Below are 70,523 nucleotides of genomic sequence, written 5' to 3'. Positions count from 1 at the left end.
ACACAACTGCCCCACGCACGTGCAAACACTTCCGGTGTCATCACAAGCCTACGTTGTCCCCTCGGCTCTGACCAAGCTACCAACTGTAGATTGGAGGTTCCTATGACTCTCACCTTGGGTTCACTTCGTTTGCTAGAACAGCTCACGGAACTCAGGGAAACGTTTCACTTACTAGATCACCGGTTTATAAAAGCGCAGGGGCTCTGGAAGGTCCAGAGGGAAGATGTGTAGGGCAAGGCATGGGGACGCGGGTGGAGCTCCCAGGCCGAGCGCAGTACTCTCCCCAAATCCCTGCAGGGTCACAGATCTGGAAACTCTAGGAACCTGTCTTTTGGGGTTTTTTAATGGAGGCTTTATTACAGATAATACATGATGGATAAAATCATTGATGACTGATTCAACTGCCAGTCCTCCTCCTCTCCTCAGAAGTCAGGGGGTTGGGATTAGAAACTCTTACCCTCTGGGGGCACCTGGGTGGCTCAGTGGGTTAAGGCTCAGGTTGTGGTCCCGGGGTCCTGGGATCAAGCCCCGTGTCGGGCTCTCTGCTTAGTGGGGAGCCTGCTTCCTCCTCTCTCTATCTCTCTCTCTCTCTCTCTCTCTCTGCCTCTCTGCCTACTTGTGATCTCTGTCTGTCAAATAAATAAATAAAATCTTAAAGAAACTCTTATCCTCTAGTCACATGGCCGGTTCTCCTGGCAACTGCCCCCAGTCTTAGGTGTGATCCAGAAAGTTCCATTAACATAACAAAAGACACCTCTGTCACTCTCAACTCTTGGGAAATTGCAGGAGTCTTAGAAGCTCTGTATTTATTATACAGTGAAGTAGGAGATTGTACTAGTCAAGGTTCCCCAAAGAGAAGCAGAGCATATACAGTTGGACCTTAAACAACAAGGGGTTGAACTGTACAGGCCTATTTATATGTGAATATTTTAATAGCACAATACTATACATGTGTTTTTCTTCCTTATAATTTTCTTTCTCTCTTTAAAGATTTTATTTATTTTTGTGACAGAGAGAGAGACAGGGAATACACACGAGTCAGGGGGAGGGCAGAGGGAGAGGGAGAAGCAGACTCCCCGCTGAGCAGGGAGCCCAGTGGTGGACTCGATTCCAGAATCCCCAGGATCATGACCTAAGCTGAAGGCAGACACTTACCCAACTGCGCCACCCAGGCGCCCTCTTCCTCCTCTTCCTTGTGATTTTCTTAATAACATTATGTTTTCTCTAGCTTACTTTACATTTTCAGAATGCAGTATATAATATAGATAACATACAAAATACGTATTAACGATAAATTATGTTTTCGGTAAGGCTTCTTCTGGCCAACAGCAGGTAGGCTGTTAGTAAAGTTTTGGGGAAGTCAGCAGTTACACTTGGATTTTTGACTACACAGAAGTGGGGGACAGCAGTCCTGACCCCCATGTTGTTCAAGAGTCAGCTGTATATTGATATATAGGAAGAGATTTATTATGAGGAATTAGCTCACATGACCGTGGCAGCTAAGAAGTCCCCCGGCTGGTGTCCGCAGGCTGGGGTCCAGGAGAGCCGGTGGTTTCGTTCCTGAACTCCAGAGTCCCAGGGGACCAAGGGTGAAAGTCCTGGTCTCAGGCCAAAGGCCCAAGAACCAGGAGCACCAGTGTCTGCGGGCAGGAGAAGATGGACATGCAAACTCAACCAAGAGTAAATTCGCGCTTCTTCTGCCTGTTTGCTGTGTTCAGACCCTCGGTGGACTGGCTAACACGCTGGTGGGGGCAGTCGTTCCTGAGCCTACCGCCTCAATTGTTCATCTCTTCTAGAACCCCCTTCTCAGACACACCCAGAAGTCATGTTTTACCAGCCATCTGGACATCCCTTGGCCCAGACAGGTTGACGCATAAAATGAACCATCGTGGTGCTATGACTTTCCTGTTTTACACATGAAGAAACCAAGGCACTGAGAAGTTAAGTGACTTTAAAAGGTGGCACGGCCAGAAGGTGCGGGTCCCGAGCTCTCGAGGCCGGCAGTGTGGCTCCAGGCCCTGTGCTGTCACCGCTACACTGACCCCGAGAGAGACGCGCGCCTTCAGCAGCACACTTATTTTTCAACTTCGTAGGCAGCCGGGGCGGGCTCCTGTGACCGGAGAAGTCACCAGAGCAGGGGACACTGCAGCCCAGGGGTGGCAGAGTGAACCTTGTGGACCTCACTCGGCAACCCCGAAGACGCCGCATTCAGAGGTGAGGCTCTCGCCGCATTTTCAAAGCATTTTCTGACGCCTTGGGGACAATTGCCCCGCGTTGTCCTTCTGCAGGATTCGGTCGCGGGAAGGAATGACGTCGGGTTTTGCCCTCTGATGTCAGGACGGGATGACAGACTAACTCGTCCCTCCTCGGCTCTCCCCGCGCCAGGTGCTGGGCTGGGCGCCTTAACACCCTCGTGTCCAGGCTTCACACCGGCTTCTGAGGCGGACGGGAAGCTTCTCTGGGCGGAGCTGCACAACCTCGGGCTCTGAGAGGCCCCGCCACCTGTCGGAGGTCGACCCGCCACGCCGCAGTGACCTGAGCCCCAAACCCCAGAGCCTGAGTCCGTCCCTTCCCCCACCTGCCAGCTGGAGGGGACAGGGACAGGCGAAGTGGGCCTGGCGGCCTCTGGGTGGGACAGGGTCCCCACAGGAAAATTAAACGGTGTGTGGCAGCTTCCGAGCAGGGCCTGGCTCTGCAGTGGGGACCAAGAAAAAGCTACACGTGAATGAACATCTCTTCTTTACAGCGAGAGACGGTGGGTGCTAGAACGTGCTGTCTCCGGCCTTCAGCAAGCAAAGCGCTAGGTCCACGGTAGGAAGTCGGGGGACGAGCTTCTGCGGGGCGCACCACGCTTCTGCCGGGTGCTGGCCAGAATAGCCCCAGGCTCCCCCCAGATCTCTCCAATCAGAATCTGTGGGGGGTTCTTAGATTTATTTATGTAGTTCAGCAAGAGAGGGAGAGTGTGCAGGGGGAGGGACAGAGGACCAGGGACAGAGAAACTCAAGCAGACTCCCCGCTGAGCCCGCAGCCCGACACAGGTTGTCACACACGGCTCGATCCCATGACCCCGAGAGCAGACCCGAACCGAAACCAAGAGTCAGACACTCTACCAACTGTGTCACCCAGGCGCCCCTGGTCCCTCCATTTTTAACAAACTCCCAGGTAATCTGTAGGTACTCTGAAATTTGAGACTTACTGACTTGTTATGGGTAGAATTGCATCTCCCCCAAAATTCCTATGTTGGGGCCCTAACTCCCAGGACCTCAGAATGGGACCTTCTTCGGAGACAGTGTCTTTAAAGAGTCAGTCAAGTTAGAATTAGAGCCCCTGGCAGGGCTCCAATGCACTATTACTTGTGTCCTTCTAAGAAGGGCAGATTTGGGGGTGCCTGGGTGGCTCAGTGTGGGTTAAGCCACTGCCTTCGGCTCAGGTCATGATCTCGGGGTCCTGGGATTGAGCCCCACATCGGGCTCTCTGCTCAGTGGGGAGCCTGCTTCCCTCTCTCTCTCTGCCTGCCTCTCTGCCTACTTGTGATCTCTGTCTGTCAAATAAATAAATAAATAAATAAATCTTTAAAAAAAAAAAAAGAAAGAAAGAAATACTTTCCCTAAGGAAGTTCTTACATAATAAAATCATTTAAAAAAAAAAAAAAGAAGGGGAGATTTGGACACAAAGGTGAGCCCAGAGGGAGGACCCCGTGTAGACCCAGGGAGAAGAGAAGCCATCTACAAGCCAAAGGGCAACGGATCCTGGAGGTTTAGGTTCGGGGGAACCAGCCATGCCCACGCCTTGATCTCGGACTTGCTACTTCCAGAACCGTGAGATGGTAAGTGTCTGCTGTTTAAGGACCAGGTCTGTGGTACTTTGTTAGGAAACTCTAGCAAACGAACACACTGGATCCCTCGAAAAAGGGATCATCACAGCACCCTCATACGGTCCCTGCGGAGTGGGAGTCAGGGCACGTAGAATGTTCTGAGCCCCACCGGGGAGACAGGGAGAGCACTTCCCCCACACAGGGAGGAGCCTTTCACACAAAGTTCTTCAAGGGAAGTCACCCGGGAGCAGTGGAAAAACCAGGGTCTGTCTTCTGCGGCAGGCAGGGAGAGATGGAACCAAAAGATCTGGAGCCCCCCAAAAAATGAACAGGAGAGAGGAAGATTCAGAGCTGAAAAAGTGAGAAATAGGATCCTGAGAAAGAAAGGTTTTCGCTGGTTATTTGCTCTTAGCTTCTGGGCTGAAGCTCTAGGGGAGCGTCTCTCCTGGACCTACAAGGGTTTCAGCAGGGCTCTGCTGGCCTCCTGAGCAAGGCTGCTTCTCTCTGAATTAAATGCTCCCCTGAAAGTCTCCTGGGTCGGAGGGAGGACCACCGGGTTCTCCAGGATCCAGGCGTCCGCTCTGCTCCAGGGTCTCTGTACCGGGGGCAGGTTGGCAGCCCTCTGGTCTCCCCGGTGTCCAACAGAGTTCCTGCTCCCCAACAGAGTGCTGCAAGTCTCATGCCTGTCTAGAAATCCTGCTCTTGAAAGGAGAGAGGAGCGCCTGGGAGCCTCAGTTGGTTAAGCGGCTGACTCCTGATTTTGACTCAGGTCATGATCTCAGGGTCCTGAGATCGAGCCCCACGTTGAGCTCTGAGCTCAGCGGGGAGTCTGCTTGAGGTTCTCTCCCTCTGCCCCTCCTCCCCGCTCTCGCTCTAAAAATAAATAAATAAATAGATCTTTTAAAAAGTATATTTTCTCTGTCTTCCTCTGTCTCCTCCCTCCCTCCAGAAAAAGGAAAGAAAGAAAGAAAGAAAGAAGAGAACACATGGGCATCTTAAGAATCCTGATGTCTGCTTCTAACTTTACTGATACAAAATATGAGACTCAAAGAAGTTAGGGACATTGTCTCTTGGACAATTACAGGCAGTGTGACCTCCGCAGCCGGAGTCTTCTGGATCCTGGCCAGGGCTCTCTGTACACCAGCAAAGCCCAATTCTAGTCCCACAGCCTGCTGGAGGGTGGGAAGGGGTGCAGAGAGAGTTGCCTGATCAGAGCCGTTTTCAAACCCTGCAAAGATGTTCAGCCCTTTCCCACTCAGGGTCTTTCCATAGACTGGCCTCGTGCCTCAAATGGTTGCAGCCACACCCCTTCCACTCAGCCCACTTGCCTCGTCTTCCTCACCCCTACCTTCCCTGCATCTCGCACGATACAAGGCACCCAGTGGACCGTCTACGGAAAGGTGCTGAAATTAGCAGGTTAAGGACTCTGAGAAGTCCTGCAAGAAAGCAGCCTGTATAACCTTATTTTCACTCAGCATTTCCCAGCCCTGTTGGACCATGGCATGCTTCTCTTGAGAAACAGGAATCTGAAGAATTAACTTATCCATATCACGGGCTCACCCCTGGGGAAATACTATGCTGTGCTACACATGGACCCCCACCCCCGCAAATAAAAAGGTTCTGATGCTCCTTGTACCCCCACCCCAGAGAGAACTGTGCATGGCTTCTTTTTTAGAGATAGAAACAAGTTTGAATCACTGTCCCCACCATCAGAGAAAATAAATACCGGCCACCACGCCCAGATTTCGTTCTCAGGTCATACAGATCTTCAGAAGGGCCATCCTTTGGTTCTGACAGGAGCAAAGAAAGAGATCTTAAGGGGCCCTTCAGCTCCAGCTCTTGTAAAGAAGTTGGAATTTTCTTCAGAAGCCAGTGAAATTAGTGTCAACGGTGAGTTCTAGACAGGGCAGGGCCTGACTCCCAACGACCATGGAGGAGAAGGGCAGATATTCCACGTGCGACGGTTAATTTTACATATCAGCTTGATGGGGCCACAGGATGCTCAGTTCTCCCAATTAGGTATGTCTGCAAGGGGGTTTCTGGAAGAGGTCAGCATTCTGCTTGGTAGACCGGGTAAAGAAGAGGTCTCCTCGCCAGTGTGGACGGGCCTCATCCAATGCGTGGGGAGTCAGAATAGACAAAAAGTCAGAAGAAAAGGCAGATTTGCGCTCTGCCTGATTGTTGAGCTGGGGGATGGGTCTTCTTGGGCTTTTGGACTTCAGTGCTCCCAGTTCTCTGAGTCTTCAAACTTGGACAAGAATCACAGCACCGGCTTTCCTGGACCTCCAGCTGCCAGACAGCCGCTCGTGGGACCTTCTCAGTCTCCATAATTGTGTGAGCCAATTCTTCATAAGTCTCTTATGGATAGATGGATGGATGGATAGACAGACAGACAAACAGATCCTATTGGTTCGGTTTTGCAGGAAAACCCTGACTAACACACCAAGTGATACCTGTTGCATGAGGAGTCCAAGTGCCCGTCAAGGAACAATATCAGGGTTACCAGCCCCTCGGGCCCGGGAACTGTATCTGGAACAAAGCAGAGGGAGCAGGCCTCCGCGGCGGGGCCAGCCCGCAGCAGCATGAAACCAGGAGGAACAAGGTCAGAGCCCAGGGGAAGGGAGCGGGGCCGGAACAAGCGACTATCTCCCGGGTGTCTCCTGGAAGGTGGGAGCCAGCTGGAGGACCGTGGGCACGCCGGGCAACCCCAGCTGCTCCCGGCCCGTGGTGGCCTCCATCTGGGTCCAGGAGACAATGACTTCATGTCCAGCAGCTGCAGCAGCGGCTGGGGGAGGGGCAGACAATGAAGGAGAGCAAAGGACCACAGCGGGGAGCGGAATAAGCTGGCAAAGGCGAGCCATCCGAGCAGGAGCGGTGAGTAGGTCAGGGTGACCCAAAGCTCAGAGGCAGGGACATGGAGAGAGACCTCTGGCCCCTTAAAGGTGTTGTCAGTGACCTCTGGAAAGAGAAGCCTTGCTGCCCAGCCGAGATAGGGGGGACATGGAGGCAACAGGAGGGAAGGACAGAGCCGAGACAAACATGGCTGACATCAGCCACTCCATCTGCCGGAGGAAGCTTCCAGGGATGGGAACTATGGAAGCCAGAGAGACAGAAGTTTGGGTTCAGGTTGTTTTAATATGGGGACAAGGTCAATGTTCTCCACCCACACGATCGTGGGCCTATCGGGTTTCTGCAGGTCCTGCTACCCTAACCAAATGGCATACGGAGGGAAGCCTAAAAAGCAACCCTAAGGTTTATTAATCACAATACTTAGAATATTTATTCTTTCACAATACTTATTCTTTCCACAGTATTTGTATCTGAGGATGCCTGACGGTGTTCTCTCCGTAAAGGGGGAAATAAATGCCAGGAGCTGATCACGCAGATGCGCCCACAGCCCCCCTGACCACTGCGTACTCAGTTCATGCAACAAACACTTCCCGTCCAAACATTTGCCAGGAACTACGCTAGGCACCTGGGACACAGCACAAAAACAGATGTCCCCACAAAGCTCACATTCCTGTGGTTTCTGTTACCAGTGGCTCCAAGAAGAAACAGCTCTCCTGTGATCCAGAAGGTGCATTGAGCCGGGTCTGTTCTCTAGAGGACCAGGAGCAAAGGTTCGGGTGAAGTCCTGGGACAAGGGCCATAGCAGTGACCAGACGGGCGAGCAGAGGGGCAGCAGCCCCTGTCCAGGAGGAGACAGAGGGGCAGCGACCTCTGGCTGAGGGGCCAGCCAGGGCAACCACCCGCCTAACCTCCCCCTCCTTGCCCGCCCTCGCCTGGAAGCCAGGGACAGGAGAGCCCAGGGACCGCTCCTACGGGGCAGGGTGCTGTCCGGACAGTGGGGGGAGAAGGCAGAAGAGCGATCTGCCGGGCAGACAGACGGCCAGCCGCGACGGGTCATTTCAGTCCCTCTCCGGGACAGCTAAGTCCTGCGACCTCTGCACGTTTGGGAAGCAGGGGTCGGGGAGGAGCCTCCCGATGTGGGGAAGGGGCATTCTCACCAAGTCGCCCTTTTCTCTCCGCACAAACTCAGTCCCACGGAGAGCCGCCTCCCCTCGCTGCGGCCGTCTCTCCTGACCGTTCTCGTGGGAAGAGCGCGGGGCCAGATGTCCCAGCGCCGGGATCGGGCCCCTTCCAGCTTCCCAGCCGTATTCCGTAGCTAAGGCTGATGCAACAATTCAAAGCAACAGAAATGAATTCCTCCCGGTTCTGGACACCAGAAGGATGAAGTCACCTGGTCCCCCAAAGGCTCTCGGGGAACGGTCTGCCCTGCCTGTTCCGTGTCAGGCGGCTCACGGCGTCTTGTGGCTTCGGCACCTTGCCTCTCTGCTCACACCCCCTCTCCTGTGCTTCTCCTGTCTCAAGGCTCCCTGTCCTTTCTCTTCTGGGGACATCCCCGAAAGACAGAATGATCTCGTCTCGGGACCCACAGCTAGATCACATCTGCAAGGACCCTGTTTCCAAATAAGGTCACCCTTACAGGGACCCGGAGTTAGAACTTGGACATTATCTCTCTGGGGTCACAGTTCAGCTCACGAGCTGTGTGGCCCTGAGCAATTATTTAATCCTTCTGAGCCTCAGTTTCCTCACATGCCAAACACAGAAACCCAACAGGAACGGTTGTTGTAGAGGTTTACAAAGGAGGTGGGTGAAACCGGGGCGCCTGGGTGGCTCAGTAGGTTAAAGCCTCTGCCTTCGGCTCAGGTCATGATCCCAGGGTCCTGGAATTGAGCCCCGCATTGGGCTCTCTGCTCAGAGGAGAGCCTGCTTCTCCCTCTCCCCCTACTTGTGATCTCTGTCTCTCTGTCAAACAAATAAATTAAAAACAAAAATGTGGGTGAAGGGCGCCTGGGTGGCTCAGTGAGTTAAAGCCTCTGCCTTCGGCTCAGGTCATGATCCCGGGGTCCTGGGATCGAGCCCCGCATTGGGTTCTCTGCTCCGCAGGGAGCCTGCTTCCTCCCCTCTCTCACTCTGCCTGCCTCTCTGCCTACTTATGATCTCTCTCTCTTTCTCTGTCAAATAAATAAAATCTTTAAAAAAAAAAAACGTGGGTGAAACCGGAGGACACGATACTAAGTGAAAGAAAAGGCAAGTCATTAAAATGAAAAATACTGCACGATCGCACTTATACCAGGTTCACAGAGACAGAAGGAGAATCGCGGTTGCCAGCGGCTGGGGAGGGAAGAGAGGACTCACTGTTTAATGGGAATGAGTTTCAGTTTTGCAAGATGAAAAAGGTGTGGGAACGTGTCTCACACCCATGTGAGGGTACCAAACACCACTGAACTGTACACTTCAAAACAGCTAAGATGGGCTACCCTGGCGGGGCTCAGTTGCTTAAGCGTCCGACCCTTGGTTTTGACTCAAGTGATGATCTCAGGGTCGTGAGATGTGACCTCGCCTCGGGCTTCACGCTCAGCAGGGAGTCTGCTCAAGAGTCTCTCCCTCTCCCTCTCTCCATCGGCCTCTTTCCCCTTTCATGCTCTCTCTCTCCAATAAATAAATCTGAGGGAAAAAAAGAATAGCTAAGATGGTACATTTTATGCTATGTGTCTTCTAGCGCAATAACAAAAGTGCACAAAGAAAACAGAAAGATCAGGCGATTGAAGCAAAAAGCTCTTCACAAACAGTAAAGTGCTGCCTACGCAGAAGGCTTTACGTCAGGCATATCCGCTGTCACAGAGCACGGCCTAGTGTGTAGTAGGTGCTCAATAAATATTCACTGGGCAAATGATCTTAATCACCGTTCTTATTAGGCACAGTGGGAGAGAAAAGGACATGACGAAGGGGGGAGAAGCGGCAGCCGAGCCTCACTCTGGTGAACACACAGAGGATTTTCAGAAATGGAAGAGATGTTTTCCGTGAAGTCAGTCTCGGGAGCATGGCCTGCTTCCAACGAGCACTTGGGGCTCTGCAGTCGACTGCCCCCACCTTTCCTGCAGGGACAAGGGCTGGTAAGTGGGAGGGATTCTGAAGCCCCAACACAGAAAGTCAGGTGCTGGCTGGGAGGGGCTGCTCCTGTAACCTCACGCCTGCTCCTCATCTCCGGGCTGCCTTTCACCGGCGGCTGGAGAGACCCCAGGGAGCATCTTCGGGAGATCTCTGAATAGGGAGCGGGACTCCAGAATGCACTGTGTTCTCGCAGCCAGCAGCCAGCAGAACCCCGGGCTCCGGCAGGCAGAACTGGCTCAGCGGGCTCTCCTCTGCCCCTCCCCCCAGCAGCCCCCCTTGGCATCCCTCCAGGGCTGTGGGGGCCCCAGCCATGCTGGCCCCCCCATCTTCAGTGTGCAAGCAGGCGTTCTGGCCAGAAGCCACTCTCAGCAGCTGACGTTCTCTCTCCTGGCTACAAGGCCCCGTAAAAGTCACAAAATCCTTGCTCTATTTGTTTACTTCCAGAACTATCTGCTATTTCAGGTGTCCCGAGGCTCCCAGCTGCCCTCGGGGATGCCAACTGCTGTGACAGTGTCAGGACACCAGATCCGGGACAGAGCCGGGGGTTCACACCATGCTTGTGCAGCATCCCAAGGAACAGGCGTGGGATCTGCACCCGCGAGGGAGTTGGTTTGCACTCCTGCCCCTCTGAGTGTGCAAACACTCGTGGAGGAAAGCAGGCTAGGCGGGGCGATCCAGGAGAAAGGCCGCCCGCGCGTCCACACACGCCCTGCGAGGAAGCTGGTGACAGCCAGCCAGGATGATCTTCGGGGCGGGGGGCCGGTCAGCTCGGACTAAGGTTCGGGCACCGCACACCTGCCCCTCACCCTTCCAGACCTTCTGTACCCTCCGCTGGAACTTTCTCTCTGCTCCTGCCCACCAAGCTCTGCACCCAGCATGGGGCTTGAACTCACAACCCCAAGACCAAGAGTTGCGTCATCAACTGAATCAGCCAGGAGCCCCTCCCGCATCTGGAACTTCTGTGAGAGTCACAGAATGCACGGAGACCGACTATGGGAGGTGGTGGGAAACCAGTATGACCATCTCTGAAAGACCAAGATCTTGGAAAACATTCCCGTGGGGGCATAAGGTGGGCAGTTTGGGAGGAGCCGCTTGAGAAGTGAGGAGACTTCAGTGTTGCTCCAGCGGTGGCCTGTGTCCCGGCGTCTGACTGGAATGGACTTCCATTTGCTTCTGACATTGCCTGACAGCCTAGGAAGTCTGCGAAGCCTCCCTGGGGGTCCCGCCCTGGTCAACACGGAGCTCCAGGCCCCTGGGAGGAATGTTAGCCCAAAGGCAGCCCCAAGCAGAGACCCGCGCTCCAACCCCCATCTCCTCCCCTGAAAATATGCCTGAAAATTCATCCCAAACCACAGGGGTGATTCCTTTGCACCACAGACAGGCGGGGGACCCAGAAGCACCTCTGAGGATGGCGGGGCGGGGGGAGCCACGTTGGCCCCAACAGAAAGAACCTTCCTTTCATGAACGGAGCTGGCAGGGCGGTCAGGGAGAGGTTGAAGGCCTGGCTGGCGCTGGGGAACAAGGAGGGAGTGTCTGTGCTCCCAGCACCTCCCGCAAGGAGCCTGAGGGACCGCCTTTGTGTCTGGCCGCCCCACGGGGCCCCTCCAGCCCCAGTCCGAGCGGGGCTGACTGAGCGCCAGACCACAGCGGAGCCAGAAGGAAAAGACCGCTCGGGCCCTTGACCCAACCAACCACACAACAGAAACGCCCTCTCTGTTGACACAACGATAAATCAAATCCCGGGCCTGACAGGCGTGTCCGATCTCAAAGAGGAAGGAGGCAGGAATGAATGGACAGAGAAGGGAACAGAGCCGGACAGTCGCTTTGTTTCTCCCACTGGTTTAGAAAGGGGGTGCTTGGAACCAACCAACAATGACAGGAGGGGGAGGGGTGCTATTGGGGGTCTTCCAACTCAGAGCCCGAACAGGACCCACCCGCTGAGACTAAGGTGGCTATCCCTGCAGGGGACACAGTCTGTAGGTCCCACAGAGTGGACAGAAGGCCAGGAGGAGCCAGCTGGAGGGGCGGAGGGTCCAGGTCCAAAGCTGGCAGGGCCGCCGGCGCAGAGGGCCCTGACCTGGGGAGCCCAGCAGGGGCCTGGGGGAGGAGGCCGCCAGCCAAGAACAAACAGCGGGATCCAGGATGGGGCTGGGCTTCCCGGCAGGGGCAGAAACAAGGAAAGGGCCTCTGGGGAGGGGGGGACAGGGGGAGTCGGCTGCCCCCACCAGCAGCCGGTACCAGACACCGGAATTCACCTACGGGACAGATTTTCCTGCCCAGGGAAAGCCACCCCGGCCCCCCAGAAGGAGCAGCGCTAATATGTGTTGCTTCGTTCTTGGCGATGCTGTGAAGTCACCTGAATGGGATGTTGTCCACCGAGAAGCTGACTTTTCGGTTCAGTGGTAGAAAACCTGCGCTCTGGGCGCCTGGGTGGCTCAGTGGGTTAAGCCACTGCCTTCGGCTCAGGTCATGATCTCAGAGTCCTGGGATCGAGTCCCACATCGGGCTCTCTGCTCAGCAGGGAGCCTGCTTCCTCCTCTCTCTCTCTGCCTGCCTCTATGCCTATTTGTGATCTCTCTCTGTCAAACAAATAAATAAAATCTTTAAAAAAAAAAAAAAAAAAAAACCTGCGCTCGCAGGGTCCGCGCTGCGGCCGAGGGCAGGACTCCCGTCTTCTGAGGCTGAACCATTCGCTCTTTGAAGTCAGCCAGACATGGAAGGGCAGATCCGCCAGGATGACACTCACACCAGGACCCTAAACTAGTCGGGCTCGGAAGCAGAAGGTGGGGGGGAGAGGAGGGGATTAATGAGGCTGGAAGGGTCTTAGTTTCGGTGCCCGCGGGGTGTGCCGGTCCTGGAGAGCCGCTCTCCGGCAGGGCACCGAGGCTAGCAAGATTGTATTGCCTACTAACAATTTTGCAATGAGGGTAGATCTTATGTTAGGTGTTTTTATCACCAAAAAGAAGGAATGAGAGTGGGAGAGAACTTCTAGATATATGTTTAGGCAGGGACTGCGGTGACAGGGTCACGGGTGCCCACGTATCTCCAAACCCAGCAAGTTCTCAACACTGAAAATGTTTGCATCCGTGTGTACGAATGCAGCTTCCTGAATGTCAATCATGCCTCAAGAAAGTGATTTTTTTTTTTGAGACATACATGTGTGTACACTTCAGGGGAGGCCTTCAAGACCCTGAAGACGTGGCCCCCCCCCCTTTTTTTTTTTAAAGATTTTATTTATTTATTTGACAGACAGAGATCACAAGTAGGCAGAGAGGCAGGCAGAGAGAGAGAGAGAGAGGAGGAAGCCGGCTCCCCACCGAACAGAGAGCCCAATGTGGGGCTCGATCCCAGAACCCTGGGACCATGACCCGAGCCGAAGGCAGAGGCTTTAACCCACTGAGCCACCCAGGCGCCCTGACGCGGCCCTTTTTTGAGAGACAAGCTTCTTTTCTCTGCCTGGGTTTAGAGGACCCTTTGCAGGAATTCTTGCTTATTCTTTGATTCGAACATGGGGTGTCCTGTTGCTGTCATGTTCTGTGAGGTCGTTTCTTGTGACAGCGGCCCACCCCCTACCCAAGGAGCGGCTGTGAAAGCCACCAGGTTGTCCGAGATCGAAGGACTTGGAAGGGGCTGGTTTGGACGACTGAGTCCTGTTGGAGGCCCCTGGGCCAGAGCACGGCTCCCGAGTGAGGGGCGGGCGTTCCCACTGTCCCCCGCCCTGGAAGAGGTCCATCCTGGTGTGAGGAAGTAAGGATCGAGCGAGAAGGGTCTGGAGGAACGGCCTGGTCCCTTCAAGGCTAAAGTTGGGCCCAGCATGCAAGGTTGGGACTGGTTCAAGGGGAAGCTGGTTCCCACCTCACGGAACCTCACGGGCAAGGAGTCCTCCAGTGTAGGCCTGCAGGCTGTGGGCGAGGTTCGTTAATTCAGCAAATATCTACTCAGCCCCTGCTCTGTGCCGCTCACTGGTGTTACTCTTTGTATTACACTCTCCTAGAAGGACAGTCTTGCCGAATTCACACCCTGACCCGAGGGGTCACACTGGGGGAGGGGAGCAAGAGAAGGGTCTGTGCCCACCCTGGGCAGAAGTTCCAGAAAAGACGGGAGGTCCTCCCCCAGAAAGGGGAAGGAGGGGGATGCGAGTCGCAATGGCTGAGACTCACCTCAGAGTCCTGGTCAAGGCCCAGGGGAGGGTGGCCTCAGCCAGCATGCGTTACTGGGACAGCCAGGGATCCCTGGAAGGCTCAGGAGGAGCCCCTAGAAAAGAAGCTGTTCTAGGAAAGCAAGACAAAAACGCAGCCCTATTGCGGGGGAAGTAGCGAGGCCTCCCCCGCTGGTGAGGTTTGGGGTGGCCCCGCTACAACAGGGACAAGGAGAGTGGGTTTCAGAAGGAATATAAAAGGAGGAGAACAGTTCATCCAAACACACACACACACACACACACACACACACACACACAATCTCGTTCCCAAAATCTAAAACCTCCTACCAGGACCAATCACAGACACACCCACGACCCTTGAACACCATAACATGGAAAGGGGTTCTTGACACGTGGGGGAAGCAGAACCTACTTTGCATCGGCCGCTTTCCACCCGTCACCTCTGCTGAGGAAGTGAGTCTGGGACTGACCACGTGAGGAAGGGGAAGTGACAGCCCCGTCGCAGCTGCACCGGATGGCCGAGCGCCCGGGGGCGACCCAGCAGCCGTCCTATTTTGGTCCTGCCTGGGTTCCGCTCTTTTCTGCTGAAGCGGGAGCGCAGGGCCACCACCTCCAATGTGCAGGCGTGAGTTTGCTCTGTTTTCCTATAACATCATTTCTGTCTTGATAAGTCACTTCCAAGCCACCCACGTCTGTTCACTGGCTTCCCGGTCCTTCTGAGTCAGTTAGATGGGCTTTTCCTTCCCTTGCGTCTCTCCAAGAGGGGAGGTCCCGCGGGCTTTGCAATGATGTCACTTACCCTAGCAGAGGTGACCTCTCCCCCAGGCTTGCTGACTCCGTGGGCTTTTCCAGAAAACCAAGGCACAAGTCATTTCTGCCTGAGAACCTTCCAAACCTACGTTAGTTTGTCATATCCTATCGAGTGTTTAAAACTGTCATGAAATACACATGGCATGAAGACACCGTCTTTTTTTTTTTTTTTAAAGATTTTATTTATTTATTTGACAGAGAGAGATCACAAGTAGGCAGAGAGGCAGGAAGAGAGAGAGAGAGAGGAGGAAGCAGGCTCCCTGCTGAGCAGAGAGCCTGATGCGGGACTCGATCCCAGGACCCTGAGATCATGACCTGAGCCAAAGGCAGCGGCCCAACCCACTGAGCCACCCAGGCGCCCTGAAGACACCGTCTTGTCATGAAATATACGTGGCATAAAGACATGGTCTTGACCATGTTGAAAGCGCGGCGGCTCCAAGTACATTCACAGGGTTATGAAACCTTCGCCACCGTTCCTGGCCAGAACTCTCTTCTTCTTGCAAAAATAAAACTCTGTTGCCATGACACAACAATTCTCCACTCCCCCTCCCCACCCCGGCACCCCACCTGCTGTTCTACTTTCTGTATCTATAATTGTAATGACTCTTGATGACCTCACAGAAGTGGAGTCCTGTGGTATGTGTCCTCTTGTGACTGGCGTGTTTCACTGAACGTCATGTTCCCAGAAGTCACCCATGGGGTAGCTGCCGCCCAGAGCTTGCTTCCTTTTTAAGGCTGAACGATATTCTGCTGTATGGACGGACTGTGTTTTGTCCGCCCATTCCTCTGTCGATGGGCACTTGGCTGGTGACCAGCTTCCGGCTGCTATACATCAGGCTGCTGGGAATTGATTCTCTGGGCGCACACCCAGAAGTGTGATTGCTGGGGGACCTGGTGATTCTCGGTCTACCTGCTGAGGGCCCACCACGTGGTTTTCTGTATGGGCTGCCCCTATTTGTAGAGTCCCGTGGGCAGGGCACGGGGTTTCTGGCATATCCAGTCATCTCTTGCGCTGGCTATTTTCTGGGTTTTTGATAAAGCCATCCTGTGGGTGTTGCGTGGTGTTCTATGGTGATAGTCTCTTGAATTTTTTAAAAAGTCCGTCCAATCCGCTCCAGACTCCAGCAGGGAAAGCCCTGCTCAGGGTATTGCTTTCAGCATCTCACTCCATTCTCCACTGTCTAGACATTATTTTTGTCTCTTCTTTTTGGGAAACCTTGCTCGGGCATCGCCGGGATCCCTCCCAGCTGCCCGATGTTGGGCAGCAACCAGAAGGAGAGGGGTAAGACTCCATCTCTTCACCACTTAGGGGGCTGGGTGGGGCCCGAGGTGGACAGTCCCCCTGGGTTGGTGGCAGGGGTGTTGCAGGTTTACTCCGCAAATACGGTACAAATACGGGGGGGGGGGGGGAGCACAAGATGGAGGAGTTGGGGAGTTCTGCCCTGGAGTATAATCTTTGCGCTTTGCCCCCTGGCATCCAGTGTTAGACTTTGGGAACTCTAAAACCCTTCCCCTTTCAAAAAAAAAAATCTCAGTTCCTGTAGACGAAGTGAAGCTGGGCTTTAAGTCAGGAACTATGACCAGGAGTTTAAGCGTTCTCGGAGGGGCCTGGGTGGCACAGTCGGTTAGGCTTCCAACTCTCGGTTTCTGCTCAGGTCATGATCTGGGGGTCATGAGATCGAGCCCCACCTCAGGCTCTGTGCTTAGCGCACAGTCTGCCGGAGAGATTCCTCTCCCTCCACAGCTGCCCCTTCTTGCTCCCCTCCCACTCTCTCCCTAAAGTAAACAAATCAATCTTAAATGTCATCTGAAACTCCGTTGACTGCTAGGTGGTCTCCGGGTTATTCTGTGAGGTCCCTTTGGAATGAACGGCTGTAGGCTCGGGGGAGGGGTCAGTAGGGGTGGTCCTCACTGACCCGCAGGAGCAGGAAAGGTGTCCTCACCCTCCTCCCTCTCAGGAGCCCCCAAAGATGTGTCTTTTGACTGTGGCTCCACCTTTCCAAGCCCAGAGGCTCCCTGGTTGGGCACTGCCTGGATCTGTGCTGGCTGGTTTCCCGGAAAGAGATAAAAAGAGAGAAGCACCCCGGGTGCCATCAGGAGATCAGAAAAGAGAAATGAGTCTCTTCTTAGCAGGGGAGCGTTTAGCAAGAAGGGAACTGGTTTTCGGAGGTCCTGGTCCTCATTCGCTCCCTGGGACATGCAGCGGAGCTATTTGAGGTCAGTTGCTTATCCGTCGTGTGTCCCAGTTTTCTCTTCTGCAGAAAGACACTAATCATACTCCTGCATGGGTTGTGGAAACGGATGAATAATCAGGGCCTCCCACAGAGGACGAATGCCCTCAAATGCAAAGTCAGGAGTGGGGATGAATGCTTATGGCTCGGAAGTAAGGAGAGACGCGCTCAAATTCCGAATTTCAGCGTTGGATGCAGAAATGGCGCCTCAAGAAGGGTCTGTCCTTGAAGGGAACGCTTCTCACCAGAGGCAGACTGAGCATAGCAAGTTTCTATAATTCATAAAAAGCCTCTCTCCCTCCCGCGGAGTTCCCTGGGACATCTGTCAGGAAGAAAATCAAGCCCTTAGTTTGCGGGAGGCTGACTTGAAACCCTAAAATGGTGTGTCTGGATGTGTCTACACACATCTTCTGGTTTAACGGTCCTCAAAGGTTGGAGAAAGGGTTCTGCTGCTTTAAAACAAACGGGCAGGGAAAAAAAAATGTATTTAAACCCTTATTTAAATAAAACTTGTTTTCAGGGGGAAAAAAAGTGTATTTAAACCCTTCTTTAAATAAAACTTGTTTTCAGAAAAAAATGTATTTAAATCCTTCTTTAAATAAAACTTGTTTTCAGAAAAAAAAAAAATAAGACAAACTGGCAGATTTTGGATAGAAACCAATTCACCAGACGGATAAGAGGGGAACCGTTGGGTTGACTGTGAGGTGGGGGCCTCTGAACACCCCACCCACTCCGGCAATCCATAGTCCTAAGGTCCCTCCTGGGAACCTCAAGGGCTTCGCATGACGCAATGTGGGAACATCCTGACAAAGATTCTCTCCACAACCAGACTTTCCCACCTGGCTTCAACTTCCAGACTCCCCTGCTTGTCTTTGCGTGGTCCAGTGTGAGCAAGAAAGCTTGTTCATTTGCTCTAGCTAGAACCCCACCCTTCATACGACTCCCCTCAGTATCAGATCGGGTACTTTACCCTCCAGCATGCCTCACATGACATGGTGTTTGATCACCCTGGGCCTGCCTTCAGCAAGAATCCTGCTAGGTCAGTTCGTCCCTGATGTTTCTTTCTGGTAATTTTCCACCTACTGACCCCCGCCCTCCCGCTCCCCACGGCTATAAACCCCCACTTGCCCACGCCATATTCAGATGGAGTCTGGCTCTGTAATGAGGTCTCTCTTCCCCGACTGTGCTAGCCCCGAATAAACTGTGTTCTTACTCCTTTAACTAGTAACCAGCTCTGGCTTTTCTTGAACAACCTCAGTTAATTCACCTCTCCCATTTGATGGATGTGTAGACAAGTCTACAGAGGCTAGGTTCCTAAAACCTGAATGTCTTGATTCCAGGCCCAGGTCGTGTCCCTTTCTGTGATGCAGAGCATGGCGGAAACCATCGATAATGGCGTAATGGGAGTGGAGATGGCGGGTAGCATAGCAGAGAGGCAAGGGGAGAGGGACAGGAGGCGAAAGATGGATATGAGCAACATTTCTGCGCCAATGACAAAAATCAAGAGGGCAGGGTACCTGGGTGACTCAGTGGGTTAAGCTTCTGCCTTTGGCTTAGGTCATGATCTCAGGGTCCTGGGATGGAGCCCCGCATTGGGCTCTCTGCTCAGCTGGGAGCCTGCTTCTCCCTCTCTCTCTGCCTGCCTCTCTGCCTACTTGTGATCTCTCTCTGTGTCAAATAAATAAACTCTTAAAAAAGATCAAGAGGGCATGTCTGACTGAAGGAGGTTGGAGGCAGCTTCTTCAGACATAAAAGATCATGTGAAAAAGAAGAAACCCTTTTCCCCTGAGCTGGGGAGAGCAAAGTTGATGCTGTGCTGTTTTCCATCCTTTGGGCAAGAAGACCACATCTCTCGTGTTTATGTAGCAGCACAGATTACTGAGACCGCCAGTGACTGAAATAAGCATTTTTTGAAACTCTCTTTCTATTTTTTTTTCTTTTTTGAGAGACAGAGAGAGAGAAAGAGAGAAAGTGAGCGTGTGCAAGTAGAGGGAGAGGCAGGGAGAGGAGAAAGAGTCTTAAGCGGGCTCCGTGCCGAGACCCCAAGATCATGACCTGAGCCAAAATCGAGACTCGGACGCTTAACCAACTGAGCCACCCAGGTGCCCCTCAAAACACTTTCTCTTTAATCAGTGATACTCTAACCTCAAGTTTACAACATTTGGGTCTTTGGTTGGAGTTTTTGCTCATCGATCTGTGAATTCTCTGGAAGGGGAAAACAAAGCAGCAAAGTTGGAGGAATTCTTAGCTCACCTGTTCACCCTCCACCCGTCCCATCACGCCTGCCTACTGAGCCTCCATTTTCTTTATTGTTACAAATGGCGAGGAAGTCTTTGAAATGCCTAGGAAACTACTCATTCTGCACAGCTCTATGTACATGTCAGTATAAAGGCATCTAGTGTGCATTTTAATCTTTGTGCAGCCAGTTCAGCGACATCAATAGGCAGTTTCTAAGCCGAACCCAAGATCATAGTCCTTCCTTTAAAAACACCCAAGAGGGGCGTGCCTGGGTGGCACATTCGGTTCTGATATTTATTTATTTATTTATTTATTTATTTGAGAGAGAGAATGAGCAGGGGGAAGGGCAGAGGAAGAGGGAGGAGCAGACTCCCAGCTGAGCAGGGAGCCTGATGTGGGGCTCAATCCCAGGACCTTGAGATCATGACCTGAGCTGAAGGCAGATGCTTAAACCACCGAGCCCCCCAGGTGCCCCAATAAATAAATCTTAAAAACAACAACAACACTGGAGAGAAGAGGAACAATGCTTCTGGGGGACAGTTTGGCAACACATACTAGAGGTCTTCAAATAAGTTCGTATCCTTTGATCCAACAAGTATGTTTCTTAGAATTCACTCAGAGAAATATCAGAGCTATGCACCGAGCATATGCAAAACGTTCACTGTGGTCTTACTAATAATATTAAAAATTAGGGGCACTTGAGTGACTCAGTCGGTTAAGCGGCTGCCTTCAGTTCATGTCATGATCCTAGGGTCCTGGGATCAAACCCAGCAGCAGGCTCCCCACTCAGCAGGGAGTCTGCTTCTTCCTCTCCCTCTGCCTGGTGCCCTGCCTACTTGTGCTCTCAATCTCTCTCTCAGATAAAGAAAAAAAACTTTTTAAAAAAAGTTGGGAACAGGGCACCTGGGGCAGCTCAGACGGCATCTCAGAGTGTGGGATTTTTGATCTCAGGGTCATGAGTTTGAGCCCCATGTTGGGGAGAGATCCCTTAAAAATAAAATCTTTTAAAAAATTAGGAACAATTTAAATGTTGGTCAAGACAGATTGGTTAAGTAAATTATGGTAAAGCTATCTGATAAAGTAGCATGATGTTATTTCAGCCATTTGTAGGGGAATAGTGTATCATGGAAGTATTTATAAATTATTTTACAAAAAAGTAAGTGGTGAAACCTCATGCTGTATTACTCCAAGTTTACGTTTTATGTTACGGGATATCCGCATTTAGAAAATATGAGTAGCTTAGACACAAACTGGGACTTCTCTACGTCTCAAGATGTAGCTGTAATTGGTTTGGTTCGGCCTCTCGGCCTCACGAATTCCATGGACTGTGGAAGTTCAAAGCCTTCCCTGAGACTCCTGCTGTTTTCAAGTAGGAGCGGTGGGAGCAGACACGTTTTCATGGCTACATCCCGTAGACCCAGATGTGGAACTCAGCCCTGCCTTTAATTTACATACACCTATGATTCCGCACGGACGCCCCCCCCCACCCGCGACGTGGAGATAAAGCACATAATAAGCATGAAGCACCTTGGGGGGAAGGGGCGATGGAGGACAGGAAAGGGGAGGTTTCTGTGTCAGCTCGCAAACCACTTGAAACTGCACCCGAAGCTTTTGTTCACTACATGCCTCTGAATTCTGCCAGTGTGTTCAGCTTATTCAAATTAAGTCGATCCAAATAAATAAACAGAGGAAGGCAAAAATGTTAAGGTCTTTCTTACAGTAGAGGATCGTGATGAGAAATCCAGAAAACAATGGTGTTTGACACCTGTAAATCCAGGCATGCCAAAGTGCTCAGGCGCCACTGACATCCTTGGATTAATGACCCTTGACCCTTGATCGATATCAGAGTTAGCGGCACAGACCTACCTACCACGCAGTGGAAAATCCCCATGTAACTTTGGACTCCCCCAAAACCTTCACTACCGACGGCGTAAAAGACCGATGAACATATTTTGTATGCTGTATGTATTACATACTATATTCTCGTAACAAAGCAAGCTAGAGAGAAGAAAATGGTACTAAGGAAATCACAAGGGAAAGTACATTTACGTGCTGTGTTCTAAAAATCTACCCCTCCAGGGCGCCTGGGTGGCTCAGTGGGATAAAGCCTCTGCCTTCAGCTCAGGTCATGATCTCAGGGTCCTGGGATTGAGCCCCGCATCAGGCTCTCTGCTCAGCAGGGAGTCTGCTTCCCACCCCCAACTTCTCTCTGCCTACTTGTGATCTCTTTTTCTGTCAAATAAATAAATAAAATCTTTAAAAAGAAAAAAAAAAACTTACAGAAATCTACCCCTCAGTGGACCCACACGATTCAGACCCGCACTGTTCAGGGGTCACCTGCATAACTCACGCTTAGCATATTTAGACCAACAGTGCGGGGGTGGTGGGGGGCGTCAGTTTAGCCTTTGTCATGACTTTGAGCCTTGCCTTGGGCTCCATGCTGGATGTGGAGGCTACTTAAAAAAAAAAGAAAAAAAAAGGGCACCTGGGTGGCTCCGTGGGTTAAAGCCTTTGCCTTCAGCTCAGGTCATGAGCCCAGCGTCCTGGGATCGAGTCCCCTGTCGGGACTCAGCAGGGAGCCTACTTCCTCCTCTCTCTCTGCCTGCCTCTCTCTGCCTACTTGTGATCTCTGTCAAATAAATAAGTAAAATAAAATAAAATAATAAAATAAAATTAAAAAGAAAAGATTACATTCAACAATGGAAGTAAAAGTCTGGTCCAAACTAACAAAAGGGATCCACACTGACATGCGGTTATGAAACAAGAGAATAGTGTTTCCTTATTATATGTAAGTGAAGTTCTCAAAGCACCACATACACAGTAAGAAAACAAAATCAGAGGCTCATGGGGTGTTGAAAGCTCCTTGTGTGTTTCTGACAAATGTTTCGGCATTTTCTTTCTTTCTTTCTTTTTAAAGATTTTATTTATTTATTTGGCAGAGAAAGAGAGATCACAAGTAGGCAGAGAGGCAGGGAGAGGGGAGAGCCTGCTGCGGGCTTGATCCCAGGACCTGAGATCATGACCTGAGCTGAAGGCAGAGGCTTAACCCACTGAGCCACCCAGGTGCCCCTGTTTCAGCATTTTCTTATCTGAATATCAATCTCTCCGTGGAAAGGTGAAGAGCACGGAAGGCCGCTCGTTTCTGCGCGTGGCCTGCGGTAATCTGCCTGGGCTGCGGTAACCGCACGCCTCAGACTGGGTGGTTTTAACCGCAGAGGTGTTATTTTGTACGATCCAGAGGCTGGATGTTGGAGATGGGGGGTGGGGGAGGTGGGCAGCAGGGCTGGGTTCTTGGCGAGGGCCTTCTCCCTGGATTGCTGACCGCCACCTTCCCGCTGTACTGCCCACAGCACATACCACATTCTGGGCTCTTCTTCTTGTGAGGACACTAATTCCACCTTGGGCCCCACCCCCACGACCACATCTAAACCTACTATCCCCCAAAGTCTTCTTTCCAAATACCACCACGCTGGGGGGTTGGGGCTTCAACATATCAGTTTCGAGGGCGCACAATCCGGTCCACATCACAAGCCCCAGCCCTTCTTCATGTGGAGGACCACGCTACCAATGTGACATCCAGAATCGGTGATCACAGGACCCTTCGCGCAGAGAAAGCGGGTGCATCCTGCCTTGTCTCTGACCACGGGCGGTCTTTGGATTTGGTTTACTAATTCTTACTTTGCCCACGAAATTGTTGTCTGCCTTTCCTTCCTGTCATCCACAGCTGATCAATACGACCAGTGAGACAAAACAAGAGAAGCCCCATCATCTTTAAAATAATTTAGAAATGAATCCATCTAGAGCCGCCCACATAGTTTTGCTGGGTTAGAGCACCCCCATGTGTTTGCAAAGGGAACTACCTACAGAAAAATCGACCTTAGAAAAATTATCATCGCCTCGAATCAATGATCCATAATAATTTTTTTGGTCTTTGTGCACAGTGAGCACCTACAGCTGAAGCCTCATGGTGGCAGATATAAAGAAGATTGGAACATGAATCTTGCCCTTCAGAAGCTCACGGTGTAGTAGAACATCAGCCACAGAGAAAGAAACTCGAAAGGAAAGGCAGAACGTGACAAATCTCTTTAACGGCCACAGAGAAAGTGCTATGGAGGCCCAGAAGAAGGGAAACTTCCTTCCAGCTGTGGGTGTCTGAAAGGCTTCATGGGAGACATGACATTTGATACCCCTGGAGGACTGGGTATAATTTAGGGACTGTCATTACTTCACCCGTGAGATATTGTAAGTCGTGGGGAAATAAAGACCTCAAGGCAGACACCTGTAGAAAGAACAGTCTGGAGTTTTAGGCTACTGGAGTGTGCATTTGTGAAGGGTCATGACATGAATTAAGATCCAGCAAACTTGGGATTCTCTGGGTGATGGAGTAGGAAGGAGCCAACGAAGGCTTATGAGCACAGGAGAGATGCTCATCTCGTCTTTGATTTACCCAACAATCTCATTCAACCAATGTTAGTGTGTTGATCTGTGCCACGCACCAGTGTCCGGTATACAGAAGTAATGCAAGCGTACGCGGGCTCTGCTCTCACACAGCTTATGGCAGAGAGAGGATAAAGAAGTATTCGCCCAAGAAATACTTGACTCAAGATACTGATAAGGCAGAAAAAGGAGAACAGGAACTTACGAGAGAATAAGGAAGGGCTGGGGACTTCACTGAGACGCCGTGTCAATGACAATGACATTAGAACTGAGATCTGAAGGACATGGGGAGGTGTCAGCCAGGTGCCTTCCATGCCTTTGTAAAGGCCCTGAAGGAGCCAGGGGTCTGCTGAGCTCAGGAGACTGGGAACAGGCTGATGTGAGTGGAGGTCACAGCAGAGGAGGAAGGCAGCAGAAGGCAGCAGAGGGAAGTGGGCACGAGCCTGTGCTGACCTTGTAAGTCATGGCAATGAACTTGAGTTTTAAGTGCCCTGAAAATCCAAGGAGAACTTGACCACATGGGCAGGTATAAACACCTAGTCTGGTATAATGCGAAGAACGTACCAGAAGCAGGGGCATGGGCAGCTCTGGAACATCAGTGGCAAGATCCCTGCAGTTGCCAGTGGTGACTGCGTCAAAGCAGCTGTCAGTGGGGGTGGAGAGGAGGCTCCCAGAAGGCTGGTCTGGCCCCAGTATAGACTTCGAGGGGAAAGGCTAGAAACAGGGAGGCCCCTGCGAGTGTCTTCATGGGGGATGGGAGTGGAGCATGAGAGGGGAGGGTGGTCAGTGTGGAGTTTGGAAAAACCCTACCCAGACTTCCAAGGTGGGGAACCCCCAGCCTAGGGGGAAAACAAGGTAAGAAAGGCCTTCAGGGAGACATGAAAGCTTTGAGACTGTGCGGAAGTAAAAGGAAGCAATGGGACGGAATGGGGACAGAGGGTGAGTCTGAACGGGACCGCGCGGCACGGAAGCGAGGATGACACCAACCAGACACATCCAAGAAGGGGTGAGGAATGAGGTGGTTTCAGGGATTATGACTCTCTAACCTCTGACCAAGCTAAGAGTCCCTTGGGGAATGTGAGAAAACACACCTTTTGGGCGTTCAGGGGTGCAGCGGAAGGACTGTGAGAGCATCACCGTGGGGAGGGTCAGGCAGAAAGAGAAAGACAGCGGGAAGGCAACTAAGAGAGAAACAGAAGCCCCAGTGGAAATCACCTAAAATAACAGCCACCTACTTTGAAACTGTATTACATTGTTACAGAAAAACAATAGCAGCTAAGCCTTTAGGGAACTTCCCAAGCTCATATTACATCCCCAGGTGCCTAAATCCATTACATAGGTATCATTTAACATAAAATTAGCTCCAAGTCACATAGCATTTACTGGTGAAGCCAGGATCTGAACCCAGGCTGCGTGGCTCCCTGGTCCAGGCTCATCTACAACACTCTACGCCGCTTTTCCTGTGGTAGAATACGCAGCTTCTGGCGTAAGATCAGCGCTCAGGGCAAAACACGGAGTCATCCCGGACTCCTCTCCCTCCCTCGCACCCACACTGACCCATCAGCACGTCCCGCCCGCTCGACCTTCAAAACATACCCAGACTCTACTGCTCACTTGCGTCACCCCGGGCACCCAGTGCAGGACCACCTCCTCTCCTGCGGATTGGGGCCACCTCCTTCCAGCTCGTGCCTGCCTGCCTTGCTCTGCGAGAAAAAGCCAAGGGTTCACTGCCACCTAAATCAAGGCCACCTCTGCTTCTGCCTCTACCGTCCCACAAGCCTTCATGCCCCTCCCCCGCCCCCAGCCTCAATGCTTGTCACCGCCCCCTGATACTTGCAAGACTCACTGCCTCACTCCTGCTCCTGTCTGGTCCCCACTCCAACAGCATCTTGACAAGGGTTCCCTGACTCTCCCCCTGCCTTATAATAAAATAGCAGCCTCTCCCCCTGCCCTTGCCCTGCGGTGTCCTTCCTCGTGGCATCCGTCAGCATCGGACACGCTGCCCACAGATCTGTTTCTGTTCTGCTCCCCGCACTAGACTTCAAGCCCTCTGGGAGTAAGGACTTGGATTGGTCTCCATGGCATCTAGATCATCACCTAGCACACAGTCTGCTCAATGAGTATTTTGTGAAAGGATGAAAATCTTGTTTCCTCCACTTTACAGATGAGGAGGCAAGCTCCTTGGTGAATGGCTCCCGACCATCAAACCAGTGAGGGAGTAACTACCAAAAAAGGAAACTTGTCCCTCCCCACCTGCCTCCAGCAACCAAGCAAGAAACTACTTCCAGTCCAGCCCAAGCCCCCTCCTTCCCACTCCCTCCACCAGCACCTTAATCCCCGGCTGGGGCTGTCTGAAATTTCAGGCAATAGACCACTCGGCACAGTGGCCCGTATGTGCTTCTAGCTGGACGTTCACCTGTCCGATGCCGGGACAGCTGTTACTCTCTCCGTGTGGCGGGACTGGAATTACTGGGAAGTGTGGTGAAAGGCAGGAGGCACCTAAGACGGGACCAGGACTTGCCCTCCCCGAGGCTGGCTTCGCTCTGGGGTCTCGTGGCCCTTCCTCGGCAGGGACCCCCGAATGGGGAAGAGCGGCCAGGCTCTCCAGCCTGCAGCCTCCACCTGGCTGTCTTTCTCTAGCATCATTTAATGGATCCGATGTTGACTGTTCCTCTCCCAAATGCCCTCGTCTCCTCCAGCAAGGGGCTATCAGTGTGCCATAAGGATCCTTTCGCTTAGCAAGCTCATTCAAGCCCCGATGTCCAGCCCCAATGCGGTGCGACACATGCGCCTCCGGTAGCCCACACCTCTCCCCTCATCCCTCCTCGGGGCTTATGGACCTTGTCTGGTTTAAGGCAAGACTTTGTGCAAAGTGGGGATAAAAGGAACTTAATTTCATCCATGCACTCCTGCTCCCTCCCTGCCCCCGTTTAGTTTCTAAATTAATTATCACCCAACTGGAGGTTATGGCTTTGTCCGCAAAGAAGTTTCAGGTTTGCAAAGGCATTAGGATAATGACCAGTGGATTTTAAATAAAATATAAAATGATAGAATCGGGGCATTGAAAAGCATCTGCAGCTGAGAACCAAGGGAAGTCTGAAATATTTCTGGTTTGGGAGGACTGACCTCCCAAATGGCTTTGGGGGGAGGGACAGATGTGAGGAGAATCAGAGGTCTGAGGGGGCAGCCAGACCTGTGGAATCAGCCTGGTGCCAGAGGGACCGCCAGTGAAACTCAGCCCCACTTTCTCACTGTACCTCTGAACTGTGTCATTACAGCGCCTGCCTTAGAAGGGCCCGAAATCAATAAAAAGAAGTTCAAAAAACCACTCCATAAGCAGCAGAAAATCTGCCCTTCACTCTTCTTTCTCTGCACGCGGAGGAGTTCTAAATCTTCCTTCCTTCCCACATCAAGCCTGAGATACCAGGCTCCTGAGAACTGTCTTTAATTCGGCATTATTTCCGCAACGTTTCTGCCAAGCATCTGTGGGTCTTTAAAGGGAACGTGAAAAGGTAGCAAAGACACAGCTATACAGCGAAGCTATACAGCACGTGGCACCGAGAAGGGGCACATAAATCAGAGCCAGAGAGAAGCCTGCGAGCAATCTGAAAATCAAATTGTGTCAGGGAGAAGGTCCGTGTGGAAAATAGATTAGACGGGCGCTGAACAAGGGAGAAGAAAGACAGGCGGCCCCTCCGAAATGAATGAGAGGCAGAGGAGGCCTGGAGAAAGGGCCGGAAGGAAAAGACCGTTGGCCATCTTAAAGCCAGGGAGGAGGGGTTCTGCAGTGGTTCGAGTCCCGCTTGGACCCTGCGAAGGCCGTCCATCTCCACTGTCCTGTGTTGCTTTGCCACTGTCCAGCCAGAGCAACAGGCTCTGAAGGAAAAGACAGAACAGAGGCAGGAAAGGGAGGGGAGAGCAGGCACTGGGACTGAGATGAGTGCAGAAACCTCCACCGCAGCCTATCCTGCTGGTGACCTCCAGCTCCAGCCCCAACTTTGCACCCACGGTCCTGAGCACAGGGGCCGCTGGCCAGCCCTCTCGGAACCGGATTGCGACAGCTGCCTCACCAGTCACCCTCAGAGGGCAGATGGGGAGCAACAAACACAGGCACTGGGCCGATGGGGGGCCTCTCAAAAGAGCCACTATTATTATTATTATTAAATAAAATGTAGAAGTACTGGATGCTGTCTCTGGAAACTTCCATTTTTGTCTGTGATTTGCAGGTTCTGCAGGCTCTCCTTGCCCCTTCTTTTTCTCAAAACCGTAAACTCCAGATTTCTCTTCTATTCCAACCCCTGTGCTGGGATACAGCAGTCTCTCCATCTCCCAACCAAAGTCCCATCTGCCAGCAAAACGAATCTTGCTCAGCCAGTGGGAAATGTCTTCCAGGGGCGGACTTTGGCTCCTGGTGGTGATCATTCTGCTCTTGCTTTGTGATCCTGCACGACTCGCCTTTCTGCAGGATGTGGCATGACCAAAGGGATGGATTCGAGTCCCAGTGCGCAAAGTCAGTGCTCTAGATTTCTAACTTCATTTTGTATGTCAGCTTAATTTCTATGTCAGATCTCCATTCTGCCTGGAGGCAGAAACTTAACGTAAGCCAATTCAGAATTCTAGCACCAGTTCCTGAATCATAAGCCTAAGTTAGTTAACCACACTGAACCAGGGCTCTGTGCTTGGGAGATCATGGTAGTCATTAGGCAGTCATTGCTGGAGAAGATTCTGGCTCTGCGCTTCCAAACTCACAGCAGGACTGCACTTTCCTACAAGCTAAGTGTGGCCACGTGGCTTGCTTTGGCAAATGGAACATAAGGGCAAGTGTCAGTTCCAGAAGGAAGGTTTAAATACCAGTTCCCGCTTTTCCTCATTCTTTCCCCACCCTCTGCCACAGAGACTGGCAACTTTCCAGATAAACACTGCTCCAGTAGGTCCCGGGAGGCCCAGGACAGTGCTGACCCAGCACAGCGCTTTCCCCTGATCTCCAGTCAACCTGAAGTGCAAGTGAGAAATGAGTCCGTTGTTTCAGCCACTTAGACCTGTTTTTGTTATTCCTGTTAACCTGGGTATATTCTAGCTTACCTGAAGGGTACGGGTGATGGCATCCATCTGGGATGGCCTCATTCGCTCTTCAACTTGGCAATCCATACTTCCTGAGCCATCCTCCATCCCCCACTCAGGATCTCCTGGTGTCCTGACCTTTGTCATCTGTTTCTGAGACCCTCTCCAAGGACAGAAACCCACCTGTTGTCACAGCATCACACTGGGCCATGGGGAGTTCTATGGGAGGTGTTCAGGCCCATCGGCTCAGACATTTCATGGCATCTCAAGTCTCATGACTTCCCCGGGGTTCTATCAAGGAAATAGAGCACGCCTGCCTCTGCCCCAGCTAGGGCTTCTCACCATTCCCACTTCTTCTCCAGGAGCCTTAGACCCAACACTTTCCCCAAATCCTATAACAGCTGCTGCTTCTGGCTTTTCCCACCAGCCCCACTGCCCTATCTTTGCCCCCAAACCCAGAGAACTTAAATCTAGCCTCAGGCTGGAGACCTCATTCTTACTCACGAGTACTACCTTCCCAAATCTATTATGTCTGTTTGGTGTTCCTTCCAACACCCAAGGGTCACAATCTGCGAGCCAAAATTTGCCCCGTGTTTGTCTCTGAGTTCTGCCAGACCCCCTGTTCCTTTGAGACAATGAATGAGGAATACTCCAGCTCCCTTCATGGAGCAGGGACCAAGGGTCAGGGAAACGGAGCAGCTGTGGTGGTGCAGGAGGTCCCAGTGGATATTTCAGAATACTCTTCTGTACATAAGTGTTCTGTCCAATGATGAGGCTGAGAATTAACCCAAGTGTGTGACTATTTGAAGCCAACATGCACCCCCAACAAAACCATTTGACTACGTCTTTGTATAATTGTGATCCTTGCAAAACTTCTCAGTGTACAGGATGTGGAGGGTCCTGGGCACAGTGTCTCTCCTAGAGACTGTAAGCCCCTTGAGTGTCCTGCCAATCTCCAGACTTGGATCCGTTGTGCACCTGGAGCATGGACAAAACAGGCTGGCCTGTGAGCAGGGGCCACATGTCACAGTGGGAAGCAGAGAAGTGGTGTGATCAGATAGATTTTGTTTCTTTTGTTGCTTTTTTAAAATAAAGATTCAATTAACTTATTTGTCAGAGAGAGAGTGCACAAGCAGAGGGAGAAGCAGGCTCCCCACTGAGCCGGGATCCCGATATGGGACTCAGTCCCAGGATCACCAGATCATGACCCGAGTTGAAGGCAGACCCTCAACTGACAGAGCCACCCAGGCGTCCTGATCAGACATATTTCTTTCTCTCTCTCTTTTTCTTTAAGATTTTATCTATTTATTTGACAGACAGAGATCACAAGTAGGCAGAGAGGTGGACAGAGAGAGGAGGAAGCAGGGTCCCCGCTGAGCAGAGAGCCCAATGTGGGGCTGGATCCCTGGACCCTGAGATCATGACCTGAGCCGAAGGCAGAGGCTTAACCCACTGAGCCACCCAGGCGCCCCGCCCCCCATCAGACATATTTCAAAAAGATGCTTTTGTTGACTAAAATACTTGAAACAGGACAGCAGTGGAAGATACAAGTTTGTGTCCTGAGACCAGAGCAACTCCTGCCGAGGGTATCTACTATTGAAAATGAGCATGTAGTCAATAAAAATAAAGTATTTAAGAAAAAATTTTAAAACCTCCAAACTTTGAGAGTTTAGCTAACACATGACAATGGAATATTCTTATTATACTTAAGCTTTCCGCGACAGGAAATTCTCTGTCTCCTGTAGGGCCAGCCGATTAGATCCCAAGAAGGAGCTCCCTTTCCCTCCCGGGTGCATCTGAAACACCCGAGAGATAGATGGAGGGTTTTCGAGGAGAGGACACGAAGTCCTTCAAAAGTCAACGCCGGTGTGGAATGCACCTCCCTTTGGGACCTGTGATCCCCCGCGAGGCCTGAGCGGGTTTGCGGTGGCCGGACGGAAGTAACCACGTGGCCACCACAGCTCAGACCAGTCGCCACCTGCCCACCCTCATTTTCCTAATCCGCGCAAACCGCGTTCTCGGCGTCGATGCAGAAAGAAACAAGCCCTTTCCCCGCCTCCCCTGAACTCTTTATCGCAAACATTTGGCCTGCAGGTTTGGTGTCTGCGCACCAACCCAGACTCCACCTCTCAGCCCCACGAGGGGGGGGCGGGGCGGGGAGAGGGGGCGGGGCCTGGCGGCGCGAAGCCGGCTGCGCGGGCGGTGAGCAACAGGCCCGACGGCGCCAAGGGCGGGATTCGCGGCGGGGCCTGAGGGCGTGGAGGGGAGCCGGTGGGGCGGGCGGAGGTGGTGGCGCAACGCAAGGAGGCGGGGCCGGGGCGAGGCGCGGAGCGGCGGGGCGGGGCGGAGCGGCGGGGCGGAGCGGCGGGGCGGAGCGGCGGGGCGGAGCGGCGGGGCGGAGCGGCGGGGCGGAGCGGCGGGGCCGGGCGTCCGAGGGGACAGCGCGGAGGGGCGGGGCCGGGCGACGGGAAGGGGCGGGGCACGCTAAGGGGCGGGGCAGGGGAGGGTCTGGCCTGCGGGAGGAGGCAGACCTAGACCTGGCGTGGGAGTTCCCGCTGGGTTTCCCGGGGCTGTTGCGACCCTCGGCTGCTGAGGCGCAGCGGCCCGGCTCGCACCCGCGACCCTTGGGGCGTCCGGCCCTCTGGGGCACGTCTCTGGCTGCCATGGCCGCCGCCGGCTTCCGGGCCTTCGGAGCAAAGGGGCCCGCCTGGCTCGGGCGAAGCGCGTGGGCCCCGCTCTCCGCCGGCTTCTGCAGCAGGGGTCCGGCCGGGGCAACGCGGCCGGAGCTCCCGCCGCGACCCACCCGCGCGCGGCAGCAGGACGGCATCAGGTCAGCGGCGGGGCCGCGCGGGCGCCGGGCCCTTCCGGACCAGCCCACGGGCCTAGCGGGGCAGCTCCCGGCTGGGGGTGGGCGGCAGGGACCCGGGCAGAGATGGGCAGTCACCCCACGCGGAGGCCACCGGGGGCTCGGCCAGGGGCCAGCTATATCCGCTGGGGACACCGGTTTGTCTGTCTCGGCCAACGAACCCAGCCGCGGACACGGTGTTTCCCCAAGTCACTTGACTGGGCACTGTAGCATTTCGGATCCTGCAGGACACACCGGAGAATTTCAAACGGGACAGCCTCGGAAGGCCCCAGCACTGCCCCTCAACCCCCGGGGCAACGGATCCGAGTCTTCAGTGGATTTTAGGCTCCGTGTGGGCAGCTCAGCAGGTGGCCACACCGCTGCTGTGGCCTTGAAAAAGAGGTTCTGTGCTTCTCACAACCTTGACCTGGTTCCAATGCCAGGTTAGGCAAAGCCGAGCTGCTCCTGGGCCCGGCCCTGGGAGTACCCGAGTGGGGACAGGTCAATATGAAGGACGAAGGGCACACTGTACTGAGCTCTGCCCTTGGGCTCAACAAGCCTAAAACCCTTAAAAAACAAAAAAACAAAAAAACAAAAAAAAAAAAACAAGAAAACCAGTTCACAAACTGGAATTGGAGTAGCAAAGGTTAAAGGACCACTAGCCCCATCCAGGCCTCACCCTGTTGTTTCCCCGCCAGGGCAGGGGTGCAAAGAGAGGCCTACCCAGCCTGCTAAGTATTTAAAAGTCACAAATCAAACTAACAGCTAAATATGTTTTCTTCTCCTACTCTGAGAAGTGTGTCTTCATAGACCTGGAAGACCATGCTCGAATTTGAAATCCTGAGGCTCCTAGGAGTCCCCCCAAAGCAGTGGCGAGCCAGCTGCTTGCTGGCCTGCAACTTTCTTTTCGTCCACCCTATGTTACCCCCTCTCACCTCTCCACCCCTCCTTCCTGCTGCTCTGCCAGGAGCTTGGCACACAGGTCTGCAGACACCCCATCCAGGGTGCCCAATTCTCTCTCTCTCACCTCCCTTCCTAGAAATAATTGTTCGTGGCCACTCCAGGGGCTTAAGGATACCCCTCTGCAAAGCTAGAGAATTCCAGAGTCTCAGGTAACCACAGCAGGGTCTGGAAGCGGGTGGTGACTTCCAGGTGGGCATATCATTCTATACAGGTGGACTCCTGGCTCATCTGGCAGGGCACAGCTGGAGCTGGGGTACCAGGGCCAGTACCTAGCACAGGCGGGGCTCCTTGCTCATTGTCAAGGGTGCCCCTGCTTCTGCAAATCTGGTTCAGAACCCTGACATCTGGCACGGAGCCAGCGGACTGAAGGTCTGGGTAGTTAACTAAACATGAGTCCAAAGCTAAACATGCGTCAGAAAGGGAGACAATGGGAAGAATCAATCTGCCATAAATGCTCGGAATCAGTAAGTAGGAACCTCCAAACGCACCACAGAAGCAGTGGTATGTTAGGCATGAAGCCGGTGAGCTTGAACAACTCAGCCACACCTCAAGCATCCCTTTTCAGAGCTGTTCCTCTCAGCAGTGATAGTCATGGAGCAGGAATTGGAGTACCGTGCTAGGCACAGTACAGTTGCTACCCCTAATCCCTCTAGAGCCTGCGAGGTAGGTGACGGTGTCCCCATCCTACAGTGAGGAAAGGAGTTCAGAGAGGTGGCTTCTGGCTCAGCTGGGAGGAAGGAGAGCCAGGAGGCAGGGAGAGGTCCGTCTGCCTCCGAAGTTGTTTCCACTCTGCTGTCTAGCTCAGTGTCCCTGCCACTGAGGTTTAAAAGAGGTGGCAAACAAACTAACAAACCTACCTAGGTGAGAGGAAAATTTCCAGGAGTTAGTGAAATTGGCTGTGAAAAATCAAAATGCTATTTGGGGTCATTAATTCACTCAGCAGGTGTCTGTCGAGTGTCTGTGAACATGACAGGTGCCTCGCCTCATGAACGTTCTGGGGGTTTACAATGATGTGATGGGCTCCTGATAGCTCACTGGGGCCTCCCCAGGGCCCATCTCTTGCCCTGCAAACAGAAATACTACACTTTTTGTCACATGCTCTGGCAGTGACCTCCCTCTTAGTGATTCCCTCTTCCGGTGGTCGTGTTGGTGAAGCTGTAGGTGCAGGGTGTCACACGTTTCGACCCAAGATAGTCACTGGGAGAATTCAGACTGCTAAGATTCTTAGCAGATCTTATCAGTCAGCTTTGACGGCCAGTTCTAAAGGGAAGAAACAGCAGTCTAAGAAGGCTTTCCGTTTCTGGCTTGAGCAACTGAGTGGTAGCATGAAGATGAAGGGAGTTGGGGACGATGCCCCAGGATAGTCCAGGAGGCATGGGAATGAACTTGTAGCGTAGACCTGGAGCTCAGGACAGAGATTTGGGTGAGGGCAAAGGTTGGGGGTCATTAGCATAGTGGTACCAGGCGAAGCCAAGTCCATGGTCAGGTTGCCTTGGAAGAGCATGGAATAAAAGGTGGTGGGGGAAGCTCTGAGAATCACACGGGTGAGCAGAAGGCAAGGAGCGCCCTGAAGAAGGTGAGGAGGACAGGCTAGAGAAGCACCAAAAGACAGGAGTCAGGGATGGGTGCCCGAGTGGCTCAGTGGGTAAAAGCCTCTGCCTTCAGCTCAGGCCAGCTTCATCGGGCTCTCTGCTCAGCGGGGAGCCTGCTTCCTCCTCCCTCCCTCTCTGCCTGCCTCTCTGTCTACTTGTGATCGCTCTCTGTCAAATAAGTAAAATCTTAAAAAAAAAAAAAAAAAAAAAAAAAAAGGAGACAGAAGGAGAGTATGATCCCAATGGCCACTGGACTTGTTCTGACAAGGAGGAGATTCTGGGCGAGGACAGATTGAGTGGAGTAGCAGGAACAGAAGCCTGGCTGGTCTGGGTCGAGAAGTGAACTCAGCAGTTCAGAGCACTCTGACAGGGTGTGCAACGCACAAGCCATGGGGTTAATGGGCCACATATGACCAGATGCTGCTGAGCAGCAAGAGGATCTGGGCGCTGGCATCTTTCTGCATGATTTTGCCCAAGGCCTTAGAATTTAATTTAAGCATATGTCACTGATGGGATGGCAGCTCTGAGACTTGCTACAGAAAGCACACTCATTATCTTACTGGAAGGTTCGTGGACACTTCTTTTACGACACCCCAGAATGCGGGTTTCACTGCGTATCTGCCTATCAGCCGCTAGTCATTCTCAGCACCCAGGAGGAAACGGGACTGTCACAGCCGTCTGAAGCCAGAACGGTGTCCCAAAGAAAATGGGTACTCATATAGCGCTGGAATAAAGTCACTCACCGGAGTGGTTTTCCAGAAGCCGGTGGCCCAGAGGGCGAGTTTAGGAGGATCCAGGCTGACACACAGCAGGAGTATCCGATCCAGAGAAAGAGCGAGAATGGCAGAAAACCTGGAGGTGGGGACAGAGGGGAAACAGATGCAACGTACAGAACAGTAGCCTGGGGTCTGGTTCCCCGCCCGTTCCATGTAACTGCACAAAGAGACATTCCTGTGTACAGGCAGCCCGATGACAATATAGTGAGACGTTGGCATGCCCACTCCTAGTCGGAGGACATGTCCCAAAAGAGTCCCCTTGCTGTCTGCTCCTTCCTTCTGCTCTTCACACATCACCCGTTCCCAGCGCGAATTATTCTGCAGAATTGCAGGATGCCGCTCGAGAAACACGGAAAGATGCTGTCATCGAGATGCACTGGCTGCTGTAACCATGCTGCCCCCTCAGTGGGGTGCGTGTGAGGAGTTCTGGGGGTGTGTTTTCCATTCTCGGCTCCGGCCCTGAACTTACTCTCTTGAAGAACAGCAGAGAGAGAGAAGTGCAAGGTAGCCACACGTGGCAGCTTCCTCGGGCTCCCGCTGTGGTCTCACAAGCCTCACAGCCTCTCGGGAGGTTTAGTGGTGGTTTCTGGAACTGCCATAACCTACCCTTTGCAGGAAAGAGGCCGTCATGTTTCTGACAGTAAACCTGGAGAAAAAGAGAAATCCAGGGAAAGGGGGTGGGAAGCCCAGTCCACATTTTGGGTAGTCTTGTTTTGCCTTAGCCATATATCTTGATAGTTGGCAGAGCCTCTCAGTAGCCTCTAAGCACCAAGGGTTCCCTGTCCTGGTGTTTTAAAAAGAGCCCCCAGGGTAAGAAAGGAGTCGGGGTCTTCCATTTGTTTTGCACGTGTACTTATAATTATACAGTGATTATAAAACGTTCTTCCCAGGAACATTGTCTTGAGTGATCCGAAGAAGAGGAACGCGCTGTCCTTAGCCATGCTGAAATCTCTGCAGAGTGACCTTCTTCACGAAGCCGAGAGCGAAGACCTAAGAGTCATCATCATTTCAGGTACTGACCGGATATCCGGCCTCAGTGTTCTGTAGTGACCCGGAAGCAGCTTCTCAAAATTCTTTGGTCAACTGAGGCATTCCTTCCCCTCATAGGAGAATTGTTTCTGAAGCTCCTTTACAAGAACATTATGAAAAAAAAAAAAAAAACCCGGGTAATTAGCGGTAGAAATTATAGGGAAGATTACCGTGCGGTGAGAATATGTCTTTTTCCATTTTGTCAGACGTGTCAGGAAACATTGCCACCCCTGGCTGTGCTGGTCTCCCCATCAAAGTCCGAGAACTGATGTCTTCATGGATCTGATCAGATGGGTTTAATTACTAAAGCTTTCGGCAGACTACCTAGCTGGTCAGGACGGGCTGCTGGGCAATCGACTGATTTGTCTTTTCCATTCTTTTTTTTTTTTTTTTTAAATATTTGATTTATTTATTTGACAGGCAGAGATCACAAGTAGGCAGAGAGGCAGGCAAAGAGAGAGGAGGGAGCAGGCTCCCCGCTGAGCCGAGAGCCCGATGCGGGGCTCGATCCCAGGACCCTGAGATCATGACCCGAGCCGAAGGCAGAGGCTTAACCCACTGAGCCACCCAGGCGCCCCAAGTCTTTTCCATTCTTACTAAGCTTTCAACCGAGATCTGTGTTCTTCTTCAAGGGTCCCAGGAAGCATGATCTATTTTGCTCATTTCTTTCCTTCTCTTTTTCCAGTAAGAACTTTTACCAGGTCGTCTGGTGACGACAGCAGCATAAATAACAGCCTGCCAGCATTGTAAAGCAACCACAGAAAACAGATGCTGCCCTATGATGCACTATGTTTTTTAAAAAAGTTAAAAAATCAGTGTTTCTGGAGGCAGATACTTAGAATGTTACTTTCTTCTCTGTGATTGAATATAAATTTTCATCTTTTTCAAAAATCTTTTAAATTTTATTTATTTATATATTTATTTATTTATGAGATAGGGCATGTTCCCGCACAAGCAAGGGGAGGGGCAGAGAAAGAGAATCTCAAGCAGACTTCACGCTCATCATGGAGCCTGACACAGGACTCGATCTCGTGACCCTGAGATCATGACCTGAGCTGAAATCAAGAGTCAGATGCTTAACCAACTGAGCCACCAAGGCGCCCTCAAATTTTCAACTTTTCATATGGTGAGGGGGAAAGAAATAGAGGAAGTATTGTCCAGGAGCCATGGGGGTGTAAGCCGGATGCGTTAAGCCGGGAGCTAACTCAGAACCACGCAATTTTCTCACTGGCATGCCAGGAGTAACACCGTCTGTCCCAGCAGCTGCAGCCAAAGGGAAGAAGGAGAAGGTGCTACCAGCTGATGGGTGGTGGCCATTTCGTCATTGTTGTTCAGGGCAACAGTATCAGTAAAACCACATCGTCCAATTCCCTCGTAAAAATAAAGGGGCTGTCCTCACACTCCGACCTTCCTGATCCCCACCTGTGTGGGTGGCCGCGATCTGGGGACTGAAGAACAGGGACACTGTGGGAGGCAGGGTGGATTTGATGGGCCCAAATGAGTCTATATAGTCAGGCTGGGCCAAGTCCAGACACAGAAGTGTGAAACCGGAGGGTTAATTCTGGAAGGAGGACATTTACTTGTTGGCATGGCACGTTTTCGCTGGTTCCACCACAGACCTTCGAGAACCCATGCCTCACCTTACTTTGTCACCACAAAACCCTGGCTGTCACTTTGCAAGCAAAATAGAATTATTCTATCAAATCTGAGCCACCAACTCAGTGTCCATGGCATTAGCACGATTGCTGTTACGTTACCCGGGAGGTAAGTAAGGGAATGTTCAAGCCCTGGCTGCTCACTTCTCTTTCTTTTCTTTTCTTTACTGGAAACATGTGCAGCTGAGGGGCCCGTGTTTTCTTCTGGGCATGATTTAAAGGAACTGACGGATGAGCGAAGCCCAGATTATCATGCTGAGGTGTTTCAGACCTGTTCTGAGGTAAGCCGGGCTGAGGGGCGACATCACAGCCCCAAAATGAGAGCTACGTGAAATACTGAATGATGCTTCCCGTGGACACCCAAGGCTTTCTCTCTGAGACCGAGTCCCTGCAGACTGGTCATTGGCCTATCCTTCAACCAGGTCACTATTTGGTTTCGATTTTCAAGTGGGCACTGTTGGCAAGTGATCTTGTCACCTGCCGGAGAAAGGTCGATACAGGCTGGTGCTGACTGTGGCCGCGTCCAGGACCGTGGGGGTGTGTCTTGGTAGACACGTCTCAAGTCAGAGGGTGGGTGTGAACATCTGTAGAGGGGAAGGGCCCAAGATCAGTGTAATTTTTAAAAAATTTTAAACTAAAACAACTCTGTTAATGGCAGAGAGAGAATATTTGTGAATGGAATAGCCATAATGATTTTAAAGATTATTTTCAAACCCTTCTTCCGACCAACCTTTGTAATCACCACCTCCAAGTGGAAAATGAACCTCTTCACGTTTACTTCTTGTGGTCTGTGTCTTTAACCATACGAAGGAGAGAAACTGCCAGCAGAGAGGAGGAAGAGGAACAAAAGGCTTGCGAAGATTATAATCATACGGAGTCCACCCCCGGATAATGAGAAACTGAATACAGCCTACAACTTCAGGTCATGCTTCGCTCGTTTCATAACTCGTTATTGAGCACTACTATATGCACAGTACTTGCCAGGCACTGAGGGAAAAAGAAGGAAAAACAAACCTCCTGCCAAACTGAAACTGGAAATGTAGGTGAGAAGCAAGACAGAACACAGCGTCAGGGGTGCCAGGGTGCCGCAGTCCATTAAGCAACTGACTCTGGGTTTCGGCTCCGCTAGTGGTTGTGAGCTCAAGCCCCATGTCGGGTACTACGATGAGTGTGGAGCCTACTTGAGATTCTCTCTCCCTTGCCCTCTGCCCCCACCACGCTCTATGTATTTCACAAATAAATAAATAAATCTTTAAAAGCTCTCTTAAATAAACCAATCTTAAAAAAAAAAAAAAAAAAGACTGAAGGCAGTTTCATAACCTGACCCTAAAATTACTTCACCGAATTTTTCATTCATTCATGGACTTGCTCACGTATTTGGTCGTTAACGATTCAACAAGTATTTCACGATACGTTCTCTACAGACAAGACAGAGGCGCACACCAGGGAGGCTGGCAGGAAATGACTGAGATGCCTTCTCGGCCACCATTTGTTTTCCTTGCTCTTCCAGAATGCCGTACGGAGAGCCCGTTAAGAGTTTTCTCATGTCGACAAGCCAGGAAAGCAGTTGACTTGAGGCTTCACAGAGACGCAGAAGCAGCCTGGAGCTAAGGCTTCGGTGTTTTGTTCCACAGCAGTGATGTTTATGTAATGTTCTGCTCCGGTGTTTAGCACGGCGCTTTAGAAGTGATTCCTCTACAATATCCACTGTGTTTGGCTAAAACAGAAAAGCATGAAAGAGAACCACTAGAGCCCTTCCCTCTTCCCTCAAGGGCCTGCTTTTATCACTCTGCCATGGTGTCTTCACGAACTGAGATCCCAACGGGTTAGCCAGAGGGCCACAGGGGAGCCCAGCGCTGCTTTAGAGGAGAAAGGCCAGATTTCATGGATTCTGGCAACCCCTGGATGCCTCGGGCTCACTGAAAAAGACAAGAGTGCATAAATGGGATCCTGTCCTAACAGGGAGATCAGAGCGGAAGTGCCCTGATTTCTTGAATACTTCTAAGAAAATCACAATGTCCTGGACAAATAGGAGCACCATGAACTTGGAAGATTTCCGCTTCCAAATGTGATCAACGGACAGACTGGGACAGAATGAGCTAGAGATTTCACTGTTCTGTTCATGCACGAGAAAATGCAGGTTTAGAGGGGAAGATGGAGATTCCTGACTTGGCTCAGGATCTAAACTGTAGCAGATTCCTTGCAGACGCCAAGTGCCACCGTAATTGTTAATTATTTACAAACCAGGAATAGGGTAAATGGAGAAGGAGAAAAAATCGGGGCTATGGAAGAGCAAAAGGAACCCTTTGTGGAGCTGACCCGAAACATTTCCCTGGAGACCCACTCCGTGTGTGTCTTTTGTCCTGTTGAAGTCTAGGTGGAAACCTTAGTCCAGGAAGAGCGTCTTCTCTTTCTCCTCGGCCTCGCTGCTGAAATGGCGATGGGACAAGGCTGCTCCCAGAGCCCGCAGTCACGCTCCTGAGTGAGGCTAAGCTGCAGTTACACTGATGTCTCATTTGGAGAAGGCAGAGAACCCAGGAAAAAGACTTAGTTCAGGAAGGGAAACTAGAAGGAAAAATCATTTCTTGACGACCAAGGGATTGGCTGCCTCAGCTGATTTGTTATCTAGCTTCTCTTTGTCTTTTCTGTATTGCTAACTTTATTTGAAGTATGTTTGGGGGGCACGTGGGTGGCTCAGTCGGTTAGGGGTCTGACTCTTGATTTCTGCTGCGGTTGTGATCTCAGGGTTGTGGCATCAAGCCCCATGAAGGGCTCCTTGCTCACCGGGGAGTCTGCTGGAGAATCTCTGTCTCCCTAACCTCCTGTCCCCACCATGCGGGTGCACATGTGTGCGTGCACACTCTCTCTCAAATAATCTTGAAAAAAATAGAAAAATTTAAGAAATTAAAGACATTTTGGGGGTATCTGGTTGGCTCAGTCAGTAGAGCATGTGACTTGATCTCAGGATCATGGGTTCAAGCCTCATGTTGGGCATGGAGCCTTCTTAAAAAAAAAGTTACTGAAAATATGTTTTAATTATACAAATAATAAACATGGAAAATTTTGAAAACCCAGAAAAAGAGAAGGCAGGAAAACAAACTGCTGATACTAGACCATGATCATACCACCCAGAGAGAATGCTAATATTCAGCAGATTTCTTTCAAACCTTTTCCCACATAAACCTATTTGTCTGAGTAATCATACATAGGGGCAATTATGCTGCATAACTGTATAATGTGATTATAACACTGAATGCTTAACCATGTGCCACATACTGTTTTGAATACTTTAGACATTTATAGAATTCTCATGTTCTAGAAGATTGGTACTATTCTTGTGCCCATTATTATACCCAGATGTGAAGAGCAGGGGATAGCCAGTGGGTAAGCAGCAGACTGGGCATCAGACCCCAGGAGCCTGGCTCCAGCCCACTATGCAAGGTCAGACCATGCTGCTCTGTCTGGTGGAAAACCTCATAACGGGAACAGAGTGTTCCATTAAGTGGACAATTAGTTTACATCGTCACTTTTCTTATTTATTTGTTTATTATTTTTAAAATATTTATTTATTTGAGAGGGGGAGAGAGAGAGAAAGCGAGAGAAAGAAAGCACAAGCAAGGGGTAGAGGGAGAAGCTGCCTCCCCGCCGAGCAGAGAGCCTGATGCGGGGCTCGATCCCAGGACCCTGGGATCATGATCTGAGCTGAAGGCAGAGGCTTAACTGACTGAGATACCCAAGACCTCCTTCTTATTTATTTTTATATATTCATTTCTTATTAGTTTTTCACCATGACAAAATAAATTTTTAACATCTTTTCCTAGATACCTTTTTACCCTATTTTAGGATTATTCCTTAGAAATGTTCCCTGGATGAAAAGTACAAATATTTTTAATATTGTTGGGATCTACTCTCAGTATTTTCCCACCAGGTTGTACAGAATCTTAGTGCTTCGTAGCTGGCACACAGGAGACCCAGACTGTTCGACGCTAATTGCAGCCAAGTGACTTCCATAAGTAACCAGCTCATTAGGTGGCAGACGACACTCAGAGTCAAAAATAATCTTTCTTTGCTGCAAGACGCTACAAGTTCTTGAGCAAGAGTTCTTCCCCTTCAGTCACTGACCACACTTGTCCTCGCCTAGAGTTCTCGGAGCCCCTACATCCGTGAGCCGTTTGGGGTGTGGATCTGCACACGTGCAATTCTTCTGAGGAGAAAGTCAATAGATTCTCACAGGAGAAAGTCTCAGATTCTCACAAGGTGACCCCCTAAGAAAGTCCAAACCACTATTATAGAACATGATGTCATATCCCTAAATATATTATTTTATAGTAAAGCTGCCCAGTAGAACATGTTTGTGAATGCAGAAGGCTGAGTTCCTTGGGCAAAACCTTCACATCAAGGAAAGTCATTTTCTCAGAGTGGCCGCCCTAGGAAACGAACCCAGATGTAGCAGCTCCTTCCCGCCTGCGCTCCTTCCCTGCCAGGGTTCAAAGTGCAACTGTGTATACGTCCAAGTTACCATAGCGACACAGTCTGTTTTGTGTGGCGTAAAAAAAAAAAATAAAAATGGAGAAATCAACCAAGGTATTTGGTAAGCTGTAAAAATAAGTTCCAGAAATTTATGGAGTGGGGGAGGGGTCGTGCGAGCCAGTTTTGGGGCTCCTCTCTGTGCCAGGGGCCCTGTTTAGGGAATTTTGTTTGTTTTGATCCTGACAGGGCTCCTCCCCCCCATTATAAAGGAACTGAGAGAACATTTAGGGCCGAAGTAATTGGCGAAGTAATTTTTCTTCCAGCTTCATTTTTCAAGGAAGCAGCAAATACCAGTTTGAGACTCGCAGCGGGCGTGCTCCATGCAGGCGCGGTTGCCCAGAGAGCAGAATCAGCTCTGTGCTTCATGGGGGGCTGCTGGGCGCGTGGTCAGAGGGGACCGCGACCTCCCAGAGGGTCCTGCCGGGTGTAGAAGGACCAGGGCTGTGCCAGGTTCAAATCTCCCCGCCTAGGCGAGTTCCTTCCCCGCTGAGCTTTCCGGCCCTGGTTGTCACCTACTGTCCCCTCCTCCCCTGGGTCTCCGGAAGACCGAACAGGTGGTATTTGATGCCAGGTTAGTTCTCGTCAGGCTTCCTTTCACCCTTTTTTTCCGAGACTCTGATCGAGGGGACATGCTCTGGGAAGGGTGAAGTCACAGAAAATCGTCCGCATGCGTGTTGCATTTTGCTTTCGGCCGGAAACAAAGTCGTGTGTTTGCCCTTTTAGGTCATGCTGCTGATCCAGAAGCTTCCGGTCCCCGTCATTGCCATGGTGAACGGCTTGGCCACCGCGGCCGGCTGCCAGCTCGTTGCCAGCTGTGACATTGCCGTGGCGAGCCACAAGTCCTCTTTCGCCACCCCTGGGGTGAACATCGGGCTCTTCTGCTCCACCCCTGGGGTGGCCCTGGGGAGAGCGGTGCCGAGGAAGGTAACTGAACGCCCTGTGGGCCCTCCCCATGTGATCCCCCAGGGCACGGGGTGGTCGGTTCCAGAACTCACTAGTTACAAGGACTGGATCAGGACATTCCGCCCAGAGTGTGTGTGGTGGGCTGCGCTGCAGTGTCCCTTCTGAAGCCAAGTGTGGGGGCGGGGATGGCCAGCACCTGTTCCTCTGAGCTTCTCACCGCGTGTCACCCTCAGGACGAATAGTTAGGGTCCTGCTTTGTTTTGTTCGCACACGTTCTTGTCCCCTTACTGGCCCTGCCGTTGAAACTCAGTTTTGTTGGACCACCTGGGGGACCTAGGTCAGTATCAGGAGGCCAGGATGCTAGGGTCCCTGGCTTATTGTTTGCCAGCGATCTGTCTTGTTCCAGAAAGTACTGAAAAGAGCTGATTCCCTGAGTTATATCACATTTGCAATGGTTACATTTGAGGAGAAAGACGAGCCCGTGCTTGGCATATTGGATCTGCCCTGGAAGGAGCCACATTACATGAGGTGGTCGGTCGTTGCTGACCACGGTGAAGTCCACGTTCTGCGTTAAGCTCATTCTTCCTATCACATCATAAAATAAGATTTACTAAGGAGCTCTTAAGTGTAAACCAGGGGTTTCCCTATTCTAGAAAGAAATACATCCTCATTCTCAACTAGAAATGTGTTTCCAGAAAGGGAGAGGTTGGCGAAGTTGTAGAACGTAGGGAACCTAAAATGCTTTCTAGAATATATTATCCATTTTAACGTCAACTACAAAAATTAGCAGTTGCCCATATGCCTGAGGCACAGAAGAGATGAGACCCCAGGGAAATCAAGCGGCAGGAACAAGAAGTTTAGGGGTGCGTTCCTTTCCTTTATGGTGTCTCATTAGTTTTTACAGAAACGTGTATTTGTGAGAAAGGTCTGAAGGCAGAGTGTGCGAGCACACACCCTCAGGAACAGCGGCTGAAAGTGGGCAAAGGTGAGCTGTCAGACATAACAGCTTGCCAAAAGGTTTGCAGACTAAGCGGGTTTCGTCCTGTCAGGAGACAAGTTCACTTTAAATGCATGTACGGTAATTCAGCAAATACTTCTTAAGTCTCTCCTCTGTGCCAAGTACATGAAATCGAAGTGCATCTCAAGTAGATTGTCGGAGCTTGTTGACACACTGCCATACAATTGTGCAGATCAAGTCACGAGGCCTGTCGCGTCATCAGCAGGTGGACGGGTTGCCCCATCAGCAGGTGTTCATCTTCCTTAACACCTGATGTTCTGGAAGGGTCCACAGTGAGGCACCCAAACCTTTGTATCAGCCCTGCTGTTAGGATATGAACCCATTCTTTCTTAACACAAACAAACTTTTCCCATCGAGGCTTACAATGGAGTCCTACAAACGTAAACATTGTTATCACATTCGTCAAATTTTAAAAGAGTTTTTGAGAAGAGAAAAAAACCACATGTGACACACACAGGCCTTAAGTTTCCAGGAAGCCCGGTGCTCAGAACCACCCTGCATAACTACTTGGCGTGACAGATGAAGGGGCAGGACATGGCAAGAACAAAAGTAGCTCCGGCTTCCCCTGGGTAGTTTTGGCAAGGGCCAGGCCTGCTGAGAAGATGTGGGCAGAGTCTCCAGTATCGTCCCCACTCAGCTCCTTGATCTGTGCTCCTTGTGATCTGACCCCGGGGTTTTTTCCCAGTTAGTAGTCTGAAAGTGGTTCAGAGCTATCTGTAGATATCTTTGCCTGTTGGGTTCATTACTCCACAGAGGCGTGAGGGGGATACACAGTTTGGGGTCAACACTCATGAAGCCGCTCAGCCAGCCGCCTCTCCACCATCCTGGCTCTTCACCTGTTCTCTTGGCTTCTTTGCTTTTGAAAACTGGCTTTGCCGGGACACCTCCTGGGAGGTGACATGTCTGTGGTGCTGCCTGGGTGTGAGGAGGGACAGAGAAGCAGAGCCCGCGTGCCCGACTCCAAGCCCCGGGACCACAGTGGGGCCACCCAGATTGGGTTCCAAAGCATGGTGAGACTTGGAGCACCAGGCCCTCCTCGTGACCCCTCGTGATCCCTCTTCATGGGACAGTCTGTCACTTTCCATCAAGTGGGAGAGAGGATGGGGACATAAGTGAACTCCCTACCGTTGAACAAATCAGTTGTTTTTTGGTTTTTTTGGTTTTTTACTGTGAGTCTGTGTAAGCGATAATAAAGGAAGTTTGCGCCCAGAAGTGAGGATGGATCCAGGAGTGGAGGGGACCCGTCCAGATGCTGTGGTCCCTTCACCGACCCGTAGGCAAGGCTGCCTTTAGAGCATTCCAGAAAGATGAGCATCTTGCGTCTTTGACAGTATTTCCATGTGAGGTGATTTCTGAATTCAGCAGTTCTCATGCCCACCGGAGATGGTAGGAGAGGCCGGTGTAGGCGCCGTTTTATTTCTGAGTGTGCCGGGCTTGAACTTGGTGTGGACCCTTCAGAGGGTGGACTGATCTCTGATGGTCTCTTGTGTTCTGACCATCTGTCTGTCTCTGTCCTCCGCTTGGTTGACTGACTGACTGAAAGGGAAAATATCTTCTGTCCAATGACAACCCTTCATGCTATAGCTCAAGGTCACTTCCTTTTTGTGGATATTAGAGACCTGAAATAATATTAGGAATCGTTCACCTAGAAGGCAATTTAAGAGATCATGTGTTCTCCCATGGGCAGAGCTGCCTGGGCCTGACAGACGGGGTGCCGTATTCACTCCTCTCCGGGGTGAGGACTCCACATTCTCCCAGACTCATTCAGTTCATGAACTTGGATGCCCCCGCTCCTTTTTTAAAATGTCTTTATGGCATTGCTTCAGAATTAAGACATTACAAAAACTCACAGTCTTCCTGTGTGTGTATTAGTCACCTTGGGCTGCTGTAGTACATGCCAGGGACTGGGCGGCTGAAACAACAGAAATTTGCTCTCTCACAGTCCCAGAGGCTGGACGGCAGCTCGACGTGCCGGCAGATGTGAAACCTACGAGCTCTCCTCCTGGCTTGGAGCTAGCCGCCTTCCTACAATGTCCTCATATGGCGATGTGAGAGAGACATGAACACAGAGATCCCTAAGTCTGCTCCTAAGGCCCCCAATCCTATGGAATCAGGGCCCTACCCAGCGACCTCAGTTAACCTTAATTCCTACCCCAAAGGTCCCAGCTCCAAATACAGTTGCACTGGGGCTCAGGACTTGCACATGTGTATTTTGGGGAGACACAGTTCAGTGCATAGCACGGCCCCGGATCCTTGGAGCTCTCCTCTGTAAGTCTTTGTGGGGTGAACGGATGCCCAGGAGGAGGTTGGCTCTGCTTGGGGTTCCTGCCCATGGAACCCGGCCCCCAGCCCCCAGCCTCAAACGCAGACTCGTGCCAGGTCCCTCGAGTGAGCAGAACCATCATAGTTCTTTCCCCTGGTTCACGTGTTGTTTCTGTCGCACTCCATGTGACTGTGAGCCCTGCGGTCCTTCGTTAGCTGCTCTTTGCCGCATCTCTGAGAGTCATTCGTACACATGCAGGCCAGCTGGGGAAAGGGGACGAGAAGCGACGTGCCCAGGGGTCCCGTCAGGGAGCCACACTCCGCAGACAGGACAAGATCCCTGCCCACACCCTGGCCCGTGTCCAGGCCTGCAGCAGCTTGGACTCCACAGGACTCACTCTGAAAACTTCTTGAGCTCTTGGGCCCTGGGCAATGGCAGAATCTGAGCCAGACAGGAGCTCGGTCCGTGGGTCGTGGAAGCAGGGGAAGGAGAACAGAGCCCAGGAGGCTCAGGAAGAGAGCGACACTCATGCAAGCATCCGGTGGAGGAAGGCATTGACGAGGGGCCGTCCCACGGACAGATGATGACCCGGCCAGCAGGTAGGGACCGCCCGGGATGGATGAATGCCTGTCCGCTGAGCCCGCCACGGGAACACTGATGCTTTGATTGTAACGATTTCCTCCTTACGACCCTCCTAGCATTCACAGCTACTCGTTTTAAGAAGATTTTTATTTATTTATTAAAGAGAGAGAGTGAGGAGAGGGGCAGAGAAAGAAAAGAAGGGAGAGGACCCCAAGCAGGCTCCCCACCCAGCGTGGAGCCCGACGCGGGGCTCGTTCTCACAACCCTGAGGTCATGACCTGAGCTGAAAGCAGGAGCTGGACACTCAACCGACCGTGCCCCCCAGGCACCTCTCATAACTACTCTTGGAAGGCTATTTGAGGTCTTGCCCATTGCTGTAAAGGGACTGCTGTAAAGCAATTGACTGTAAAGGGTCTGATGACTTGTCTTCGCCAGATTTGATTTTTAGTGTTGTTTTTGGGGCTGGCCACTGTCTGCTGTGTGGTCCCATGAATTTCTGGAGAGCCGCCTGCATGAATGGAGGACCAAAGGCTGGAAGGTGCAGTAACCCTGCTTTCCCCTGGCTTCTGACTGGGGACCCCGCTGACATGTGCTTGTCAGGCAGCGACAGCAGACATTGTCCCGGCCCCTTCATGTGACTCACTGGGTGTCTTCTGCGGGGTCTTTGCAGCCCTTCCCCCGCAGGACCTGGCTTTGAACCTCCACGTTCAACCAGGGGCTTCTAAGAGGCTTTGGCGCCAGGATACTATTCCCGGTCAACTAATGCCCAGTCTCTGGGGTGACCCGCAGGCATAGACTGACCCACGGGCATCGCGTACCTGCTGCCTCCCACATGCTGACATCACACGCCCCCAAACTGGACATGCTCGGATTTAGTCCACTGCCTAACCTTGCAGAGGGGAAGCCGGGGCCCAGCTTTACGTGCCCTAACCAGTGTGTTTCCCACCTGTCCCCACGATGGCAGGAGTCCCCGATCCCCGCCTTCTGACCCCTCCCTTTTTACCAAAGCTCCGCCCCTAGCTGCAACAGTCTAGCCTCATGATCTAGAAAAACCATCTAAGTCGGCGGTTCTCCCTGGGAGCAACACTGGCTCAGGGGGACATCTGGTATGCCAGGGGGGACGTCTGTGAGGGTCACAGCTTTGGGGTGAGACACAGAACTCCTGGCGTCTGGCAGATAGAGACCAGGGATGCTGATGAACATTCTGCAATGCACATGGCAATCCCGCACCCCAAGATACGACCTGGCCCCAAATACATGATGGCACCAAGGCTGAGAAACCTAGTCCGTAGCATGATCTAAATGCTAATGACCCCAAAATTTGATCTCAGTCTAGTCCCCTTACCCACTACTGCAGAGGAGACCACCCATAACAGTGGCTCAAAACAACAGCAGCAGATTGTCGAGCTCGTGAATCTGCAATCCGGGCAGGGGTCCCCGAGGAAGCTTCTCGGCTCTGCAGTGTGTGTGGCCTCAGCTGGGGGAATGGAAGATGGGGTGAGCATCGTCTAGATGGGGTGAGCATCGTCTGAGTGTTTGCAGACCCCTGTGTCGGGCTGCTGGGCAGCCTCTCGGGGGGGACGCCAACTGGGTCGGTCACTGGAACACTTCGCACGGTCTCTCATGTGTCTCAGACTTCCCCATACACCATGGCAGCCAGGTTCCAAGACCAGGCGGCCTAAGCAGACGAGCCAGGTGGGAGCCGAGCCACCGCTCTGACCAAGCCTGCGAAGAACGGAAGCCTCCTCCACCTGCCGTAACACCTGCTTTCACCCATCCACCCCTCCAGGCACGCATCAATACTTAGCCGCCTACTGTGTGCAAGAACTGAATGCAGAACTCAACGGAAGAGGTTTGAATAAACTCCGTGATCTGGTGGCGTTCACCTGGCGATCACAATACACAAGATCAACGTGTCAAGCACGCGGTGTGCTAAACGGCAGAAGCACAAAGGCTGAAGACACAGCCGGAAAGCGGGGGAGTGCTGGGTGTGACCTCCAGGCTGACTAGCCTGGTCCGGGAGGACCGTGTGGACAAGAGGACACAGGAGCTGAGACCTGACGGGCATGAAGGCACCAGTCCTGAGGACTCCAGGGGATGGAGCATTGCAGGCTGAGGGGACACCAAGTACAAGCACCCCAAGGTGACAGCATGCCCAGGGCGCTCAAGGAGCGGCGGGGCTGCAGGGGGTGGGGGGAGTAGAGAGGCGCCTCCTCCCCACCCCCTGGCCCGTGCTCTGAGTCTCTGTGTGCGGCGGGAATCATGAATTTGAATCTCAAGAGGCCAGGCTTTGTGGAAAGAGAACTGAGGTGCAGTACAGGGCAGGCTAGGGGACAGAGCAAACCACTGAGAGTAGGGAGCCTCTACCTCGTTCTGCAGGCCTGGAAAGTGTGGGGGGAGAGGGGTGGTCAGAGGGAGGCAGGCTCTCGTGTGAGTTACATCATGCCGGGATCCTGAGTCTGGTCCCTGGAAGGCATTTTCTTTCAAGCTCCCCGTCTCTGGTTTTAGGGGCTGCTCTTTCAGTCAGACTGTGGTGGTGGCATCTCTGAGCATGCTCCTCCTTCTGGAAAGTGGCCCCTCTGTCGGTCTGGGGCAGGCCTGGGGCTTCAGTTTTGGCCCCCTCCCATCAGATGTCCTGTACCTGGCCCTTGCAAGAGACAGAGGGGAGCCCCTGGCTTCGGCGGTGCTGGGAGAGCAGCGCTGGTGAAGGAGCCAGGGAAGGGCCTGACTCTCTGCCTTCTCCGGGAAGGGGGCGGTCGGGTCCTTCCCTGGGCACTTGCCTCCTCCTTGCTCTTGGAAAGATCCAGCCCTGTCCCTGGCAGGAGTCTGGGTGTTGTAGACGTCGGGCCTGACGGATGACGTGTTCTTTGAGGAAGCAGATAACTGGGCTGAGGTGGTAGAGAAGTAGGCAGAGGGGAAGGGAGACGGGGGTGCTTGGCCAGCTGGGGGTCACAGGGAACATGCCTGAGTAACACGCTTCCTCCCTCAGGTGGCCTTAGAAATGCTTTTCACCGGGGAGCCCATTTCTGCTCAGGAGGCCTTGCTCCACGGGCTGCTGAGCAAAGTCGTTCCAGAAGAGCAGCTGGAGGAAGAGACCATGAGAATCGCAAAGAAGATTGCCTCCTTGAGCCGTCCCGTGGTATCTCTGGGCAAGGCCACCTTCTATAGGCAGCTGCCCCAGGACCTTCGAACAGTCTACCACCTCACCTCCCAGACCATGGTGGACAACGTGGCCCTGAAGGATGGGCAGGAGGGAATCAAGGCCTTCATCCAGAAGAGAAAACCCATCTGGTTGCCGTGAGTGTTCTCCTCAGAGAAGCGGAGGAAGAGGGAACCTCCACTCCCTGCCTTCTGATGCCCAAACTCCTCTGCTGCCTCTTGACTGCGTCGACAGCAGCCTGCTGTGTGGTCCCTGTGAAAAGCTGTGATTTCCTGGGGGAGGGAAAAGGTGGAGAACAAATCAAGTGGAAGCCGGCCAGCACCTGTGTCAGCTGGCTGTGGTAGGGGGGAGCCTGGTCCTTGAGGTGATCCTTCAAGGATCCTTCAAGGATCCTTCAAGGACCCTAAGGATGAGGCTACACGGAGACACAGCAGGAGGCTGCCAACCAGGCTCCGCCTTCAGAAGTGTCCCCTGAGGTCGTTCTGGCTGCCTACTGAGGGCCAGATGTTTCCAGTCTCCACAAGACCTTCTCCACACTGAAAATCTTGTTTCTACTGCTCAAAGGAAAAGGCTTTGGGATAATCTTCTATGATTTAAATAGATTAAATATTGAGAGGGACTGGTCATTTTAACTTTCCCCAGCCAGACTGCAGGGTGTCCGAGAAAAGAAAGGAAAAAAAAAAATCACTGTCCTCTTTTTGGTGAGCCTGTCCCTGGGAGGCGCACACCAGGGGCCTGACATAATGAATGTCCCGGCCATCCGACATCCAATACCGGGACCCCAGGCTAAAGCTGAGGATGACAACATCAGGGAGAGGTGGGAGGGACACGGGACACGGGTTCTTCCCACCACACACCACCAGCTCCGCTCAGCTGCCGGGCAGAGCAGTGCCCCCGAGGATGGAGCAGGTACATGCACCAGGACCTGAACCTGCTCCTCTCCGGCTTTGGGTCCAGCCCCACCCAAGACATGTTCCAAGTCTTGTCCTCAAGCTTTCACACAGGGTTTGGTTTTTGTTGTTGTTTTTTTTTTAAAATCAATTTATCTCCCCTTGGAATAGAATGTGGACATGAATGTGGTCAGTCCCAAGGCTGAGACAGAGAAGTGTGGGGCTCTGCCCTGGGGCTCACACGCATTGCAATGCATGTCCCCAGTGTTTCCACAGGTTTCTATGGAGATGGACAATTTTTTGCTTTGCCAGAGTTTAGAAAGGTTAAAAAAAAAAAAGAGAGAGAGAGAGCATCTTTTTGGAAAGGAGGAACTTGTTACTGAGATGCTGGTCGTGTGTAGAGGTCACCAGAGCTGCCATTGGCCAGACACCTGGGACAAGCCCGGGACCCTCTGTATATTCTCGTGTCACCCCGTGGCACAGGTGCTCCGATTATCACCCCCTACAGCTGAGTCGTTGAGGCCCCCATTGTGCTAGGTCCAACAGCTGCCCCTGGGTAGAGGGAGGGTCCCCAACTCTGCCTGAAAGAGCCATGGGTGCACCTTCCCCTGGCCACGCGGCCTCGTGAGGAGAGCATGGGCCAGCCCCGAGGACATGACTCCCTGGCTCCGAGGCAGCTTTCCAGAACGAAGGAACGGAACACGTACTGCTGCGGCAGAACTCGACCAGTGCTTGGGGGACACTGGATCTGACTGTCTGCAGACCACAGCCGGAGTTTTCACTACGAAGCCGATGAAGAGCGGCTGTCATCCTAGGCTAGATTGGGAAGGACGGGGCCGTCGTGGTCTGCTCAGAAACAGTGCTGGCCATGGGGCCCCTGCTGTGCCTTCCTGCCCAGGTGGCCTGACGGGGAAGTTCCCCCTTAATAGCCCCGCGATCACACAGTGTGGGGGAGAGGGTGTCACATAGGCCCTGGACTTCGGAGAAAGTGGCAAAGCCTTCTCACACACACATTTGGCAAATAAAAATCAAAAGTCAACTTTCCAGTTTCTGTATGAGGATGCACCGTCCCCTGAAAGCACGAAGTCCCCGGGGCTCTCTGAGCTGGCTTCCCAGCCTGTGAGCCGCGCACACTCAGGGACGAGCTATAAATCTCAGTCCTCGCCCGTGGAACAAATAATCCGGAAGGAAAACCTGCGACCCACCCTCTCGTGTCAGAGGATTCATCCCCCGGCAAACATAAATTTGGGGTTAATTTGTATCCCTGCTTCCCTCCACTGGGACATGGATTGCTTTTGGGAAGCCTGGAATGTCCGTCTTTCCGTCAGTACTGGTTCCTTCTCAGGGAGCTTTGCTGAGCTCAGCCCCGCAGAGCACACCCCAGCAGCCCGGGCTCCAGGAAGTCGGGGGCGGGGGTCCCCACTCCCGGCCGTGTGAGGGAGCAGTCCACGAGGCCGGTTTGGGCCGGCAGAACAGCAGCAAGCGCAGTGATCAGGCTCCCCAGCCGGCTTCACGCCAATGAACTTCCAGGTAGCTGTCCTTCAGGAACCGGGGCTGATTTAAGGAGCCCCAATTCCTGCAGTAGCTCTTACTATCCCTCGCCCCCCACTCCCGGCGTGTAGGAGACTCAAAGAAGGGAAGGCATCGCCTCGGTCAAGCCAGCGTGTGGGTTTGGATCCGCAGGATCCCGCAGTCCGTGCTCCTGATTCCCGGCATGTTCCTCCCAACACGCGGGGAAGATCCTGCCCCAGCCTGGAGGGCCCAGGAGCGCGCTCCGAGCCCACCACGCAGCAGTGCCACCGCCGAGGCGACACAGGGTGCTTACCGGAGGCGATTCGGGACGGGCAGGGATTCGAACCCGGAGATCGCGGCGTTCTGGTCCCCGGTCTGCGGGCGGCGGCGAGCGGGCGAGGCTCCTCTCGCCACGCGGCTGCCCCGTGGGTGAACAGGACGCCCTCCGTGAACAGGACGTCCTGCTCCTCGGGAGGCCCCAGGCTCCGCAAGGCTGGCACTCGGAAACTTGCCACGGAACTCGACACGGGCAGCTTCTGCTCAAGGGAAGTGCTCTTTCAGGAGGGGAGAAGGTGGGCGTTTTGCCTCCAGAAGTGGTCAACACTGGCAACACCTGAGCGCACTCGAGAACGAGAAATCCACGCCGCGTTCTCCGAGCCTCGGGCCGCACCTGCACCTTTCGAAGATGTCACCCCCGGGGAAGCCGTGACCTGAGGCACAGCTGTCTCCAGACTGGCAATTACCCTTCATTTTGCGCACAGGGTTTTTCATCCAGCAACGCCCCCCACCCACCCCGCCCCTGCCCCCACCTTCCCTTGGCTTCTTCTGAAAACCCCCTGCACTAAAAGTAGCTGTTTCCAAAGTGTGGCCCGTGGGTGGCCTGGATCTTCACATGCCGATTCCCGGGCTGCTCACCAGACCCACTGAATCACAAATTCAGACTTCTAAGCACCCCACCCCCCTACCCCGCAAAAAAAGGTTTCCAAGTAATTCTGCTGCACACGAAAAGCATGAACTCTGGCATTCCGGCGGAAGCGACCCATCTCTCTGCAGCTGCCCCGTATTTAAACCGTGAGCCCCGGGCAGCTTTTACGATGAAGTTGTGGGCCGTCACCGCTGGCTCCGAGAGGGGCAGGAAGAAGTTTGAGCTCTTCCGAGAGCCTCCAGAAACCTTCACGCGGGCAGATTTCAGGGGCTTCCAAGCCCCGGGTGCTCCGGCCTCTGCCCGAGCCACTCCAAAGCACGGTAGACATCAGAATACAACTGTGCTCCCCACTGAAGGTCATGCTGCTGGTTAGGGAAAGGAGACCATGATTTGCTTTTTGAATTATTTTTAAACATTTGATTAACGATTCTGATTTCTTGGCAATTATAGCGTTAAATCGGGAGTTAAATTCAAAATTATCAAACTTCACGTGTTAACAGTTAATAAAATATTACACTTCAGTCTTGCAAGGGTTTTTCTTTTCTATTTTGGAGCCCAGATTTTATTTCATCAGGTCCGTGGGAAGCTGGCAGGCAGGGTCTCTCTGATGAGATGGCCTGGGGCCCCCCAGTTCCACGGTTTATGGGAGGAAGATCTTCCAGGGAGCGGGGTGGGGGGGGGCGGAGGAGAAGGGGTGAGTTGGCACATCCCACTTTATGGGGTTTCTACAGCCAGTGTGGCAGGCTTCTGACATCCTTAGTGACTTCAGAGCAATAGCTCCCTTGGATTTTCCTGTCCTGAGCAGGACTGTGTAAGCACAGACTATAAAACCAACTTGCACATTTTTGTTTATGTATTTAAGAAAGCTTTCTTTATTTACATTGTATGTTTTCAATATTTACCTTACCAAACAAGATGATAATTTTTAGAAATTATCTAGGTTTTAGAAATTTCTAGAAAATTAGAAAAAGAAAAAAACAATGCATCAGAGGGGAATGCAATTTAGAGACCAACAACCCTTACATTTATTAGTCATATGCTCTGCACTGTTTTAAGCTTTTTGTAGATATGAATACACTAATCCTCATACGAAGTAAGCCCTGTGAATGCCATTATACAGATGAGAAGCCAAAATATGAAGTTATTGAGTGACTTTCTCATTATCGCACAGCTAGGAAGGGGAAGGGGTGGGCTTTGGTTAGTCATTTCACTTTCTTAAAACTGATCAAGGAAATGTGGTCTGAGAATTTCAAAGATCTTTCTGTATCATGTGTCCTGTAGAGGGGAAGTGGTTTTGGGGTATTTTTTAGATTTATTTATTGGAGAGAGCGAGAGAGAGAGAGAGAGAGAGAGAGCGCACATGTGCAAAAGGGGCTGAGCGGGGATGGGAGAGAAAAATCCCATGCTGACTCTCTGCTGATTTTGGAGCCCACCTTGGGGCTCGATCTCATGACCCTGAGATCACGCCCTGAGCTGGAATCAAGAGTGGGACACTAAAATGACGGAGCCACCCAGGCGCCCCAGGGGAACCCAGCAGGTCTAGTTCTGGGGCATAAGTCTGTGCTTTGCATCACGCTGTAGATACTTCTGCTGTGCGGGAAGTTTCTTTTTCATCCATAGTCTAGTGTCCTACCCTCCCCTCCCCCAACAAAGCTGTGAGCTCCTGCAGGGGTGGTCAGTCCTTCCTCAGCCTTTCAAGCTTCAGAGACCAGACCCTGCTCAGCACCAAGTGGGCCTTCAGTGAGTTGGGCTGGGTCCAGTCAAACATGGCCAGGGTACAGCCTATATGATACGGACAGGCTTTCTAAAATTCTCCATTCACATTTTCTGCATCAGTTTTTGGAAAGTGAAATCGCTAAGCAGAACATGAATTAATTCACTGTTTTCTTTGTGGATCCAGTGAAGTTGGTATAAGCGTCTCTTAGTAAATGTAGGTCAACATTCAGGAGTTACGGTGCTCCACTGGGATGGAATCAGTCCCCGGGGTTCTGTGGAGCCTGTTTTCTTTCTCTAAAGGCATGGCTGAAGCATGTTTTGGTCTCCAAATGTTAACATTTCTGGTGGTAAAACATTCTCCATCCGGAGAGACGGATAAAATACAGGGTCGGTTGGCAAGAGGTGACGACAGCTAACAGGTTTGCACTTGATAGAATCTATCGACATGGTTAACATGCTTGTATGAACCTAAAGCCAAAATTGTCTCATTTGTTACTGTCATCAAAGTCAGTACTCTGATCATTTGAAAATTATCCCTTAGGATAGCAGTCTGACCAGTTTCTACTAATGAAGTTTCCTCAAAGCCCCTTAGTTCCTAGATCAGCAAGCCCTCCCCATCCCCAGGCTGGTTGGTTGTGCCCCTCTTAGCTCATACCCTGCAAGGACCATCACAGGGGCCCCAGGGTGACCTGCCTCTCAAAGGTTACCATGTTCCCAGGAAAACAGATTTAACTTCCTTTTGGTTGCATAGATACCGCCCCCCCATCCCAATCTATCTCTAAAAGAAACTGCCAAGAGGTGATTTTTAAAACCTCAATGCCTAAGTTTATGGAGTGTTTACTTAATTGCAATGCTCTATGCTGGTACTGTAGGATTTTTTTTTAACTATAAGAACATTCCAACCCTCCAGGAAATGAGATAAGTCATGAACACATTAAAATTCAAATATAAAATAGTTATCATGGACCAAGAGTCAGAGCTGAATTAGATCTGGGCTTACCTTTATCACTGACAGTATGATGTGGGATTAGGTGTTTAACTTCTTTGAGTCTGATCTTCTTTGTGATTATAAGAGGGGTGATAACACGTACCTAAGTGATTAGGAGGATTACAATAATGGATGGGTGGCAATACTGCTGATGACCCACCCCCATTTCACCTGCAGCTATGGTGGGCAATTTCCATAGGAAAGAGCTTCCCACTGTTACAGACTGAATTCTGATCCCATAAAATTCATATGTGAATCCCTACTCCCCAGGGTGGCTGCATTTGGAGAAAGGGCCTCTAAAGAGATAGTAGGGTTAAAGGTGGTCCTAAGGATGGGACCCTAATCCAAGAGGACACTAGGAGAGAGAAACCCTATCACTGTGCACATACCACATGGGAACATGGCAAGAAGGCAGCTACCCGCAAGCCACAGAGAGAGACCCTAGGAGAAACCAACCCTCCCCAAACCCAGACTTCGGAATTTCCACCTCCAGAACTGTAAAAAAATAAATTTGTTTATAGGCGTCCCAGTCTGGTATTTTATTACAGCAGCCTGAGCTGACTCATGCATGTGAGTCATGTCATCCATATTAATTAATTACTCAATTACCCGAGTAATTTTTGGCACTCCCAGGAGCTTGCTTAGCCTTCAACAGGCCAACCTGGAAAGTGAAGGCCTCAAGGGACACCCCTCAAACAGCAGCAGGACAGGAGACTGTGGAAGAATGTCCCCACCCCTCGTCATTGAAAGGAGCCATGCTGAGATGGGGTGCTATCTTTTCTCAGAAGGGCACATCAGGGTTGGGCGCCATGCCCCACAGCACCAACCCATTTGCTAATGCAAACTTCATCAGCTTTTCTCCTTCACTCCCTTCCTTTGTTCCACACCCTCACTTGGGACCATTCCAAATAAACAATCTTCACATAAGTCCTTGATTTGGGGTCTGCCTTTGGGGGAACCCCAAACTCATGTCCAGAGGCAGATTCACATTACCCTCTCTCAGTGACCAACAAAAAAGTGAGCATAAGATTTAGCAAAATAAGACAAATTACAGTGAAGCAATGGGGTTGGCTGCCACCTGAACACCACAGGCATCAAGAGGAAAATCCAGTTTGATTCCCGGATGAGCACACAGGAGCATGATTTGGATAGAAATTTAATGAGAATGCATTTCAAATATAATGAATACTCAGGACAATCATGTGATCTCAGTCCAAATCTGGTGAGACTTTATTCCAAATCTCGAGAGATCTTAGTCCAAGTCTCCTGAGGACTTGGGCAATTCTCAGCTCTTAACCCAAATCTCATGAGATCATGATCCAAATCTTATGAGATCTCAGTCCAAATCTCATGAGAACTCAGGCTCCTAGATTTCTACCCAAATCTCATGAGAACTCATTTCATATGTCTTGACATTTCAGGGAAATCTCATTATCTATTTCCAAATCTCATGAGATTTCAGTCAAATCCCAGGAGGAGATCTCTAAATCTTGTGATGTCTCAGTCCAAAAACTCCTGAGATGTCAGGCACATACAACAACATTTCTTCCCAGATCCCCTGAGAGATCTCAGTCCAAACCTCATGAGATCTCAGTCCAAATCCCTGAGAACTTATTTAAAATCTCATGGGATCTCAGTCCAAATATCATGAGAATGTACCCAAATCTTATGATATATCATTCATTCCAAATCTCCTGAGAACTCAGACATTTCTCACTAGATTTCTTCCCAAACCTCATGAGATCATGTGAGATTTCAGTCCAAATCTTGTGATCTCTGTCCAAATATGAGATCTTAGTTGAAATCTCGTGAAAACTCAGTCACATACTGTGAGATCTCAATCCAAATCTCCTGATACCTCAGTCCAAATCTCATGAGAACTGGGGCATTTCTCATGAGATTTCTGTCCAAATCTTTTGAGAACTCGTTTCAATAATCATGAGAACTCAGTGAAATCTTGTGAATTCTGTCCAAATCTCATGAGAACACAGGCACATCCCATGAGATTTCTTCCACTGGAGGCAGTGGTGAGCTCCAGTGCGAGAGGCTGGAAGAAGTTGCAATGTTCTTTAACACCACTGCATGCATTGGTCAGCTACAGTGCAAGCGATGCCTGAAGGCCTTGCAGTGCTGCTTACAGCCACTACAGGCAGTGCTGAGATGCAATGTGAGATCATAGGCAGTTTGTCACCACTGGAGGCAGTGTTGAGCTGCAGTTTAAGATGTTGCAAGGAGTGGCAGTGCAGTTACGACCGAGGGCAGTGGTGAGCTGCAGGGAGAGACACTGAAAGCAGAGTCAGCGTCTGTTCCCGCCACTGGAGGCAGTGGTCAGCAGCAGTGCTAGGGAAGCCAGAATACCAACCACTACTTAAGGCAGTGTTGACATACAGGGTGAGCCCATGTATGGCGTGGCTTTGCAGCTTGTCACCACTGGGACAGTGATGAACTACAATATGAGATGCTGAAAGGAGTGTGAGTGAAGTATCCTGACACTGGAAGCGCTGGTGAACTGCAGAGCAAGAAGCTGGAAGGTGTGGCACTGCCAGTTCCCGCCACTGGAGCAGTGGTCACCTGGAGTGTGAGGGTGCCTGGAGGTGTTGCAGTGCTGCTCACCACCACTAGAGGCAGTGTTGAGATGTAGTGTGAGGCCATGTGTGGCATAGCTATGCAGGATGTCACCACCAGAGGCAGAGGGGAGCCTGACCCACGCCCTCAACTAAACACCACAGGGAGCTATCCTGAACGCCTGCCGATGGGGCCTGCCCCTAGGCCCTAACCCTGGCTTGAGATTTCTGGCTTTGGTGCCCCGATGGGCCAGGTACCCAAGTCCTCCACACTGGGGACACCTGAGCCATACCCCAGACTCTGACTTCCATCCAGAAGGGAACTGTGCCATTTGGAACTCCACAAAGGATTCAGAGCAGGAGAAATCTGCATGCCCGCCTGAGGCCGCCCCTACTTTCAGAGGCGCCCTGGACACAAACCTGGAGCCAGACACTCAGCCTGACTCATGCCCTCTACTCAGTCCCCACAGAAGCTCACCTCAGCGTCAGCAGATCAAACCCCAATGTCCCTAGGGCCTACCCCTAACCCTAGTTTTGGTTTCCTGGCCTCTGTGCCCAAGGCCTGGCACCCAAGTCCTCTAGATTGGGGATACCCAAGGCATACTGCAGGACTCTGCCTGCCACCCAGAAGGAAACCAAGCCATTTGGAACTCCTCAAAGGATTCAGAGCAGGAGAAATCTACATGCCCATCTGGAGCCACCTCCAACTTCAGTGGCCCCCTGGACACAAACCCGGAGCCAGACACTCAGCCTGACCCATGCCCTCAATTCAGCTCCCTGGGGAGTTTGCCTCAGTGCAGGCAGATTGGGCTTGCCATACCCCTATGCCCTAAACCTTACCCGAGTTTGGGGTTCAGGCTTCTGTTCCTAGCCTGGCACCCAAGGCCTCCAGACCGGGGACACCTGAGCCATACCAGAGGACTCAGCCTGCCACCCAGGAAGAAACTGAGCCATTTGGAACTCCAGAAGGGATTCAGAGAGGAGAATTCTGACTGAAAAAATCAGTAAATCCCCGTTTATGTCTATGTTTGTTACCATACTGAACACACACCCTAAGCCCAATATTCTCCCTACCTGTAGCCCTCAAATCTGTCCCCTGTGACATTCTTCTCTCATCAGCAGATCAAACCTTCTGTGCTCCTGGGCCTTAACCCTACCCTAGCTCAAGACATGGGTGAAAACCAGAACAAGCATTCCCTGTAGACCATATACAAGTGACTAACAGACAAACGAAGGAATGCTCGACATCACCAGCCATCAGGGAAATACAAATCAAAACCATAAGAAACCACTTGACACCAGTTAGAGTGGCTAAAATTAACAAGTCATGGAATAACAAATGTTGAGGATGCGTAGAAAGGGCAACCCTCTTCCACTGCTAGTGAGAATGCAAGCTCATACGGCCAGTCTGTAAAATGGTATCAAGTTTCTTCAAGAAGGTAAAAAGAGCTATCCTACTACCTGGCAACTGCACTACTGGGTATTTACCCCAAAGATAGAGATTGAGTGAAAAGTAGTGACACCTGCGCCCCCAAGTTCACTGCAGCAATATCCACTATAGCTAAACTGTGGAAAGAGCCCAGATGTGCATGGACAGATGAATACATAAATACAATGGAATATTATTCACCCATCAGAAAGGATGTATACTTACCATCATATCAACCTGGATGGAACTGGACGATATTATGCTAAGCAAAATGAGTCTATCAGAAAGACAACTGCCATAGGGTTTCACTCATATGTGAAATAGAAGAAACAGCACAGAGGATCATGGGGAAGGGAGGGAAAGCTGAATGGGCAGTCATCAGACAGGGAGAAAAACCATGAAAGACTTAACTACAGCAACAAACTGAGGGTTGCAGGAAGGGAGGTGGGTAGGGGATGGGGTAAGTGGGTGATGGCATTAAGAAGGTCACGTGATGCAACGAGCACTGGGTGTTATAGACAGCTGATCTGTTATTGAACACTACATCGGAAACCAATGATGTACTCTAAGTTAGCTCATTGAGCTGAAGTTAAACAAAAAGAACTCAAGCAAACACTCCTAAAAATTTGTATGGGACCACCAAAGATACTGAACAGCCAATACAATATTGAGAAAGAAAAAGCTGGAGGAGTCACAATTCCTGATTTCAAGTTGTACTACAAAGCTCTAGTCATCCTAACAGTATGGTCCTGGCACAGTAATACATACAGTGACCAAGGGGACAGGACAGCAGCTCAGACATAAACCCACAATTATGTGACCAATTAATCTTCCACAAGGCAGGCAAGAATATCAAAAGGGAAAAGAACAGTCTCTACAAAAAATGGTGTTGGGAAAACTGGGCAGCTATGCACAGAAGAATGAAATTAGACCTTTTTCTTACACCATCCAAATGAACTGAAAATAGTTTCAAGACCTCAATGGAAGACCTGAAACCATGAAAGTCCTACAAGAGGGCACAGACAGTAACTTCTCTGACATGGACCACACCAACATTTTTCTAGACATGTTCCCTGAGGCAAAGGAAACAAAAGCAAAACTAAACTACTGGGACTACATCAAAATAAAAAGTTTCCACAGAGCAGAAGAACAATGAAAATGTAATCATCAAAAGACAACCTACTGAAAGGGAGAAGATATTTGCAAATATCCTATGGAATGAAGGGATAGTGTCCAAAATATATAGAACTGATAAAACTCAACACCCCCAAAACAGAACGTAGTTAAAAAAAAAAATAGGCAGATGATATGAACAGCATTTCTCCAAAGAAGAAATACAGATGGCCAAATGTCCCCTGAAATGATGTTCACCATCACCCATCATCTGGAAAATGCAAATCCCAAGTACAGTGGGATATGACCTCACACCTATCAGAATGGCTCCCGTCAACAGCACAAGAAACAACAGGTGTTGGCAGGATATGGAGAAAGGGAAAGCCTCGTGCATTCTTGGTGGGAATGCAACCTGCTGCAGCCACTGTGGGAAACAGTATGGATGTTCCTCAGAAAACCACATTGAGAACTCACTACCCTATGATCCAGCAGTCACACGACTGGTGTTAACCCAAAGAATAGGAGAACAATCATTGAAAAAGATAAATGCGGCCCTGTTTCTTGAAACATTATTTGCAATATAATAGGGAAGAAATCCAAGTGTCTGTTTATAAATTGATAAATGAGACAATAGATATGTGTATACACGCGCACACGCACACTCATGCATGCGTGGTGGAATCCTACTCAGCCATAAAAAAAATGAAATCTTGCCATTTGCAGACACATGGATGGAACTAGAGAGTGTGATCCTAAGTGAAATCAGAGAAAGACAATACCATAGAATGTCACTCTTATGTGGAATTTAAGAAAGAAAAAATAAAGAGAAAAAGACAAACCTAAGTACAGAATTTTAAAAAATGATTTTATTTATTTATTTATTTATTTATTTATTTATTTATTGGACAATGAGCTAGAGAAAGAGCACAAGTAGACAGAATGGCAGGCAGAGGGAGAGAGAGAAGCGGGCTCTCTGCTGAGCAAGGAGAGCTTGGGGCTTGATCCCAGGACTGTGGAATCATGACCTGAACCAAGGGCAGATGCTTCACCGGCTGAGCCCCACAGGTGCCCCACAGGCTCTTAACAACAGAGAACAAACTGATGGTTACCAAAGGGGAGGTGGGTGGAAGGAAGAGTGAACTAGGTGAAGGGAATTAAGATTACGCTTTTCCTGATGAGCACGGAGTAATATACCAAACTACAGAATCACCCTGTTGTACATCTGAAACTAATATACCACTGTATGTTAAGTCAACTGGAATTAAAACAAAACATAAAAACGATTTTTCTTTCGGTAACCTATTTGAAAAAGCTTTTGCTGTGCAATGTTCGTAAGCCCTACTTGGGAGTATTTCCTCGACAATATTTATTCAGATTTCACTGAGTTCTTACACTTTAACTGTTGATCCCAGCCCACAGGAGCATGGTTGCTTTCTGTCCTGGCTCTGCACCTGGCATTCAACGGTGTACATAGAGACAGATGCCACTTCACAGTCCAGAAAGCTGTTACTGTTTCTGTTTTAATGTAAGACAGTCACAGAGTGCAGGACAGGGTTCGGAGCAGGCTGGTTCTCTATCCTGGATCGCTAATTCAATGGTCGTTCCCTGGATCCCTTCGGCCAATAGGTTCCCTGTGGATGAGCGTGCTTCCAAGCACATCCATGGAAGGTGCAAAGGTGGGTGGGCTCCGTGCAGGACAGGAAGAGGTCAAAGCACAGACAAGGGTACCATCCCCTCCCGTGATCCAGGAACTGCCACGAGAGCAACAGGAAACCACCGAGGTCATCAAATGAAGGCAGGAGGCACAGGTCACGGAATCTCGAGATGCAGGGCTCCTCCAAGGCTGCTCTGAGCTACCTCCGGGAGGAAGAGGGGGGTGAAGGAACGAGAAAGAGAAAGTGCCTGCCTCTGCTTCATGCCACCTGCCCACCGCTCCTGGCACGCATCAGTCTACATCGCTGACAGCCTGGGCTCAGGATGGGCTGGCTCGGGTCCCTCAACCCTCAGTGGGACAGCTGGCCCCAGGCTCAGGGACATCTGAGGAAGGTGGGAGGGAAGGTTGCCCCTCCCAGGTCACTCGTCTTTGAGCAGACAGCCCTGCAGGACTGCTGAAAACTCACTAACGGGTCTGAAGGACGCGCCATGGATGAACTAAGGCACGGAGAAACGGAAAGCAATATTGGCTTTTAAGGTCAGAGCTGTCAGCTCAGAAAGTGGGGACAGCTTCCCTGAGGAGGACTGAGGGGAGGGCAGGCCAGGCTGAAAACGGAGACGCGGTTCTCCTGATTGGGGCCCTGCAGCCCCCTTCCAGGGCAGGGCACCGTCCTCCCCTCACAGGGGATCCACGGAAGTGTTCCATCAGGGGACTGACTGAGCTGCCTCTCGAGAAGGCTACCCTGGCATCGGGTGGCACAGGACCCCAGGCAGGAGGGCCAGCTGGAGGGCCAGCAATAACCCGGGGGCCATGGGGAAGAGCAAAGGCTCATGACCACGAAGACGATGAAAAGTAGGAGGCGGCAGCATGGGTGCCGGCTCGGAAGTACCATGGGCACCATGCCCACGGGTACATTGACTGGGTGCCTTCTGAGCCAGGCATGGCTGACCTCGGTGGGCTCCAGATGAGTCAGGACCACAACCCTAGGAAGTGTGCACCACCACTGCCCTCCCTCCCCATGCTGCTGCTAGGAACCAGTCACCGAGCCGGGTCAGTTTGTATAGAAATGGAGTGGCCTCACTGCCCCCCCCCACACTGCCCCCTGGTGGCGATCCAGGACAACCGACGTGCCCGGCCCGAGACCCCTGTCCACCTGTCTCCGCATGACTCAACAGACAGGAGGGTGTCCCTGAATTCCACAGGATACGATGAGACAGATCCACAGGCCCCGCTTCCCCACCCACCGCCAACACCCAGGACCTCGGCTAGTGACATGAAGCACACCATGTCCCGTTTCTCCCACTTCCCACAGAAAGCTGGGTTCTGATCCCATCAGTAAACAAGTGTTGGAGAGGATGTGGAGAAAGGGGAACCCTCTTACCCTGTTGGTGGGAATGCAAGCTGGTGCAGCCACTTTGGAGAACAGTGTGGAGATTCCTCAAGAAATTAAACACAGAGCTTCCCTATGACCCTGCAATTGCACTACTGGGTATTTACCCCCAGAGATACAGATGTCGTGAAAAGAAGGGCCATCTGTACCCCAATGTTCATAGAAGCAATGGCCACAGTTGCCAAACTGTGGAAGGAGCAGAGATGCCCTTTAACGGACGAATGGATAAGGAAGATGTGGTCCATATACACTATGGAGTATTATGTTTCCAACAGAAAGGACGAATACCCAACTTTTGTAGCAGCATGGATGGGACTGGAAGAGATTATGCTGAGTGAAATAAGTCAAGCAGAGAGAGTCAATTATCATATGGTTTCACTTACTTGTGGAGCATAAGGAATAACACGGAGGACATTAGGAGAAGGAAAGGAAAAGTGAATTGGGGGAAATCGGAGGGGGAGGTGAACCATGAGAGACTGTGGACTCTGAGAAACAAACTGAGAGTTTTGGAGGGGAGGGATAGGGGGTTGGGTGAGCCTGGTGGTGGGTATTACGGAGGGCACGGATTGCGTGGAGCACTGGGTGTGGTGCATAAACAATGACTCTTGGAACATGAACAAAGATCAAATTAAAAAAAATAAAAAAATAATTTTAAAAAGTAAATATATTCTAGATTTCATACAACGTGAGTGCTAATGGCCCATACCCCCGATTCCTAGAAGCAACAAAGAGTCAATCATCCAGCACTGACTGGAGGTTTGTGACATGACTTGTCTGACCAAATAACAGCATTTCAGCCAACATCTCCAGGACCTCCGAGTTTTCCCAAGCGTCTCTGTGAGCCTCTGATCCTTCCATCGACCTCTTTGGGAAGATATATCCTTATCTCTGGCCTTTTCTGTGACCCTTCGGTGGTCTCCCCTCCCCCCAACTAGGGCCACCCTTGCCAGGATTCCCCGTGCCCCTTGGCTGGGTGCCCACATCCCACACTGGGCTCCACGAGCCCCATGTTTTGTGCAAGACCTGTGCGCTCCCTCTGCGGTCACCTGGCATCTCCCTTGCAGTGGCCTGCATCTTCCTGCACTGGGTCTCCCCTGACCAGTCTGTGAGGCCAGCCTGTGCCCATGTCAAGCGATGGAAGTGTGAGTCCAGAAGGTCCAGATGACCTAGAGCCTGGGCCAAGGATGGTCCCTGAGAAGAGGAGGAGTTGGGTCCAGGGAGGCTGAGGGAGGACGTGGCACAGTGAGTCACCAGGAGGAGAGTGAGCACCGTGGGGGCCTGGCCCTCAGGCCTGCTGGGAGACCGCACTGGATCTGCGCCAGGACTGGAGATCATCGGGGTATCCACCGTCCCCAGCTGCAGGCTGGCAGTGACTGGCAGGGGAGGGGCACAGCTGGTGCAGGAGAGAGCCCTCTGCAGAGAGGAGGGGGCAGGGACTCCCCAGCAGCAGGTGCACTGGGGAGGACTGAGGGGGGGCATCAGCGGACAGCAGTGTCTGCAGCTGGGGTCTCCACACAGGCGCCCTCCTGAGGCTCAGCACAAGCTTTTCTGGAAGGCCTGTGTCCCCATACTCAAAGTCTGGCCCAGGACCTCTCCTCAAGCCCCAACTCCTAATCCTTTATACTCAGCTCAAGTGACAAAAAACGGCCAATAGTTGAGGTGGTGTTGGGAGCACAGAGATGTGATTTTCTGGCCCATGCTGTAACATTGATGGCACTTTAAAAGTCTCAGGACTTTGATTCAAAAATGGTAGAATGCTGGGACCCGAGACTGCTTTCTAGAAGCCTGCCTCTGTGCCTTACAGCCCTCCCATCCCACTAGCTCTGCTCAGAACCCCTCCAGACCACAGACCCACGATCTTGGATCCTCAGATGGCCCAGACGACGTGCCTTCAAACAGCGATCCAGGTGGGACAGCAGGACACACTGCGGATTCCAGCTAATAATTCCCCTCCCTGGAACATGAGGGCTCCGCTGGACGAGCTGTCCGGAAACAGCCAGGCCACGGTTCCAAGAAGACACCAGAGGCTCAGGAGTAACTGAGGAGCATCTGGAGGTCAGGTAGGAATCAGATTCCAGTGGGAATCTCAGGTGGTTTAGCCTATGGGCAGCTCTAATCCCCCTAAACGCGCAGTGTGATGGCTCCACCGCGGGATGGGGAGGGACCAAGCCTGCAGGACCCACAGCTCCACTGTCAGAGGTTGCCAACTTGATCTGTGCACAGGTGGGGAAACCTGGCCATACCCTGAAGAATTTCTGGAAACAGTAGCCATCTCAGTGGCGGTCCTTCCAGCTGCCTGAGGCACGATCGAGCCAGAGCCCAGCACACTAGCCAGAATCGGAAGAAGGAGAAACAGTTCTTCATGTCAATAGTTTCTGAGTTACCGGTTTGTTCCTATGGTTAGTGTACTGTGCGAGGCCTTGAAAATGTGCTCCTCATGTTCTCTGCCAGAGAGGTTCTTGAAAAATCTGGTTTATAGGTAAAATCATCCAGAATTGACATTGGTTGGCACAGCCATGGTGGGAAAAGTAGGGAGTGTCCCCAAAATACTAGAAATAGAACTCCTGTATGATCCCACCACTGGGTAGACATTTGCAGGAAATGAAGTCAGTTTCTCAAAGTAAGATCTGCACACTCTCACCCAATGTCCTGGAGGAAGGGCGGCCACCCTTAGCAACAGGGCACCTGTGTGGGAAGTCGTAGGCAATTGCCATCTGGAGGCAGGTGCCTCCCTGGAGAAGGGGTTGCCCCAGGACTGGAGGTCTCTGCAGCAGCACATTCAATGTCCTGGATACTAGGAGGAGAAGGGCACAGCACCAGGCCAGTAAAGGTTGGGATACGGTACCCCAAATATGGCACCTTCGCAAATTAAATATAGAAACTGAAAGAATTGTGCATAGAGCAGAAGCAGGAAGATCCCTCTGATCACCAGCCATCAGCCGTTCTTCCTTAAAGCAGGTCAGAATACTCCCATGTGGCACTTTCTCTCCCCAGACCGCAGAGTCAAGGAATCTAGGGCCACAAAGTCTGTAGGAACAAACCTGGTTAAACTAACCTTTATCTTCCCAGTTACTTCTTTGTCATTTACCAGCCCGAGTCCAAACGCCTGTGTCTCTCAATTCTTCTTCACACACTGATCGCTTCTTTGTCTGAAAGATAGAAGAGCTGTCTGTTCCAGTCACCTCTGCTGGTCTCCATGTTCACGTGAGGCTCCCACCAGAGAAGAAAATCAATATACTTTGCCTGTTTTTCTCCCGTTCATCTGTCTTTGTCAAATCCAGACCCAGCCAGGGACCTTAAGAGGACTTGAAGGAAACTTTCCTCTCTTGCAGCCCTGGGCAAGGGTTGGTGGCAGGGGGAGGCAGGAAAACCCATCCCATATTCCCGACCTTGGTTAAAACTGCTTCTGTGCATCGCAGCACAGGACTGTGCTTGGCTGGGAAGCCACCTGACCCCCAGCCCGGGGCCTTGGCCCCACTGACAAGCCCAGGGTGTGATGATGAATATTACCATGGAGGCACCCTGAAATCAGACCTTCCTCACGCCAGGCTTTGTTATGGCTTCTTGTGGCGGTTGCTACTGCTGGCTTAGTGACTTTCCTAAACTAACTTTGTTCAGTCCGTGTTCTTTGTTGTATGTGGTCACTGGATCCTGTGCTGTTAACTTAGTGGTCAGCCAGTGGCTGGGCAGAGAGGTCACCGTGTTTTCAAGCTATGGGCTACAGATCGGAGGTCCCCACAACCTCCTCCTCAGGTTAGAATAGTCTGATTGAGCGGCTCATGGAACTCAGGGAAACACGTTACTTACTAGATGACCCGTTCATTAAAAGGACAGAACTCAGGACCAAGCAAGCTGGAAGTGATGAGCAAGGCAAGCTGTGTGGCAGAGGCTCAGAGCTCCCCTGCTCTCCGAGTGACCTTTGTCTGTACTTCCTAACTCATGACCTCCCTCCTTCCCCCTCATCTGTTAACTCAAATCAAAGACCTGGTAGGCACCAAAACAACCCCTCAAGCAATAGCTACTCTCAGATGCCAGCAAGATCCCGTGACATGGAACCCAAGATTGACCCAATGATTGACCAGAAACTTATACCGCCCCCCCCCCCCCCCCCCCCCCCCCCCCCCCCCCCCCCCCCGCACAACCCACCGACCTTCGTAATATTCTGCAAAGTTACAGGACAAAATATCAATACACGAAAATTTCTTTTAAGGGCTCCTGGGTGGCTCCGTTGGTTCAGCAACTGCCTTCAGCTCAGGTCATGATCCTGGAATCCCGGGATCGAGTCCTGCACTGGGCTCCCAACTCCAAGGGGAGTCTGCTTCTCCCTCTGACCTTACACTGAGGGGACAGAATGGTCTTTTCAACAAAGGGTGCCAGACAACCGGCTGTCCATGCACTGAGGAGTGGACTGGACCCTAACCTCACACCGCATACACACATGAACCATAAGTCAAAGGCTTAAAGGTAAGAAGCAAAATTATAAGCTCTAGAAAAAAAAGGGGGGATAAATCTCCATAACCTTGGATTTAGCAATGCTTTTCGATCCAACACCAAAGCGTAAGAAGAGAAGGAAAAAAATAGATAAAATAATACCCTCAAAATCCTTCTCCCTGAAGTCGGGACGCTCTCCCCACAGCCGTCTACAGGGTCCGCGGAGTTGCTCCTGAACTCCCAGGCCCCGGGCCAGCCCTGGAGCGGGTGTGGACGCGGGGAGGACCCTGCAGGGCCGAGGCGGGGGGAGCGCGAGCCCCCCGAGGCGGGCGGCCGCTCCCTGCCTGCAGACCGTCTGAGGAGCCCCAGGAGCCGAGTCTGCAGGCGCGCAGACGTGCTCATGGGACACGGGGAACATCTGAGCCCAGGAAGGGGGGACCTCACAGCCCCGCACACAGCACCGCAGGGGGCCCTGTCCCTGCACATGAAGCCACGGAAACCCCACGGTCCACACGGCGCAGGCGTCCTCCGTGGAGGCCTGAGAACGCGCACCCCCACGACAGTCCGCGCTGAGGCGGCTTCTCACCGTCTCCAGTGGCCGTCCAGAGGGGGCTGCACGGCTGTCAGTGTGCAAGCGGCCCCACGTCCTCCCCAGCTTGTCCTGTTAGCGTGGCAGTGGCACCACATCCTCCAGAAGTCTCCACAGCGGTCCCGAGGAGGCCTGGCGGCTGTCTCAGCTGCGGCTGCGCAGGCCGGGCTCAGGGCGGGAGGTGGGGCCCGGCGCCCTCTGCAGGCGATGGAGGGCAGTGCAGGACCAGGGGAGCTCCCCCGTCAAAGGAAGCACCTGCTCGGTCCTGGGGTCCATTCAGCCAGCTCATTCTGGAAATTCAAGCTGCTTGGAGCCCAATATGCCCCGACTTCTCCAAAAATAGTTAAGGAACAATGAATTGGAAACAATATGGAATGACAACAGTCCCTGACCCAAACGGTGGCACCGAACATGACCCTGGCCCTGACACAGACCCACACTCTGACCCCAACTTGCTCTCAAGCCAGGCCCTGACTCCAATCCAAGACCCTAATCCTAGCCCCCAACCCAAACAAGAATTAAAATGTAGAAACTGCAAATATCCATCAGTGGTGAAAGCATAAACAAGGTGTGGTGAAGTGTTTGAATTTGGGTTCAGGTTCAGGTTTCAGTCAGAGTTCTAGATCAGGCTTTGGGTTTAGGGTCAGGGTGAGGATTTAGAGTGAAGGGAAAGGGGAGTTAGAGTTTAGGGATTTAGGTTTATGATTTAGGGTTTAAGACTCAGGGCTTCTGGATAAAGTTCAAGGTCAAATTTGGGATTTGGGTTCATGCTGGGCTTTGGGTTCAGGGTCCACGACTCAGGGTTCTGGTTTAGGGTTTGGGTTTTTGGTTCAGGCCTTGGGTCCAGCGCTCAGGTTCAGATTCCAGACTTTGGGTTCAGTTTCAGGTTTGAGATTCAGTGTTCCAGTTTGGGCGGTAAGGTCAGGTTAGGTTTCAGTGTTAAAGTTAGGGGTCAAGGTTAGGTTTCGGGATGACACATTTTCTTCAGTTGTCATCATGTACACAAATTTTCTATCTGAAGTTTCTAAATCTGAAATGTTATTTGGGCATTAGGCACTGGCTTGGAATTTAGGATCCCAGTAACTCCCTACTGACATCATTCTGATCGTAGAGTCTCCCAGTCACCCAGAAGCAGATTTTTTCTTGGCCCAAACATACCCTGGCATAGAGGGGCGAGCTGGTGCCAAGGTTGTGATGATTTCACAATGGTAGAGGTATGAAACCAAATATCGTGTAAATGTTCATGGAAAATGAAATAGGAGAGAAATAATTGGCCAACTCCTGATTCTTTCACAATA

General features: G+C 51.7%; 1 protein-coding gene and 1 long non-coding RNA gene across 2 annotated transcripts; one reads left to right on the top strand and one right to left on the bottom strand.

Annotated features, from left to right (window-relative positions):
• The first annotated feature begins 31,186 nt into the window (after positions 1-31,186).
• ECHDC3 (enoyl-CoA hydratase domain containing 3) lies at positions 31,187-53,872 on the top strand. Its single transcript, XM_004757968.3, has 5 exons — positions 31,187-31,538; positions 35,775-35,896; positions 37,752-37,849; positions 42,822-43,022; positions 49,854-53,872. The coding sequence occupies exons 1-5, from the start codon at positions 31,372-31,374 to the stop codon at positions 50,163-50,165; spliced, it is 900 nt and encodes a 299-aa protein (XP_004758025.1). The 5' UTR covers positions 31,187-31,371; the 3' UTR covers positions 50,166-53,872.
• A 10,979-nt stretch (positions 53,873-64,851) lies between these two features.
• LOC106006380 lies at positions 64,852-69,465 on the bottom strand. The gene is made up of 2 exons (XR_001180401.2): positions 69,223-69,465; positions 64,852-67,354 (listed from the first exon to the last, which is right to left on the bottom strand). It is a non-coding gene; the product is annotated as an uncharacterized LOC106006380 (long non-coding RNA).
• Positions 69,466-70,523: the final 1,058 nt, after the last annotated feature.

This window comes from Mustela putorius, unplaced genomic scaffold (assembly GCF_011764305.1).
Source record: "Mustela putorius furo isolate JIRA1106 unplaced genomic scaffold, ASM1176430v1.1 tig00001130_pilon_pilon_pilon, whole genome shotgun sequence".
NCBI lineage: Eukaryota > Metazoa > Chordata > Mammalia > Carnivora > Mustelidae > Mustela > Mustela putorius.
This window is presented reverse-complemented; position numbering and strand designations above follow the sequence as displayed.

What these genes read in the sequence shown, in the direction of transcription:
- ECHDC3 (XM_004757968.3), top strand. Translation starts at nt 31,372, where the DNA reads ATGGCCGCCGCCGGCTTCCGGGCCTTCGGAGCAAAGGGGCCCGCCTGG. An exon ending in CGGCAGCAGGACGGCATCAG is followed by an intron (nt 31,539 to 35,774) that starts GTCAGCGGCGGG and finishes CGTTCTTCCCAG; the next exon opens with GAACATTGTCTTGAGTGATC. An exon ending in AAGAGTCATCATCATTTCAG is followed by an intron (nt 35,897 to 37,751) that starts GTACTGACCGGA and finishes AAACATGTGCAG; the next exon opens with CTGAGGGGCCCGTGTTTTCT.